We start from the raw sequence: 72,089 nt of genomic DNA, 5'->3' as shown, positions 1-72,089 counted from the left end.
CCAGCTAGTGTGGAATTGCAGGAATCTGTTGGACAGCAGTTTACCAACATGCAGAATTCTGGATAGCAATCCCGTTCAGGAAAAACATCAGGTTTTCGTATATTAAACTATTAATAATTAAGTTTATTGTGTATCATAATATTCGTAGTGGTAAAACCCAAGAGTTTATTAACTTAGTCTTGTACAAAGATTTAATAAATATAAATATGAACGTTATCACAAAAGACACCCGAGTTTTTGTCATTCTTACAATATAATGATGCACTTATCTGTGATTGGGAAAGATTGATAAAATATAATAAACATAAGTTGTGTCTAATGAATTGCATGATGGAAGTTAAAAAAGTCCTACAACATAGGAGTTGTCTCATAAAGAGTATTTGTTGTATATTTTGTCTACTCATTTGAGGAGGGAAAAACATATACCAAAGAATCCAGCATAAATTTTATTTTTTTACTGATGTCGAGAGTTAGAGTTATTGTTGATGGTATGTAGGGGTGTAAATGAGTCAAGCCTAGGTCGAGTCATCCCTAACATGAGCTTGATTAATTAATTGAGTTCAAGCCGACTGCAAAAGTGAGAAAATGAATATAAATTAAATAATTAATATAATACATTTATTAAAAGAATGAGAAATAAAAGGATAAATAATAAAGAAATACTTGAAATAATAATGTGAGATATAATTTTTAAATATTTATAATAGATTTACACTTGAATTTCATAATACTAATATATTTTTAAGAGTTTTTTAAGGTATTATTTTTTTAAAAGAGCAAGTTAACTAGTTAATGAGTTGAGTCGGGACTGGCTCAAGTTTGGCTTGTTCTCTCATCAAGCTCTCTTGCAAACCATTTATCTAGCATGCTCGAGTTAGCTCATTACTTAGCTTGGCTCACCAACACCCCTAATGGAATGCATCGATCTTTTAAGCTATGGAGTATGTTGAAATTATTAGAAATGGTTGGTGTACCTAGACGATAACGACAAGAGGATTGTATGTCAGAGAATCATAGTTAGACAATAGTGGTTAAAGGATCATAGTCGAGAAAAGGATGTCATAGGATCATAGTTGGTCAACAATGGTTGGAGGGAAATAGTTGTGCGAAGGTGGTCAGTGGATTTTGATCGAGTGATGGTGTTTAGCAGAGAATAGTCGGGCGACGAGTGACAAAGGACCGTAGTTGGGTGGAAGTGATCAGAGGACTATAGTTTGGTGATGTTTGTTAGAGGATTATAGTTGGCCAGAGAAGTTAGAGGGCTCCAGTCATGCAATTAAGTAGAACAACAATGGGCAAGGCATCATAATCAGACAATAAAGATTAGAAATAGTCGAGCAATAGTGATTGTAGGACCATGATAGGAACATAGTATAGTGAAGGTAGTCGATGGATCGTATCAAGGTGATCATAATGAGAATGTTGTCGGACAATAGTGGTTAAAGAATATTAATCAGGGGACAGTAGTTGGAGGATTATAGTTGGGTCACAGTGGTCAGAGGATTATAGATAGGCGATGATAATTGGAGGATCATAGTTTTGCAATTATGGTCAAAGGATCATACCTGAGCGGTGTGGTTAGAGGATTGTAGAAAAGCCTAAGTGATAGGAGGATCATTGTTAGACAATGGTGGTTGGATGACCTTAATCATGCAATAAAGGTTAGGAGATTGTAGTCATGCAACGATGATAAAAAGAAAGTAGGTTGGGTGGTGGTTTGACAACAACTGCCGAGTGGTATGTCAAATAGTGGGTCGGTGATGCTACTCATCCTTATAATATTTGACCTTCCTTGAATCTCTAGCCAAAGTTCAAGCTCTAGCTCTCCCCTCATGTAGAGAATGGAGGTTTATTTATAAATTTTAGAGAGCGACATGCCTCGAGAATTTATTTGGGGATGAGGAGTAAACACCACATTAACGAAACAAGCAAGAAAGTAAAAGCTGTGAAAAAAATAAATGACAACATGATTTAACATGGAAATACCCAAAATAGAGAAAAAATCACTGCGTCACACCACACCAAAAATTTCACTATAAAAATTGAGAGAAATAAATACATATCTCTCTTATTTCTTACTCTCTCCTTGCTTCTCTTCTCACATACACCATTCTCAATATCTTTCTCCTCAAAATACAAGAGACAACCAATTCAATAACCCAAGGGACACAACCCTTCAGAAAAATGAGAAAGAAAATAGTGCAGTCTTTCTCGCAATGCTACAGCTCTCAAACCTTCATCTTCATCCACTGCGGTGTCGTATCTAGACCATTACAGTGCACCGCTCTCTATCGTTCAACGTTGGGGAGCTCGAAAACACAGTGCTGAGGCGCTTTGGTACATAGCATCGAAGTGTTTTATGGGGAAAAATTTTTTGGGTTCTTTTTCTAAGGCAACAGAATAACCTGATTGATTAACACAATCAGATTCTACACATAACACTCTATTGCTTATCAATACATAAAAATAAATAACTTGTTATTATTTTCTATTACTGATGTGGCATGGTGTAATTGAGCATTTGTCTTATTATCCTCTATATATAGATAATGTTGTCTTGTATCGGAGATATGAAATCAATATAATTCTTTTCTTTTGTTACGTCTATATCCTTCGTCTTTCCTATGTTTTCTTTCATTTCTTAAGTTTCTTCATGCTATCAAGAGCAGGTCGTGAGGAGTTGCGATCATGGCGAACTCGGCTTCTTAGCGCCTAAGCGAGAGCATGGATCTGGCTTTTCTTGAAGAATCTGCCATCTCACCCAATCTGAAATTCGTCATTTCTAACATCAAGAACCTTGTTCTGAATCAGCTCAATCTCGAAAACTATAAAGTTTGGCGATCACAAATCCTAAAAAATTTCGTGCAAACGATTTTGATAAGTATCTTGATCCCTCTTCCTCCTCTCCCTCTCAAACGATCCAAGATTCGTATGGCACCCTTCAACCGAATCCTTCATTCATTCAATGGACACTCACCGACCAAAACTTGTATGTCTACCTACCTATGTTCCACCATTTCACTTCCTTACGCTGTGAATCTTGACTCCACATCAGTAATTTGGTCTATGCTTAAACAACTTTTTCAATCCACAAACCGGTCCAAAGTCATTCAACTCAAAAATATTCTTCACAATATTTCTCTCAAGAACGTGACCATGACCCAATATCTGTCTGAAATCAAGATTCTGGTTGATCAAATCGAGGCGGCTAGTTCCGTTGTCGACAATGAGGATATCATCTTGTATATTCTCAATGGATTACCCACCTCATACCAATCTTTTAAACCCGCCATTCACACTATGCTCACCCCTATTAACCTGGATCACCTCTACCCACTTCTTCTCAGGGAGGAGATTAATCTTTCCTCATATGCTGCTCGAAATCACTCTATCAACGACCCCAACCTCGCCTTAATTATACTCATCTCGCGGTCATGGCAGATGAAATAAAGGTAAACAATTTGTTTCTACAGGGAATGCGACCAGGCCATCCAGCAATTCTGCAACCGTATGCCAAATATGCCTCAAGAAAGGTCACTCGGCGTCTGATTGCTGGCACCGTCTCAATGCAAATTACATTCCCTCAACTTCAAATCAGTCAAACTGTGCTATGGTAGCTGCATCTAACACCTCTCACACCAACTGGTATCTTGACTCGGGAGCAACGTCGCACATTACAAATTCCTCAACAACTTATCCATCTCAACACCATATCAAGGGTCTGATGGCATTACCATTGGAGATGGATGATCTGTTAGCATAGCAAACTCTGGAGCCAATTTACTACTGACCCCATCTCATAAGCTGCAATTATCACAAATTTTTCATACACCGTCATTGTAGTATAATCTTTTTTTCTATTTCGCAACTAACCAAAGATAATGATATTTCAATTATTTTAATCCTTTCGATTTTATGTTTAAGGATTTGAAGACTTAGCAAGTTCTTCTTTAAGGACCCTTCCATAATGGGTTGTATCCCATTCGGACTACTCCTCCCTACCACCAACCAAAGGCTTTCTCTGCCACTCAGAATAACTCTACTCCTTGGCATCAAAGGCTTGGCACCCGCATGAAAGGATTTTAAAAACTATTCAAGATGTAATTCACATCTTAATATCAAAGAAAATATATCTTCTTATGTTTCTTGTAAAGAATCAAAATGTCACAAAATAGCATTTGAAAAATCTGTAAATCATCAAACTACTAATCTTGTTCTTATTCATTCGGACATTTGGGGAATGTCCCCTGTTAGTTCCGTTCAAGGCTATCGATATTATGTTTTATTTGTTGACAACTTTTCCCATTTTTTTTTGGATTTTTCCTATGCGTCATAAGTCTGAGGTGTTTGATATATTTATTATGTTTAAAAAACAAATCGAAACTTATACCTCTCACTCTATCAAAGTGCTTTGTACCGATGGTGGCACTGAATACCTTAACAATGCTTTCAAAACATATCTCAAAACCCACAGAATAAACCATCAAATCTCTTGTCCTTACAATCCTCAACAAAATGGTGTAGCTGAACGTAAGCATATGCATATCATTGAAACCTGTAGAACGCTCTTACACACTGCTTATGTTCCCTATATTCATTGGTCAGAAGCCGTCTTAACATCGGTTTACTTAATCAATAAGATGCATTCTATCACCACCAAAAACATATCTCCCTTTAAACTTTTTCATAATGTAAAACTGACTATAGTCATTTGCGTACTTTCGGCTGCGAATATTTTCCTCTTCTACCTTCCCACACCCGTCACAAATTTTAGCCCAAATCTAAATCCTATGTTTTTCTTGGTTACTCTGACGCGTACAAAGCATATAAATATCTTGATACTACTACTAAAAGATCTATATATCTAGACATACTACTTTTAATGAACACTCTTATCCATTCAAAAATATTCCTTCATCCTCTAGCAAACCTCAATCCGAGATCTCACCTGTAATATCAGTTTTTGCTCCAGGTTTGTCCGGGACGAAGTTGGATCGTCCGGGACGATCGGTACAAGTTGTGCAGAAAATCAGTTTTGGCTGTATGGTTCGTCTGGACGAAATCAGGATCGTCTAGACGAAAATTCTCCCGTGAACCCTTCGCCTACATATTAGATTATACAAAAACATTCAGCCCCGTCGCCAAACTACCAATAATTCGCATCCTTCTGACTATAGCTCTTCACAATGATTGGCAAGTTAATCAGTTGGACGTCGCCAATGCATTCCTACATGGAAACATATCTGAAACTATTTACATGGCCCAACCAAAAGGCTTCGAAGATTCCACTAATCCTGAATATGTGTGCCATCTTCATAAAGCTATATACGATCTGAAGCAAGCTCGCATGCAGTGGTATAACACGTTCACATCATATCTACTTTCTATTGGATTTGTCCACAGCAATGCCGATCCATCTCTGCTAATTCTTCATCACAAGCAAACACAAATCTATATTCTTATGTATGTGGACAATATCCTTATTACGGGGAATAATCAAAAGGAAATATCCATCATCATCGACAAACTAAGCAATAAATTTACTATGAAACATCTCGGCAAGGTTCATGAATTTCTTGGGATCAATATAGATTACATCAACCATTCTTACTTTCTCTCACAGCCGAAATATGCATTGCCTCTTTTGCAATTAGCTTAGTTACCTATTTGCAATTCTCTTGCCAACCCGACTTGCACGAAGCTTCCAACTACCCTTCCAAACGATCCGATCTTGTCTGATCCGTAACTTTATAGACGCTTAACAGGAATGTTACAATATCTTACATTGACTCGTTCGGATATAACATACAGTTTCAATCAGCTCTCTCAACATATTCATCATCCACTCCCTCAATATATCTATCTGCTGAAACGTCTCCTTCGCTACGTCAAAGGTACGTTAGATTTCGGTATACCAATAACTAAATCTATCATGGTTCTAAAATCTTTTTTAGATGCCGATTGGGCTGGTGATCATGTATCTCGCAAATCTACATTTGGATATTGTTCATTCTTAGGCAACTCAATTATCTCGTAGATTGTTAAAAAGTAACACACTGTTGCCAGATCATCAACATAATCTGTATACAGAACATTGGCGTCTCTTACTTCCTTGGCTTCGTCATCTCCTTCAAGATTTCAACATACATCAAGACCAACCTACAGACATGTATTGTGATAACACATCGGCAATTGCTTTAGCTAATAACCCTGTGTTTTACACGAGAACTAAGCACATTAAGATATATCAAAAATTTATAAGGGACCACATTCACAACAACAACAACGTCTGTCTGCTACCGATCAATACAATTGATCAAACTGCTGATATATTTACCAAGTCCCTTTCAACACCAAGGTTCCTCAATTTACGGCACAATTTGACTGTCATACAACACCCATTAGTTTGTGATGGCGTATTAGTACATAAAAATAAATAACTTCTTATTATTTTCTATTGTTGATGTTGCATGGTGTAATTGAGCATTTGCCTTATCATCCTCTATATATAGATAGTGTTGTCTTGTATCTCGGATATGAAATAAATATATTTCTTTTCTTTTATTATGTCTCTGTCCTTCGTCTTTCCTCTATTTTCTTTCGTTTCTTCAGTTTCTTCATTAATAATATTGAAATTAAGTGACCTTTGGCTCGTTAGATTTGTTTCATCGAAACCCTCAATTTGATTATAAGTATGCAAGATAAGGAGCGTCTAATTAAAGCCCTCAAATTTTCAATTCTACTTCAAGCATTTGATCTAGGCTCATTCAAATTTGGATTGAACATCTTTTGATATTTTTCGATTTGCCTTATTGAAACACTCCATTTGACTATAAATTTGTTGAAATCAGTATTTGAATGTTTCTGAATTTAGTTTCGTAAATTTCTAATTTAAATATACCTCAAGATTTATACTCACATCAAGACAATTATTGATGACTTAGAAATTTTAAATCTATATAGTAAAAATTAATAATTAGTCGCACTTTGATAGCTTAAGCTTATTTTAAATATTTAAAATTAAAAGGAAAAAAAAACGTTTTAAGGTGACTAGTAGATATTTGGATGACTTGGCAATAAACAGTAAAAATCTCAGTTATCGAATATATATATATATATATTCAATTTAAATCTTTACAGTCACCTTACAAATGTGATTGGGCCTCCATGCTGGTCTATGTCCAGCCCAATTCCACCGAACTTTGGACCTTTTAGGTTCCGGCCAAGTATGATGGGTGACCAGCATGGGAGCTGATTTTGTGCGTTATTTATCAACTTTTATATTGACTTTATTTCAGCATAGTTTGAACAGAACTTGATCGTTTGCAAATATATTTTAATTTAATGATTTTTAATGTAAATTTTAAAGTAAACCTTTTTAATATCGTTAGGCTATTATGATTCAGTTTGAATTTGATGAATTCAAAGTACACTATCTCTTATCATGTCATATTGTGTTGTTCATGCACCCTCTCTCATCTTCACATTTGTCAAGACATTCTTCGTATCACTATCAAAATACGTCTTCAGGATATCGCCTTGTGAAGAGAAATTGTTATGTGTGGACACCGGACGATTCGGAGGCCAATCAAAATGTGTCACGTCGCTCAATACATAGCAGTAACCAGCACCAATACCGAGCAAAAAAATGACGTGATGCATTATAGTTGGCCTCCGAACGTTTTCCGGTGTACACACAGAATAATTTTTCCCTTGTGAAACCTCACCTCCTCTCGTCTTCGCATCCATCAATAGTGTCCGTTGAGACTGCACATTATCTCGCCTTTATGTGACCTCCCCTGCATCTTTTGACATCTTTGACGAGACTGCCTCCGTCAGTCATCACTCAGCCTCTATCTTGCATACCATAATTTAATTTTTTTTTTTTTTAGTATTTCCTATCAAACACACACAAAAATGATAGCATGAATTACACATATGTTACATCTATTTTACACAACATTTAAAATACTTATGAATTATAAATGCTTACAAACAAATTGCCCATAAATCACTTCTCATTGGTCATAGAAATAAAATAATTAAAATTTAACAAATTCAAATTTTTATTTTTTTTATAAAATTACAATTCCTTTATCAATAATTTTTTAATTGTTGAGCATGCCGGTTGAATTTGAAAGCATACTTTTTTCTACTTTTTATATACGTTACATAAAATTAATTTTTTAACAAAATGAATTTAATAATTATTGAATTTATTTTGATATTATCGTGATATATGACTAGTCAATCAAAACATTTCTCTCACAACAAATCACATTAATTTAAAACCTATCTAAACTAAATTTTGGATAAATTTTATTTATTGATGGGCTAGGTTAAGGGTGTAAGTGAGTCAAGTTGACTGGTGAGCCAGTTTGGGCTTAGGTCAATAAATGGTTTGTAAGTCGAGCTCAATGAGCGAACTAATCAAATTTGAGCGAGCTCCAACTCGAATCGTTAACTCAAGAGCCAAATCGTTTAAAATATATTATTATAAAATACACTCAAAGTATATTAGTATGTTGGAGTTTAAGAATAAAGTTGTTAAACCGGCATACTTTTATCAATAATTATTTTTGTTATTTTTGTTTCTTTTAATTTGTTATTCTTTTTACCATTTTTTTATTTTAATTGTTTGAATCATAAATATTTTCTCTTTCATTATAAATGAGTCTTGGTGAGCCAACCCGAACCCGTAAAATTAAACTCGAGCTCGAGCTCAAGCTCGAACTCGATCATCTAATTAATCAAGCTCAACCCAACAGTGTCATTATTTTTTTTTTTAATTTGTCATTCTTTTTGCCATTTTTTTTATATTAATTGCTTGAATCATAAAATTTTTCTCTTTCATAATAAATGATATGCTCGTCAGCTGACTCGGACCCGTAAAATTAAACTCGATCTCAAGCTTAGGCTCAAACTCATATAATTAATGAAGCTCAAGCTCGAACAAATCTAACTAATGTATTTCTTGTTGTATTAAATTAAATAAGTAAGTAAAATAAATTTTAAAATAACTAAATCTTATACCTGAAATCAATGCAAGACAAAAGAGAAATAATATGCTGTAACTTCTGTAAGGAAGTCAATAAATAAATATATACTATATGTATTGATCACCTGTGCCAATTGATCAGTCATATTAAAACATTATATCTCATTTTGACATTCAATCAATCATTATATTTTTATCATTCAATCAGTTTCATATAGTCATATCATTCAATCATTTTCGATAATCTATCAATGATACAATCAATAGTATCAATATGCTTATTTAGTAACGATAAGCAATAACAATAATTAGTATCAAGATTATCAATGAGATATATAAGATTCTAGTGTGACCCCTATAAGTTCAAGTGGTGCCTCCAGTCACGTAGTTCTTTGTCTTATTTGTCACTTAGTTCACATCTTCTGTCTTTATATATATCTCTAATAACACGCTCTCAATCTTATGCTCGTATTCATTCAAACCAATCATTTTACTTTATATCACATTTTAGTATTTTCATATCTCATCACAAATACATTACTTTTCAATCCATCTCAGTATGTTTTTTCCTCACTCATTTTACTCAGAAATTTCTATGCACATATTTAACCAATGAAAATACAAGAAAATTATATAAATCATTCAAAAGATGAAATTTATAATATATCAAAAGTTATGCAGTGGAAGATCACGAAATTAAGTGATAATATATTTTAATTAGATTTAAGATAAATAAATATGTAGAAATCAAATCCACTGAAGACAGAGATAAAAATATAATTAATTAAGAATACCTTTTAGAATACAAGCGACATACAGAAAAGCGTCGGAGAGGTTCCACTATCTTCTTCTTTCTTCTCTTCCTCCCCCCTTCTCTTCCTCTCTTCCTTTTCCTTCCCGGTCAAGCCACGCAAAAAAGAGCAGAGGGGTGACAGTGGCAGGGATATATATATATAGCCACGAATACCTTTTAGAATAGTGGCCTAATGTCGCAACACTGCATGTTAAATCCTGTTGACTTCAATGAAAATCCCTAAAATTTTGTATAAATCTTGCTTAGATGTGCTTTCGGTGCTGTTCATGTCTCCTCCCAAAAGTCCTGCTCAAATCCCATGATTGCCTGCTCTGGTTTCTTCATTAAAAGGAAATCGAACAAGAAATCGTTTGTTTATTCTTCTCGAACATTTCTTCCGATCCCACGAGCCATCCACCTTCTTCCTTCTATCCAACCTCCCAACCAATCTCTCACATAGCCACGAATTCTTCAGCAGGAACCCCTCACCCGATCGAACCAGACCCGACAAGCCCAATCTTGTTCCCGTCCACACGCCCTCCGATTTGAACCCCCTCGTGGCCGCAGACCTTAGCACCAAACCCACGACACCTCCCTGGCCTGTCGGTCAAACTCCACAACCGCAAGCCATATTCAATCCGATGTTGCCTCTTCCCGTCAACCTGAATCTGTCTTGATCAAAGCCCCGAAGCTAATCCATCTTCCTCCACATTAACTACAGCAGACAGAGCATTCAACCTATTCCCTACTCTCAGCACCTTCAGTCGATCCGACCATTCAAGCATCCAAACCCTTTGTTAGCTAAGTTAGATTTAAATTTATCCCATTTAAAAATATATATACCAAACAAGGTACCCTTGAACGAAGCGACACATGGTTGTCGACAAGGATCCATCTATCCGGTTGGGTCGACTACCTCCTCAAACAAAGTAGACCAGGGATTATGATGACCCGGGATAATGGAACCATGGGGATCTTGATCGGGTTCATCATCACTCCCCCCACCATCCACTTTAAGTGCAAGGTGGTGAGTAACTAATTTTAAATATCAAAATTTTAAAAATTAAATAATGATGCTACTATACGTCGGATATTACTTATATGTTTAACGACTAGCCATGATCAAAAGTTCTTTCTCGTTACTGGGAGGAATTAACTAAAGAGGAAACTGGAACTCATATCATAAAACCCTCACAAAATAAGGACAAAATCTCTAAGCAATGTCTTAATTAAAACCAAAATTGCCTTATGAAAATTTACCTCGGAACCTACTTGTTAAAAATCTCTCATATGACTCTAAAAAGAGAGAAAGGGGCCACAAAAAGCCTGGGGCATTTAGATCTCACATATTTATGGCGACTCCATTAAGGATGGTTTCTCTATTCATTTTTTGGCTAGTCGCAACACAGAAAAATCATTCATTATCGAGTGATTTTTCCAGTGAAAATGGGCACTTTTACAGCATAATTTTAGTGTTTCGGCAAATTTTTTTCAACCGGTATACGTCACGTATGAAACGTAATACGTCAACGCTTTTTCAACCAAAAATTATTTTTGGTGGTTTTCAATTTTGGTTGTGGTGACAGTCATAGAGGCGGCTTCAGCAGAATACCTACCATAAATTTTGGGTGGCATTACTCGCAGTTTGACCGCAAGTATTTTCTGGCGGTTTAACAACCAATAATTTTTTACGGATGGGTCGCTAGAAAATCATCATAAGTTTCTAACAATTTATTTATTATTTCAGCGGCTTCTAATGTCATCTGATATCGGAGTTTCCGATGGTTTGGAGGCTAGCAGGCCGCATGAAACCTGTAGCAAGGTAAAAAAAATTGTCAGCCTCTTTATTATCCACAAACACCTCCACATGTGATACATGCAATAAATGCATAATATAAACAAAATAAAATGGACTAACACACAATATTCACAATTAACACATACTAAAAGTGTTGAAAACATAAAGCTTAAAACAAACAAACTTTAAAACATAAGTCTAACAATACGAAAACATAAAGTTCAACATAATCAACCCTTAAAATATAAAGTTCAACTACAATAAAGAGATCACATCAATATATTTTTAAAGAAAAGCTTGTTCTTCAAAGTCCAAAAACAACTTCAACATTAACTTAAATCTAATCATCTTTCATGTCCTAGCTACCCTATGATTTATACACATGCTCCTGATCCTTTTTCTTCTGATTTTTGGCTTGATATGATCACAGCATCGCCTCCATCTCAGTCAGAATATGTCTCATCTTCTCTATCTCTTTTGTCAGAGCATCAACCCTATGGCTGACAATTTTTTCTACTCAATTAACATTATAAAATGTCGAGGTAGATGTACTGCTCTTAATAGCCTATCTAAGCAAACTTAAGCCATAAACCCTCCCCTTCTATCTCTAACAGCTTGTGACCACATGTGGTACTCACAGTACTGAGTCAATCATGAAGATGATCCCTCACTAGTAGACAGTTGACCCTCCCGAATTTATATGAAATCATCCTACGAGAATAAATCCCTAAAAATATATTTTTATTTATTTATTTGTTATTACTAAAAAAATGATATTCATGTGAGCTTTCTCTCGTATTATCATCAACTCACTATTGATCAATTTGATGTTGGTGAATCCTTGCATGCAACTTTAATGATATTGGCTCCCGACCAAGATATTATTTCTACAAATAGAGATCATAGTTAAAATAATGTATATATATTTATGAAATTAATTAAAATATTTTTTACAAGTCGTCGTCTAAGCTCAATATAAGGGACTAAATCACTCATATGAATAGAGCTTTCTAAACCCTTATAGTCAGATGCTCTATTTTACTTATTACGCTCTCTCAATTTGCCGAACTCATGACTTACCCAAGCTCTAGTCAAATCAACTCACACTCCCTTATCGTCAATCCATAACGGACGCTCTCCAAACTTAATCTTATATCCCATTTAAGATAATAATCATGAATAAATAGTGATTTGATGAATGTCTTAAAATTTATAACTTTCACAACCTAAGGGAACATTATTAATGCCTACCAAGACATGCAAGATGGTGAGCTATGCAATACGACAAACTACATGAGATGATGAGTTGACTTTGTGTAGGGGTGTCAATTTCGGGTCACAGGTCGGGTTCGAGTCAAACTCGAAATTGACCCAGCACTATTCCGGTTAACCCGAACCCGACCAATTTTTGAAAATGGGCCAGTTTTTCGGACCCGAATTAAATCCGCTTTGAGTCCAGGTCAACCCGACAAGACCCGAATAACCCAAAACTGTGAAAAAATTGCTAGTTTTCGGGTTAAAAATGGGTCAAACTCCGCTTTTTAGGTCGAAAACGAGTTAATCTCGGGTTTCCTAGTAAAAACGAGTTTTCGGGGTAAAAAATATGTCACTTTCGGGTCAAAGTCAAAGGGATAACCAGAACTTGACCTAATTTTTGAAACGGGTCAAATTGTTGAACCCGAATCTGACCCGTTTCGGATACAGGTTGACCCTCACCCGAAATTTTTGGGTCGGGTTCGAGTCCGATTTTCGGGTCATGTCAAATATTGACACCTCTAACTTTGTGTGAAAGAGGTGAGATGATGAATTATATGATGGTCGCACTACTATAGGCATGTGGATGTAACAAAACTAGTTGCACCACATGTTGTGCTTTAGGCTAGCAAATCAGGGTTAAGCTAGTGAGTAAGCATGAACTATACAAATAAGCTACGTGATGGGACATTATGTTAGGTCAACATGGTAATGGGTGTAGATTTGCATGAAGGTGCTGGGATAGCTTTTGAGTGTTAAGTTAGTGAGTAAGCATGAAATATTCGAGTAAGCTATATGATAAGACATTACGTTAGGTCGACAAGACAATGGTTGTGCGGTCTACAACTTCATGCACGAGGAATTCATATGACACATTTATTGGGGAGAAGAAAATAAAAAATGGGGATAAACCACTAGTTCATTTCTTTTATGATGAGGCGCAATCCTGAATTTTGAATAGGCTCTTTGATTTTTGACGATTGTGCATGAATTAGTTGAATATTATATTAAATAATTAGATTTCTTTTGTTCACGAACCAAGATAACATAAGATAATTAAAAAAATCTTATTGTTTGAGAGGAAAAATTTCTCCAAATGATTTAAATTTATAAGAAATAAAGAGAGAGAATGAACTATATATATATAACTCTGCAATATATATTGAGATTTCATTTGAGACTGTTTTCTTATTATTTTTTTTTGAGTGATTTTTTAGTATAAAAAATTTGTGCTAAAAAGTTACTTAAAAAAGCAGCAATAAATAGTTGAAATAAATCTTAAATGTTTGAATTAATATTTTTTAATAAATTAGAATTCTAAAATTGAAAATAGATCATTATTAAGTAATAATTATTTTTTGGGAAAAAATATTAATTAATAAATAAAATATAAAAATTAAAATGTCAGAATTAGAAATATTGCACGTTAAATTCATCCGCATGTGAACAAGTACCGGAATGTAGTCGCCAGGTGGACTGATTAAGTGGACCCCGCAACAATAGCGACAGAGACTACAGGCCGAAAGAAATCCACGAACTTCGGCTTTTTACCGCGAGCAATCCCGATCGATCGACGCTTCCCAATTTAAAATCCCGCATCAAATCACAGACCGATCAAGAGAGAGAAACCGCGAGATCACAAAGCTACAGCGGATTGAGAGAGAGAAGCAGATCGGGCTTCGTGCAATAAAGTCTAGACTCGGCTGCAGTAGTCGCAATGGATCGGATCAGCAAAAGCAAGACGGAAGAAAAGGATTCGCCTTCGCCCAAAAAAAGAAAAAAAAAATCAAAACTCGAAAAAAAATAGAAAACCGAAGCCCAGTTTCAGGTTTTTTAACGATTTCGCGTTCCCCACCTACGACAAAATTCTACCTTTATTTGTTAATTCGTTGTTTTAATTTCTCTGTTCCAGCCTCCGTACAGCAACCGATCGTCAGTATTTTTGATGTTTCCATAATTTGAATTTTTCCCCTTCGATAATTTTTGGATTGAGAGTTTTTTAGCCTGTCCTTCTAATCATTGCCAACTGAATCGTGAGGTGTCTTCCGTCCGCAATCTCCTCTTCGTCGCTCTCTTGCCATTTGTTTGATTTTTAATGATTTTCGGAGTTCCGGATTCTTTTGAGGTTTTCGTTTTCTTTTCTTTGGGTTTGGTTTTAATTTCCACTTTCGTCAATCGATAGTTTTTTTTTCCCTTTTTTTTATTTGGTTGGTTTTGTAATTCAAGTCATTTACCTTTTTTTTGTGTTTTGACTACGCGTGTGAGCCTAGAAAGCCTGATGGGCTCAATTGATGTAGTTGTCTGCCCTTTTAATGTGCTTTCTATCTTTTTTTTGTTAATTGTTGTGAATCTTCTTAAGGAGAGGTCGGTCTAGGGTTTGTTTCCGCAATTTTCCTACTTTACTCTTTTCCCATCCCCTTCACTCACCTCATCTGGGCGGCGGTTTCCGTGTACGGGGAGCTATTGTGGTGGATTTCCTAGTGCTGTTCGGTGATTTCCATTGTTTCTCCCATAACAATCGTCGATTCGTCGCCGTTTCGTCATCTTGGTAAGTATTCTCTTCCGATTTGAGGCGTTTTATGTGATCCTTCATACTCGATTTTTTAGGGTGTATTTGATTCAAATGGTCTAGGAATTTGGTTAGATTTCAAAAAATCTAAGTGCCTTCGATTTCTAACTCAACCAATTTTGGTGCAGTTGATGTGGTTGCTGTGAAAATGTTAGCTGATTTTGCGGTTTGATGAGAGTGAAGACTGAAGGGATGATATAGCACTCTGTGCTTCCTCTGACAATGTCTCATTTACAAGGTCTCGTGAAACAACACTGCACGCTCCTCGCCGTTTTATGCGGGAAAGTTGCAGGTAGGCAGAAGGCGGAGACCAGGCGTAGGGCTACTTATCCCTTTCCAGAGCTTGTTTCGGCTGGCCGCTTGGAGGTTGAGTTTGCCTTTTCTTTTACTAAAAAAACAAACTTGGATTTCAGATTTGCTTTGCTCTTTTGTTTGTTTATCTGAGTATTATAAATTATTAGGTATAAAATGCCAATTTTTACTCTGTTTTGATTATAATCTTTCGGATGCCTGAATGCAGGTTCATACACTAACTAACCCTACATTTGATAGCTTTCGGGCAACTCAGAGAGCTTTGGAACCCAGTATATTGTACTTTCAAGGGGAGCAGCTTGAAAATGAGGAAGAGATTGGCTCGATGGTCTGGGAAACTGCTGACGTTTCAGAACCCCAGACCCTCTGTTCACTTCTCTCTCCTCCTTTACCTACTATTGTAAGCTTCAAAAATTTGGAATTTTTTGTTGTTTTCTGTGCTTGAGTGAGTGTTGTGGTTTTGGGTATTTATCAGGGGCGGAACCAGACCTAATTTTCAGGGGGGCAAACTTATAAGGCATATATGTCGGGGGTCAGGTCACAGGGTCAAGGGCAGCGCCCCTACGGGGGTTTCCAGGGGCAATGCCCCCGGAACAAATTTTGGTTTGAAGGATATTTTTGGAATTCAATGATGAATTCTCTTTATTATTTATTGGGGCAATTAACTAAAGACTATAGTATTTTAAAATTTTTTTTTTTTTTTTTTGGGGGGGGGGGGGGGCAATTGCCTAAAACTCTTGTTATAAAAACTAAAAAATTAATGAAAAGAGATAAAATACCTGAAAAACCGTATAAAAAAAATAAAAAAAATTTTTGAGGGGGGGCAATTGACCCCAAATCCGCCCCTAGTATTTATGGAAGTCCACTGTTTTTTTTTTTTTTGTATTCTTTGGATGATGAAAATATGAATATATAGCTTGATGGTTTACTATTTCATTTGCCTTGTCTTTGTGTACCAGTGCTAAAGAAGATATATAGTTGATGTGTCGCACATTAAAATTATGGGAGAGAGTAATCGAGCATAGGTTACGACATAATATTAATGTTTCTCAAAATTAGTTTGGATTCATGCTGGGAGCTTCTACTATTGAAGCTATACATTTGTTGAGAGGTTTGATGGAGAAATATAGATTAATGACAATTTGCATATGATATTTATTGATTTAGACATAACATATGATAAAGTTCCAAGAGAAGTGCTCTGGATAATTCTAGAAAAGAAAGGAATTAATAATACTTATATTCAAGTTATTTAGGATTTGTATACAGGAGTTTTTACTTGTGTTCAAATTCAATGCGGTTTGACCAAATATTTTCTTATTTCGGTTGGATTACATAAAGGATCAACTTTAAGCATATATCTTTTTTCTTTAGTCATGGATGCTCTTACTAGACATTTGCAAGAGGATGTACCCTAGTGTATGTTTTTTGCTGATGATATTCTTCTAGTTGATAGGACTAGAGAGGGAGTTAAAGGAAAACTTGAATTATGGAGGCCAATCTTGGAGTCTAAATATTCTCTTATGAGTATATCTAAACCCGAATACATGGAGTGTAATTTAAGTAGTAACAGATCTCGCTGTGAGATTGTGACATTAAGAGATCAAGTTATTAAAAAAACTGCATGTTTTAGATATCTCAGGTCTATTGTTTAAAATGATAATGAAATAAATGGGGATATTATTAGTAGAATTCAAGTTGAATGGTTGAAGTGGAGGAATGCATCAGAGTTGGGTGATAGAAAAGTACCCCTTAAACTAGGGGTATCAATATATGAAACGACTCAAAAATTTGACCCAAAACCGCCTCGAACATTTCAAGTTCAGTTCAATCCATTTAACAAGCGGGTTAGGTTCAAGTTGAATTTTTCCACCCTAGTGATATATCGGGTCGAGTTTGAGTTAACCCACGAACCTGAAAATAATCCTTTTGACCAAAAATTGTGCTCGCCCCCGCGCTCGCGCTAGCACCAGTACTCTCACCCGTGTTTGCTCGCGGTGGCTCGCTCGTGGATCGCCCTCGACCTGCCCTCATGACCTCTTCCTCTCCCTCACTCACTCGACGCTCACTGCTCTCGCGGGTCGTGTCCGGTCAACCCAGGTTAGGAGCATGTTGAGTTTGGATTTTTGACCTGTTTATCTAATTTGGTTCGGTTCATGTCGGATCAATTGAAGGCGGGTCAATTTTGGGTTGGACCCAAACCCGACCCAAAAAATTCATTTTGACATCCCTATCTCAAACTTAAGGGAATATTTTACAAGATGGTGGTGAGACCTGCAATGCTTTATGGCCCAAAATATTGGCTATTAAAAAAGAAGATAAAATTAAGTTAAGTGTTATAGAGATGAGGATGCTTAGGTGGACAAATGGCTTACACTTAGAGATAGAATGTGAAATGAGTATATATGTGAAAAGGTTTGAGTAGCTCTAGTGGCAATTAAGATTATCAAGAGTCGTCTTTGATGGTTTGGTCACATAAAACGTAGGCCTTCGGATGATCCGGTTAGGAGAGTATATGTATTAGTTCCGGCCTATGCTAAGAAAGTTAGAGATAGACCTAAAAAGACTTGGTTAGAAAGTATTAGAAAGGATTTTTTATAAAATTTAAATGAAAATTTGACTCTTAATAGGGCATAATGGAGAAAAAGAATCTTTTAGCCAACGCTACATAGTGGTATAAAGGCTTGTTGTTGTTCTCTCTTTACTCAAATAGATTTCATGGCTGATGAAAAATGTGCTATGGAATTGGAGTTTCATCTATTGAAAAATATTTCTTTGGTTGCATGGAATGGTGTTTTGTGGAACATTCTTTAAAGGTTGCACATGTTTCTTAAATTTGTTTACTGTTTGGATTATGTATGGGTTCTCCAACTTTGTACTCTGTTATGTAATTGATTATTGCTTTTTTATTAACAAACTAGATAAAATACCATAAAATTTGCAACATATTATTCTTTCTAATTGCTATGCATGCATTGATGTTGTTTACTTTATCTTTTGGATGAATTCATAAAGGAAAGCATGAATATTGATGCCTAACAGTTCAGTAATGTATGTGATATTGTGAGATTATTGGTACAGGTTATGTTAAATTTCTTTTTGATTCCGATTTATTTGTCCTTTATGCAGGTCTATTTGGAGGCCCCAAACAGTGAAAAGGTTGCACAGGCAATTCACTCTAAGGTGCATATTTGAGATTTTATGATAAAAACCATGGAGTGCTATTTTGATGTCTTTTCATTTCTTCTCCTTGAATTGCTTAACCTTAATAAAACACAAATTGAAATGTAAGTTAAAGAGCATATTGGATAAGTGGTATGCTACAGGTTTCTCTTCTCTAATTTTGTTTTCTTTTCATTTTTCAAGTGGCATTTGGGCCAAAAAACCTGTTTGGCTTCTATTTCAATGTCATGCTTCCATCACTACAATTGTTGGGAAATAAAGTGGTAGGATATTACCTTATGAGAATTGAACTGTCCTTTTTTTGTGAGTTTTGAATATCTTATTGCTATGATAGTTGCATTAGTGATAGTTTCCTCACAACCAAATGCAAATTTTCTTTTCCCAGGGAATTTCTGTCATATACAGGAAGAATGCACAGTAAACTGATCCACAATATTATATTTTTCTTTAAAAGTTATATTTTACAAGATGGCACTTTTTTCCTTGTTCCAGGGGGTTCCATATGTGATATATTGGAAGAATGCATTTTCATCATACGCAGCTTCTAATTTTCGCCAAGCACTTTTTTCAGTTGTACAAAGGTATCCCTTCTTGCATTGATATTATTAAGGCACTTCCTTGAATATTCATTTTGTTGTAAATTGACATTTTGTTTTGCAGTTCGTGTAGCCATATATGGGATGCTTTTCAACTTGCAAATGCTTCATTCCGGCTTTATTGTCTTAGAAACAACTATGCGTTTCCTGATAACAACCAAAAAGGAAGTAGCAAGCCTGGGCCACGTCTTTTGGGGGATGCTCCAAAGATTGATGTTGCTCCTCCTGAAAGAGAAGTGATTGAAAATGAAAGCCCATCAGATGCTTTTCCATCCCTTAAAATATATGATGAACATATAGACATGAGGTTTCTCATCTGTGGAGTGCCGTGCGCATTGGTGAGTTAGAAGTTGTACGTTTTATTTCTCTTTTTGGCTTCCTCATATAAAAATGCATTGTTTATAGTTCTTTTTCCTACCTTGATTTTTTGTTTCCAGGATGCATTCTTGTTGGGTTCACTAGAAGATGGCCTCAATGCACTCCTAAATATTGAAGTAAGCTGAAAATATTGATGTACCTGGCTAGATTATAATTTTTTTAATGAGCAATAACTTAGTGATTAAATATTAATAAATTCAAGCTATTTGAAGGAACTTTAAGTTATTAATTTATTTTGCAATTTTAATGAATTATGTTTTCATAGCTTACAATAAATTTGGTGGCATTATTATGACTGAATTTTCATACTGAAATATTCATTAAGATGCGTTGAATTTTACCCTACATGACCACCTGCCCCAAAAATGACTAAAAGATGTTTTAAATTTGACTCAATTAATTCTCTGCTCATGTTGTTTTCAATTGATCATTAAGTTGATAGAAAGGGTTTGATTCCAATGACAGTTAATCTCAAATCTATCCTGTTATTTAGGGCACTTAAAATTTAGGAAACCTGGTCTAATGCTTTGCATTGACTTTGTTACTTCATTTCCTATATCAGCCTAAGGTTGATTAATGAATCACATCCTAGATGACACTATTCATGGAGGTGCAAGCAATTACCTTCATGACACTGAAACAGTGATGTGAAGCACATATTGGCATGTGGTGACAAGGACATTCAAGTGCCCCCTTTCTTATCTATGTACCTAGCCCACATCCTTCCCTCTTAGATCCAACGAATCCATGTTATTGTTGGATGTGATTAGCTATTGTCTCCGCTTATGCTCTAGATTTGATCTCTCTCTCTCTCTCAGTCTGCATCCTTCAACACAATATACTAAACTAGACTTTTGAAAGTCTCCAGCGTTAGAATATAATAATTAGCTAACTTGAATACATATAAATCATGGATTTGTGATTTTAGTTTATCTAGCATTATGCATGCGAAGGCTAGATGGTATACAAATCATTTATGGAAGTAACCATCTATCAATGAAACTATAATCCATGTAAGATGTTAGAAAATAAAAAACTTCACTTACATTGTTTGTTTGCTAAAGAAACCCTAGAAGTGTATAGTTGCAACTGCTGGGATTGTTCATATCTGCTCCTTGTTCTGATGTCAGATCTACACTTATAATTGTAGTTGCGCTGATGTTCCTCATCCTATGCAAACAATCTTAAACCGGGTCGTTGAAAAGCTGTGAAGGTGGAAATAACTCACTCATGGATGTGGATAGTTGAATGCCATGGATGGTTGAATTTGTTAATAATGGAATTTCCCTTCAATTTCTTCATATTTTAAGGGGCTTAGACAGTATCGTTGGTTAGTTTCTTAGGTCACATATATTATTAAATGGCCAAGCACAATTGAGAAAAGTGAACCCTTCTACTTTTACTCTGCTTTCATTCTTTATCCTCCCTCACATACACCCCTGCCACCAGCTTGTACATCGTAGACCCAGGTTTAGCATGATTACTTTGTGATCAGGTCGGAATGATTGTTTGGATCACTCGTGTTTTAGTCGATCGAGATTCATTGTAACATTTTGACTCATTTACTAATTGGCTCCAGATTGTATTAAAACTCGATGGGTCAAATGCATTTTAAATTGGATTTGAACCCAATACATTTATTGAAACCAACAGTCCTGATGTCTTGGCCCCAAGGTTTGTTTTTGTATGCTTTAGAGACCACGTACTTACGTTTCATTAGGTAATACTTTTCTGGAGCTTTGCTTTTGAAAATCTTGGCATCTCACAAATTCTTTTTCTTGCGTAAATTTCTTACTGTAGACTTTTGTTGTATAGGCACGTCTTCCATAGCTTTATGACCATGGGCAACACTCATGCAAAGTGTCTTATCATCTCTATGGGAGCAGTGATTATTTTATTTCTGATCAAAGAACACAACAAAACAACTGTTTAGCATCACTAAATGAAGCCCGGTGAAAATGAAATTTAACCAAAACAAATGAATTAATTATTAGATAATCTTATGAAGTCATATCAATGCATTTTTTTAGCTAAAGAAGGTGGCACTAGACGCTTCACGTGCACTGTGTTGGCATCAAGCTAAACTGTTCATCACTGAAGCAAAATCTCCTAGATTCAGGGGATCCAACTTTTTGATGATTTGCATGCTGATATGAATCTTTATGCTGTCACATTTTGCCAAATGTTTTATCGTTAAACCTTATCTCTTTGTGCATGTATACGAATACTGATGTTTATTTGGTATCACATGCAGATTCGTGGGAGTAAACTACACAACCGAGTCAGGTACATTTTAGGCTGTTTCTGTACTTATTATGCCCGATGGAAATATATATGGTTGAATTGTTTCTTTTTAAATTAATTTTTATCGTTTTGCACTATGTTGGATGATGTATGTTTGCTAGTCATAATCTCAGAATGCACCAGTGACCATATGCTAAGCTATTGATATATTGCTCTGATGCGCATTTTTTTATTGTGAGCCATATCAAGTGAACTTTAAGAAGATTATGATTAGTTTGCATTGAGAATTTATGTTAAAATAAGCTTATGAAGGTGGGAATTCCTCTTATCGTCATAGTAATCAAACTTAAATAATTGTCTCTAAAGCTATTAACACCATTATCACCAAAGAATTGAAAGGAATGTTGGTACCTATTTTGTCAAGATTCAAAGTTTTTACCAGTATTCTTAAAACTGATTCGGACCAGTCGGTTCAACTGGTTTGACTGTGAACCAGTTCAGCTGCCGGTCATGAGAAGTTGAAAAGCCGGATTTGTGTTGAGCCGGTTTGAACCGCTGGTTCAACCAGTAAATCGTCGAACTAGCTCCGGTTTGGTTGAACCAACCGGTTCAAATTAAATATAATTTTTTTTATTATAAATTTTTTAATATGAAATTTATTTAATTAATTTTAAATATATTTTTAAAATCATATGTTTATTTAAATACATTTAATCAGAATATAAAACTGCTAGCTTGCCATATCATGCAACTTTACTTTTTATTTGTAGTTATTGTTCTTTACTATTATATAAAAACAAACTTAAAATTCCATCTATGATGTGGGGATTAAAATCCTGTGAGAATTTTGCACGAGCTTAAACTATCATATTTCTTGGGATATAAATTTGGGTTGAAAATGCATATAATTTATTAAAGTTAGAAATATAATTTTTTATATTATAAAATTTATATATTACATTATTATTTTTGTTAAAATTATATTTATATTTATACAATTACATTATTATTTTTTTTAAGTTTAAGACCTATATATATTCATATTCATGTTCAATTGAGCTTCGTTATAAATTTTATATTGAGCCTTAATGGAGCTTATTCATGAATTTTAATCAAAGTAATTATGTAATTATTACGTAATTTATATTATATTTGATATATCATCAAAAAATTATGTTGATCGGGCACAAAACTCGAAGCAAAATCAAGATTGGAAACTTCAAAAACTAAATCAGAGATCATCTGAACTCCGATTTCAGCAAACTTACAATCGAACTGAACATATCGGAAATGCAAGCTCAATGACACCAAATTCAACTCAATCCAAGCTCAAATGAGACCAAATCGAAGACCCAAAGTGCATTTGGAAGGTTCAATCCATAATTTGGCTTTATCAAACAGTTTTTAAACGTGACATGCTTATAGTCAAATCGAGCGGCTTGACGAGACGAATCCAACAAACCCAAGATCGCCGAATTGTGATATCATTAAGACATTCAAATGCTTAATAAACGGTGTATGATCGAGGGATTCAACATCGACCGTTCATCCAAACCACTCCCAATTTACTCTTGATATTCCTCCTATTTACGAACCATACCACTCTCTGAAAACTATAAATAGACTCCTCATTTCTCATAGAGGGGGGAAAGAAGAGGCCCAAGCAAGAAGAGAAGGAAGAGAGCTCTCTTGCCACCATACTCTTCCTCGACCACCGCCGGACTCCTACCCGACGTCAGATTTCTACCCAACGTTGAACTTATGTCTGTCATCGGACTTCTGTCCATCGTCGGACTTCTACCCAATGCCGAACTTCCACCAGTCGTCGGATTTCTACCCGACATCGGACTTCCGCCTGTCGTTGGACTTCTTCCCATTGTCGGACTTTCATTGGACTTCTACCCGACGCCGAATTTCTACCCGACGTCGAACTTTTGTCTGTCGTCAGACTTATGCATGTTGTTGGACTTCTGCCCGTTGCTGGACTTTCGTCGGATTTCTACCTGACGTCGGTCTTACGCCCATCGCCAGATTTCTACCCAACGCCGGACTTCCGCCTGGCCACCAACTAATGTCGGACTTTTGTACGGCCACCAATTGATGTAGGACCTCCATCGCCTTCCAACTACCGTCCTTCCGACATTCGTCGCCTGCCGAGTATGGTCCTTCCGACCAAAAGCGCACGTCAACAGTGATTCTTCCTATTTTCACCATGTAACACATTTTATATGATGTTTATTTGTTATATCAAGTCAAGGCCTTCCCCCAAGGAAGGGTCTCATTTGTAATTGACTACAAATAATAGTGGATTCATTCAAACTGTGTTAGGCCCCGTGGTTTTTCCCCTTTTTAGGATTTTCTACGTAAAAATCTTGGTCTCTTATGAATGCTACACCATCTCTTTCATCTGTTTGTGTGCTGGATCTTCGTACAAATCTTGGTCTCTTATGAATGCTACACCTTCTCTTTCATCTGTTTGTGTGCTAAATCTTCGTACAAAGCTAAGACATTAAACTTTATATTTCTCTACCGCCGCGAATATTCCTGGACGCAACAATATTCAAATAATTTTAGTATTTATTATATCATACGATTCAACCCCGGTAGAACCATCGAAACATGAACCTCTTTCTTTTTTCAGTTTATTGTCCAGTCCAATTTTCGCAACCTTGATTTTTACTAAGCCTTGTTATAAATATCACCAAACTTGTCACTTTGCACTTGACTGAACTAGTATGAATATTTAAACTAATTATGAAGAAGATTTTGAGTAAAATGATTTGTGGCCTAATGATTAAAGGAGAATGTTGTTTCTCCACTGCTATTATTTCAAGCTGCATATTTAATTATTTTAGCGCTCTATATTTCTCAAAAAGGAAGACAACGAGGATGATGTTGTACGTGAATTTGATGAGGAAGTTAGTGATTCTAAACATGCTTCATTTGAGAACTCCTTGAATTTCAAGTCATATAGTTTTTTCACATGGTATTAAGTTTAAACTTAATTGGAAAATTAATTGAATCTTTTAAGCATATTCTAAGCATTATATGAACTTCTTTATACTCAATATGAATAGTTGAAGTTGCATGGATGTTGCTGCCAAACTAGCCTTTTGATACATGAATTTGAAAGCTGAAGCACGCTCACAATAACTTTACAAAGTGAATTGGGTAGATGAACTCGTTACTTGTAGCAATAAGATATGGCGTGACGTCTTATCTATATATGTTGCACATCATTATACATAGAACTTGGTTGTACAATTTAGATGTGAAATGTTTTGTGAAGTCAATGAGAGAAGAATGGTTCTAAAATCTAAAAAGCATAAGGGTCTTTTTATGTCAAAAGAGTCAAGTGCTCTTAATAGGAAAACCTCTCCATATATTGATCCCATTTTTGAAAAGGGGAGTCGAGCTAAACAAGTAATATATGAAGTGATAGTTGTTGGATTGAACCAAGATATGACTAAGATTATACTTTCACCTTAAGAATATTAGTCAATTAGTATTTGAATTTAAGGAATTTTTTTGATGAACTACTTAATGAATTATCGCCACTTAAGAATATGCAACATATTATTGGATTGATTATTGCATTGTTTAAAATTGCAGAATATGAGACTCAGACTCAATGTAATTCTTGTGAAAAATGATTCGAGACTTACACCTCGAGCTTTTTTATGAGGCTTGCATCTCAGCTTGGCTGAGGCCTGCCTTAAGGCACACCTCACCTAGCTAGTGTAAGGCGTACGCCTCATCCTATTTACATATATATATATATATATATATTAAAACTTAAATATGAAAGATGAAGATGACTTAAATAAATGAAGAATAAGCAGACTGTGAGACATTGAACTCCATGGGATGAGGCTGGGGAGAGTTCAATTTGTTATGGCAATGACTCAAACAAAGACCCAGTCAGTGATGGCAGTATAGATGATTTCTAAATTGTTGATAACTATTGTAGCCTTCTTAGGAATGTAAAGTGTGGATAATGTGAAACTTTAAAACGAGAAGAAATTTGAAGATTAAACTTGATGTTATATAGATACTGTTCATACAATTTCTATATTTTTATAATTATTTTTCTCTTGTAAATATTTTATTTTAATATTTCTTATTGCTAATTTGTATCACTTGTCACTTTATGTCTTGTACAATTTTTTTATTATTCATATTCATATATATATATATATATATCAATTTTATTGTTTCATATTCAAATATGAAGGTTAATATTAAAATCTTTAAATATTTATTTGTTGTTATATATATTAAAAATCGCTTTTTTAATATTTCTTTTATTTCACACAATTTTTTAGATTTTAGGCTTATTTAACCATAATAATCCTTGAGACTTACCTCTCGCCTTATGACAAAAAAATGCCTAATACCCAAATGCGCAAATTGTGCAAATCCGGCTCAAATCTTACATAGTTTAGTGTCCCGGCGGGATTTAGCCCAAATCTTATATAAACCTTGTTCTAAATCCTGTCTAATTTGCACCTAGGAGAGGGAAATAGAGGAATTAACTCTATATGAGATTTAAGAGTTGCCTAAATCCTGCTCAAGCTTCGCATAGGTTTAATCTAATTTATAATTAATTTTAAGTTAAATATAATTAGATTATAATTAATTATAATTAATTTATAATAAATTATAAATTAAAATTAATTGATTTATAATTAATTTTAAATTAAAACATAGTTAATTTTAATTAATTAATTATAATTAATTAAGGTTGATTATAATTAATTATTTTATATTTTAATTTATTATTATTAATTATAAATAAGTTTTCTCTTATTATAATTAATTAATGTTAATCTTAGTTTGTTATAATTAATTGAGGTTAATTATAACTAATTAGTATTAACTCTAATTAATTATGATTGCCTCGATATGCGTGCTAACACCACATCGATGGAAAGCAAAGGTATAGCCCCTCGATCCCTAAAACTCCGAGAACCTGCTTTCGATGCTTGCAACGCGACAAAACGACCTCCTATACACGCTTTTCTTAGCGTTGTGGAAGGAAGTTCGTCGCGGTGCTCTTGACGAATCGGGTGATCATCTAAAATCTCTTCTTCAGCGTTCGTGGCTCACCGGAAAACCGCCCATATACACTTTTTTTAGCGTGGTGGGATGAAAACCCGGTGCGATGCGTACGACGAAGTGGGGACACCCGTAAGTACCCGCTTGCGGGGAAACATCTGCTTTTCTTTTACAACAGGTACCAAAGACCCATACACACTTTTCTTAGCGTGGTGGGAAAATACGGTCGCGGTGTCCTCGTCCAATGACACCTACGATACATGCTTTTCTTAGCGTGGTGGCACCAGAGAAGCAATAAAGGTGTGTCCTGTAATGGGGGTGAGCTGAGAAGCGAGCATATTCATTTTATTAAAGACATATTTAAAAATGAGATATTACATAGACTGACCTTGCACGTTTCCATAAAGGCTTCCATGTTTGAGCCTGGCACCGATTTCTGAAGGAGATTACTGGTACTTTGATGGCATGTTTGAACCAGGAAGCAATTTCTGAAGGAGATTACTGGTACATTAGTTGTATCTAACTATTTTGATACCCATACCATGGAAAGAAATTCCTGAAAACAGAAAAGTAAAATTTTCAAGTTTAAAACTCAATGGTCCCCTAAACGGGGGAGATGCTGGGATATTGTCGAAATTTCGGGTAAATATGACTATACCTGGACCTGATTGAACTCAAAGGACAGCATGGGACTTATACTTGAACTTGTGGACAAAATTGCAAATGCTAATTTTGAACTTAATTAAAATAAAATTGAAATGAGAACTTAACTTGAGCTCAATTTGGACGTTAATTGAACTTGCATACATTGGACTTAAATTTGAATGAGCATGAACTCTGAAGAACTTGACTCAAGCTTTTCTTTGAACTCGAATTGAACAACAAGAAGCTTGAACTTGAAAGTGATACAAGGACTTGATGAACTACAAAGGACTACACTCAAACTTGATTTGAGCATTAAATGAACTTGAACTTGCATTTGATTTGAAAAGCAAATGATATGAACAAAGATTTGAACAATTTGAACACAAGTAAAGACTTGCAATTTAACTACGAACTACGAATGACTTGAACTTGTACTTGAAACTTGAATTATAATGAAACTTGAGTTTGGATCATAACAATAAGCTCTCAATAAGGATTAAGGAATTATCATTCCATTAGGAGTTGCAAATGCTAATCAAAGAAGGTGATACATCTGAATCTCATCCAAGCAAGCAAAAATTCAAACATGAAGTCATTACAAGCTTTGGCATAAGCTTATTTGAGCAATCATAATCAATCCATAATGAATTGTCATGTGGGATATACTCATAAACAAGATAGAGGGATCTAATTTATCTACAAGAAGTATAGTGAACGTATTATCCCACTTATGAGTTATATCAATTGCTAAGGTGTGAATGCAATAGCTCCCCTACAACCAACATCAGATGTCTCGTAGATACAAACGACAGCCACAAGTACTAAATGACGCACAGGCGAATGTTGCAAGTTATCAATCAACATACATGGGGAGATTATTGATGAATGCAATCCATTCAACAATCAATGTTAATATACAAAGTGAATGTGTTAAATCATCCCTACAAACATACAATGTCATGCCACAAATGATACAATATGTTTGTGACCAAGTTATGAAGGACATTTAGTAGATGAAGCAGTTGCCTTACGACACTTCTACCATCAACATCAGAACATAAGCAACCATATTCAATCTTGCAAGCAATGAAATAGGAGGAGATGTATAATTTGATCTCGAACAAATATACAAGCAATAATTCTTACAAGCATTAGAAGACATACAAGTAGATGTGGCAGTTCACCAATCAACAATACATAAGGAAGTCAAGAACATATACAAACACCTACAAGCCGTGTAGTAGAATATAATAGATGCTACATCATCCTTGTAGTTAACTCCTATACAATGTCAATCAAATATGTTAATCATTTGCAAGTAAGGACGAATGACATGCAACAAATGCATGCTCATACAAATAAAATTAGGAGATTCATTAGTGCACTATAATATACTTGCAGAAAGCAATAAGTAGTGCACGACAGTATACATGTACAAAGCACCAAACAACTCAATCTAGAAGTTGCTACAATATGCCACTGGATCCGCAACATTTATGCAAGCGGACAGAAGGCGTTTACAAATATTTCAAAGTACCTGGCACGTGCACCGTAATTTGTATACACATATGTATACAAAAAGGGGTAAGTGTTCCCTCGCATGAGCCCCAACGAGCGTGTTATTGGTACACACGTGACGTCTAGGGATGCTGCGCGAGCTAAATGATGAATCTAAGTTCGAACCTGATTCTCCTCGACACGGCTCGAACCATTAAATAAATATATGGTCACGAGGTCGACCAGGATATTTATTTTATACATTCATATTAAGCCTTTAAGATCCTTTATAAGAAAGATTCATCGATAAAACCAAACACCCGCATGGGCCCCAGCGAGCGTGTTATTGATTCACACGTGACTCCTAGGGATGTTGCTCGGGTCAAATGGTGAGTCTAAGTTTGAACCTGATCATCCTATACGGGTAGATAGGAGCCGACATGGTTTGACCATTAAATAAATATGCGACCGCGAGGACGGTCGGGATATTTATTTTATACATTCATATTAGGCCTTCAATAAAAAAAACTCACCAATAAATGCATTAACCCTACGAAGCCCGATCCTCCTAAATAGGTAAATAGGAGTTGACAGGGTTCGAACCATCAAACAAATATACGATTGAGTAAGACCAGTATAATTGTTTTAATACATTCATAATATGCCTTCAATAAAGAAAATTCACAAACAAAACCACAAAGCTTAGAGACCTGATCCTCTGTCGAGTAGTAGATGGAGTCGACAGTGTCCAATCAATGAAATTCCCAAATGCTCATTAATACCCTGATAATGACCATGTTGAACGAAGATCTCAATTGGAGGGGTTCACAAACACTTTCAAACGCATTTCCAAGCTCCAACCAAAATCCCAAAAATCATCCAATTCCAAATATTTAAAATATGAAAATCAACTATTCAATCACTTAAAGCAAAATCCATCCACCCTTCGTAATAGTTTGTTGGGGTGAACAAATTGAAATATGCTTGAGCTCACATAGAGCTAATGCCTAGTCGAAAATATCACTAGGATCCATTCTCAAATAATCTCTTGCTAGTAAGGATGTGATACGTGTACTCTAACCGGCGGTTTTGCCGCCAAATGACACCACATGATAAACGAATATGACCCGGGACCCTCTGAACCGAATGGTTTTGCCGCCAAATGGCACCACAAAATACCAGTTGTGGCCAAAGCCAATCTACTCCTTAGTGGCATCAAATCCTTGAGATATGAATCAATAGGATATAATCGATAGGGCACAAAGCCCTCTGTTAGCTAAGGTGGATTCAAATTTATCCTCTTAGACAAACATCCACCCCAGGTCTATAAGGTACCCTTGGCGAAGCAACCCATGGCTGTCGACAAGGATCCTTCTGTCAGGTTGGATCGACTACCTCCTCTTACTAAGTAGACTAGGGACCACAATGGCCCGGGACGATAGAACCATTAGATCTTGATCGGGTCCATCATCAATTCCCCCACCATCTGCTTTAAGTGCAAGATGGTGAAAATTTTTATTCTAAATATCAAACTTATAAACTCTTCAATTCCCAACCATTTTCCAACATCTCAAGCCCATCCTGCTACTATATGCTAGATAACACATATTCTTACGTATCTGATTGACGACTAGCCTTAATCGAAAGTTCTCTCTTGTGACCGGGAGGGGTAATTAACTATAGGAGCTTGCGCCTATAGGAAACTATAACTCATATCATAAAGTCCTCGCAAAATGAGGGCGAAATCTCTGGGTAGTTTCTTATCTACAGACTCGTCTGCCTTCCAAAATTTACCCCGGAACTTATTCCGTTAAAAGAAACTGCGACCGGAGGCTAGGGCCGAATTTTCAGAGCCCACACCCCCTTCAAAGCAACCCTAATCCCATCATAAATGCACTACTCATTTCCTCCAATGATCTTCCCTTAAACTTTTCCCGTCATAAATATAGCTTACATTTCCTCCGATGATCTCCCCTTAAACTTTTTCCTCCTTTTGGTCTGAAATGAGGTGCTGGGACCCACAAAGCTACCACGTAAGGGGGTGGGGTCCACAATCATATCATCCATCTATCATATTATTAGGTTTGTTGTGTAGTTGCTGCTCTTGATAAGGTTAAAGTAATTAAATATTGACCAACGCCCACTCATATTTATGATAATCAAAGTTTCCATGGTCAGGGTACTTTTGAATGATGATTCATCAATGAATTTAGTGTAATGATACTTACTAATTTCCTTTCGAATGGAGAATTTCACTAGACAAAAACTATTGAGTGTCCCTTTAATGACATTAAAAAAAGACTTGCTATTGCATGTGTGCTAAGATTACTTGATTGTAATAAAGTTTAAAAGGTTTCATACTTTCATGTATATGTCTCATGCAGGAATTGGTGGAGTATTGAATCAAGAAGGAAATCAAATTGCTTGTTTTATTGAGAAGTTAAATGAAGCAAAATAGAAATATTTAAATTATGACAGAATATTATGGCATTTTATAATTACTTTGATAGTAAGCATTAGTTGTTGCCGAAAATAGTTTCATACATTTGAGTCATTGGGTTTTAAAATAGTCTTTAGCTCATAAAAGTAATTAAGACATAGGCATGCCAAGTGTATTATATTCTTATAAAAAATACATAATTTTGCAAAACATTGTGCTAAAACTAATATTAAACTTGATATTGCCTTAAATGGGGTGGTTGTCATCTTACACATCATGTAAGTTAAAGTTAATGGCGTCAATCACATTAAATAGGATTATGCTAACTTTTAAAAGCTTTTAATGAAATATACATTGATTTAACTGTTGTCTCGCTAATGCTTAATAAAAATTCCATAATTAAGAATGGCTTTCTTCTTAGGGGAGCTTGACTTTGCATTCGTGACTCATCTATGAATATTTTTTTTAATTTTAAAATTACATTTTGGTGATGTTATATGGCTTTTCGGTTGATATGAAACTATGGAAATGGTTGAGAATATGCATCATTGGGGTTGAGAATATGTTCAAAACTAGGTGTTGCATGTATAGTGTCACAATGTATACATTGTTGCTTATTCCATGTAAATCTTAGGAAGATGTTAGCATGAATTTTGTTCTATGATTGTCATGAATGTGAGAAAAGGTGATTTTATTTTTGCAGTGATTTCTTTTTTTTTAATGGTTTATTTCATTCAATATTTAAAGTTATTGATTGAATGTTTATATTTTAATGAAGTGGTTAAACTATATTGATTACTTGGAACTTTTGTATGTGATAGAGATAAAATTCATAAGTTTCTTTTAAATAACATTATGGAAGTGGGAATCCAATTGAAGGATGCCCTGTTTAGCGATCTTGCTCCAAGCATGGGCCATGAAAAAGCTTGAAATATTGTCCATTTGGATGAAAGGTTTGTGAGTATGGTTAAAGGCCTATGTTGTGATCTGGGGCTATAATATGAAGTACAATTGAATTGAAACTTACTATAGCCATTCTATTCACATTATTTTTTCCTTAAATATAAATTTGCAAAAAAATAGTTGTACTATGCAATAGCGTCTGAGAAATAGAGATGTCCATTAAACGCACAGTATGCTAGTTTGAAATATGAAGTTGCACACAATTGATGCCTATATTGAGGGATTCAATAATTTGTTGGTAAAAAATGGTTACGATTTTTTTTTTTTTTTTTTGCTAAAATGTGTTGCGAAATGCCTATAGTTTTAACATTTTGTTTAGATTCAATGCTTCTGAACATCCAGTTATTGCTTTTGCATTTTGTAGGTGTTTACCAGTATATAAATCATGTGAGAATCATTATAATATGCTAAATTATAATTTAGACTTTTTCATGGCGAGCTTTTGAGTACTAATATTATAGCCAATTTTTGTTTATGCATGTGTTTAGCACATAAATGAATTTTAGTACCCATTTATGGCTATTTCTATTTGTACTTGATGTATTTACAGCTTTTTTTACACCCTTTGGAGGCTTTTCTTTGGGTTTTTGGCCCTAGAATTTAAATTTGAGAGCTGCTAGTATTATAGTCAATGAGGAATATATGAAACTAATGCGTAATGCCACTTAACAATCTATCAAAGCCAAAGGCCTTGTCATTTTCCATTTTGAGGGAATATACTTCATGTTTTTATTATTGTTTATCATTTTTTAGAAAGCTCATTTATGACTCTAGATATCGTTAGTTCAAAAATAAATAACTTTTTCATTTGTTTCATTTTTTCATTTTTTCTATTTTCTTTTATTTTATGGTTGTTATTAAAAGAAGAAATCTAGAGCCTAAGGATTTTAATTGAATTTCTCAGTGCAACACCACCACCTCTCCAGGCTGGAACATTTACTCGTGGGGTTGTGACGATGCGTTGTGATCTCACTACTTGCAGTTCTGCTCACATCTCCCTTCTTGTATCTGGGAGCGCGCAGACTTGTTTCGATGATCAGGTACAAACTCTTATGGCCAACTCATTTCACTATATCACACTTTTAGGAGTTTAAAAAGATAGCTGATTTTTCATTCTTGAAACACTTCAAAAACTGTGAGAAATGGATATAGTTTTTAGTGCTAAGTCACCTTTAATTTTATTTTATTTTTACTTTTAATTATAATAAAATAATATTAAATTATAGGATGATAGGTTAAAATTCTATTTTTACTTGTAATAATAATATAGTAATGAAAATTTAATTTGAAGGTGTTAGTAACTCAAATAAGCTTTAGGAATTGAGTTCATCAGAAGTGAGTTCCTCTAAAGCAAACAAATCGCACTACTCTTTTCAATGCATGTCATTTTCAAAATTTAGATACAAAATTTATAGTGAACAAATTAGTTGTTTTGGTAATGCGCAGAGTTATTTTCATAATTAGAACATGCTCTTATGCCTGTTTGTTTCTCTTTTAGTATCTCTAAGTAATTAGATTTCACTATAAGAAGTGGATTCAAGTATATATCTAAATTATCATTCTTAAAACTCTCCTAGAAGAAGGCACGAAATGGATTTCAATTTTGAGTTCAAAAAAGTCAAATTTTCTTTATTTTTTTTAAAATATTGGAATAATATTAAATTGATAGGTTGATACGTTACATTGTTAATTTTACTTATAATAATAATAAAGTAGTGAAAATTTAATTTGAAGGATGATAAAAAATGAAACTCATTGCATCCTAAACAAACTTAGGAAATGAGTTCACAAGAAGAGAATTCTTCCTGGGTCTATTTGGTTTGAAGTAAAAGGGATCTAAATTATTCCATATATAGAAGTTTTGAAAATATTAGTATTCAGTTTGAAGTTAAAGAAATACCGAGTAAAATTTTAAAGTATTTAGAGTTCACCCTTTAGTTCAATTTTGGTGTATTTTGAAATCATTAGATTTGACCAATTTTCAAATACACGGTAAATTTTCTACCATGGTCATTGTCGCCACCTGCCCGCCTCTTGTCGTTGGCCACCAACCACCAACCACCGCCGGTCAGTTGGTCACTAGTCACGATGATCATTAGGCTTTACACTACATTCATTTAATTTTAAGTCAAACAAAAAAAATCACCTGCATTTATTTTACACTCATAAAAACAAATTCAAAAGCATTTCAAATACATTGCATTCTTTTATGTTACATTTCATTTTACTCTACATTCCTTTTTGAGCAAGTCAAACAGCCCATAAAACAAACAGATTACAGATCTCATTGCCATTCATTTCAAGACCACTCACTTTCAAAAAATGAGATCCAAATTTCTACAGTGCAATAAACTGACGGCCGAAGTAGCTTACCTAAATGATAATTGGACTTCATGGTTTTTTGTAAAAATCCAGCTTCTGGAAAGTCACGTTAAGAATGAGCTCGTTGAAAAAAGTCAGCTAGTTCATGCTCCGCCAAATGGTGATGATGGCAAATTACCGTTACCTGATTCATTGAGTTTTGGCTCAGTAGCGTGTGGAGCATCTGTATTTGAAGTACGCATGAAGGTCCCAACATGGGCTGCTCAGGTATCTTTCTTGCCTTCTTTATTTATGTTGAAGTATCTGAGGAATATTTCCTCTTTATGAAATTTTACGCAAACTAAGCTAAAATCTGGAAGCATTGTGAACATTGTATTATTATTATTATTATTATTATTTTAAATGAAAATACTTATGTTCTGAAGTCATCTTGCATTCAGATGGTTTTGTCCCCAACAAAATTAGTCATGCTAGGTTAAGAATAAAAGCATACTGCTACTTTTTTTGGTGAAAATTCCTTCCCTCTACTATTTTGTCTTTTATCTGGGGCAGATTAGATAATAATCTTGATTATTTAAATAAAAATAATAAAATTAATAGATTTTTCTCGAATTAATTTGAAAGTTAAATCACAGTGGATAAACCACAACACACACAGCATCATCTTTTGGAGGAATCCCTCCCTCTCCCCTATGCCTTCTTCAGGTTAGCTTGGCTCGTAATTGGAACCCAGTTTGAATGAGAGAAATGTTTATTGTTCACTTGGGTCCCTTGCGTCAAACCTCATGTTTTCTTCTTCAATATACTATTTCTCGCATCATTTAAATTATTTTGATTTGTATCCCCAGGTTCTAAAGCATCTTGCACCTGAGATTTCCTATCGCAGCCTTGTTCCTCTTGGAATTGCTAGTGTTCAAGGTACTCCAGTGGCTTCCTTTGAGAAAGAAGATGCAGATCGTCTTCTTTTCTTCTGTACAAGACAAGGGAAGGAGTCATCTATAGAAGAGGTTTTCCTTAACCATATGCCACGATGGTGTTCCTTTCTTATCAGTGAGAGGTCCAGGCTTACTCCAGAATCAAAATCTATCCACCCTGTAAAATTAGTAGGGCCAAATGGAATTATCTATAAGAAAATTGATAGGAATCATATTGATAAAAGATCAGCAGAGAGGATTAACACATCCTTATCGCATCCAAAGAAGAGGTTGAAGATTGCTGCAATGAAGCCAATTCCTCACTTAAGACAGCACAAGATGCTTCCTTTCTCAGTAGTACCTGAGACTGATCCCCCCGATGGAAGTCAAATGAAGCTTAACCCATCGATTGTCCCTTCTACAAAACCTAACGCTGTGCCTGCGGCTCCCTCAAGTCAGAGAAAATCAATGTCAAGTTCTTTCCATACTCAGCAGATTGTTCCTCTAAATCCGCTCCCTTTGAAGAAGCATGGTTGTAATCGGGCTCCTATCCAAGTTTGCCCTGAAGTAAACTGCTGCGTGCTTTCTTCTTTTTTAAAAACAAGCATTTACATACAGAATTTTCTAAGTGTTGATTATTTTCCCTTTATTTTTCTTGTTATCCCATAGGAAGAGTTCTTGAAGGATGTGATGCAGTTCTTGGTTCTTCGAGGACACAGCAGACTTGTTCCCCAAGGTGGTTTGTCTGAGTTCCCTGATGCCATTCTTAATGCAAAGCGGCTTGATCTCTACAATTTGTATAGAGAGGTAGCTTGTTCTATTTTTATTATGTTTGCAAGCTATAATCTTGTTTTATTTTTTTAATGAGGTTATTTTAAAAGCTGAATGTATGCATTTATTATAATCAAAATTTTGATTAGAATGAATCTTAAGGTCTTTGAATTTAGTTTAAAATGAATTTAATATGAATTACTCATATATCGCACTCATTTTAAAATATATCCAAGAATTTTAAGACCCATCCTAACCGTATTTTGAAATTTTTTTAAATTCATTTATCGAAGTTTTGTAATAGCTTTTAACTCTTTGTCTAGGTGGTGTCAAGAGGAGGTTTTTATGTTGGGAATGGCATAAATTGGAAGGGTCAAGTCTTCTCGAAGATGCGCAATCACACATTGACCAATAGAATGACAGTATGTTTCTTTCCTTCTTTTTTTCTCGTAATGATTGTCCTATCTTTTATTTGCTATATAGAGTTAGGGTGTATGAACATAATAAAATAATGGGCTTGAAATCAACATTTGAACTGTGCGTGCAATCACATTGAAATTGTATTTTTGCTGCTTATAGGCCTAATTTGATTGGATGTTTTTTGTACTTTTTCCTTTTTAAAATGGTAAATTTATTTCTTTTTTACTGTTTGGTTCCTCAAACTACGTTCTCAATAACACAAATTTTTTTCATTTTTATGTTGTTTTGAGAAAGTTTTTTATATATGCCTCTTCCTTAGAAAACTCCTTTCTCTGAATCGAGGTTTCTTAAAGTACCTTTTACAAAAGTACCGGATAACCAAACAAAGCCATAATTTAATTAACATTGCGTTTTGAACCTCTATAGTTTCCACGGCTCCTATGCTTATTACGCAAATGATTGTATTTCTTCTGATCTGCTTCGTAGGGCGTTGGGAATACACTTAAAAGGCATTACGAGACATACTTGTTGGAATATGAATTAGCACATGATGATGTTGATGGAGAGTGTTGCTTGTTATGTCATAGGTTACTACTCCAACACTATTTTACTCCCATCACTCTCAGTTTTATTTACTTTTTAATTTATAAGGAAGAAATCCTCTTCTCCTCTTCTTCATTTCTAATTTCAGAACTGACATTCCTATATGTTTCTTGAGCATTTTTACAGTAGCGCTCCTGGCGATTGGGTTAACTGTGGATTGTGTGGTGAGTGGGCTCACTTTGGATGTGATAGACGGCAAGGTCTCGGTACTTTCAAGGTAAGCACCATCTTTCTTTAAATGTGCATATTTCAGTAAAAAAAATTTAACTTTGATGTGAGATATGGCATTCAACACAGGTATTATGTGCCCACGCTAGTATAATTAGTGGTAAAGGGGTATTAACACATTCTAAAAACCCCAATTTTTTAGCACATCATATTGTTTTATGAGGGATGGGCATTAGACCTAATTGGAAGAAATTATTATGTGTGGATGTTGAATACAGTTTACCGTCCGGAGATCAATTAGAATGTGCCACACGTTAGCAGTACCGAGACGGGTACCAAGCAAGAGGTGATGTGGCACATTCTTGTTGGTCTTTGAATGACATTCGGTGTCTGCATACAATAATTTCTCTCCTTAATTGGATGGTCTTCTGGTCTAACTGGGTCAGGAGCGCAGGAGGGTGTGGTCTTGTTAAGAGTTTTGGGCGAGTCAAACCAGCCCGCGCCCCATGTAATCAAGTCCAATCAAGTCAAATGTGAAAAGTTCTGCCCAAACCCAACCAAAAAGCGCTTTTTGTTTGAGTCTAATCATATTACTTGGCGCTTTAGGCCGAGACCGCGCCAGGCCCGATATTTTTCTCTGGTTGGGTTGATCGGGCCACGTTGTTTCTCGCATCATTTGCAACTTTTAACTCAACTTTCCTTTTTCTTTTTAAATTGATATCAACCATCGAATATTTTGGCAGGATTATGCAAAAACTGATGGTTTGGAATACATATGTCCACATTGTAGTCTAACGAATTACAGCAACAAGACTAAACCAACAAAATTGGCCAATGGATATTCTAACGCAGCTGTGTCGCGACACATGTAATTTTTTATCTTCTTTCTTTCTTTTATATATTTCTCCTTCGATAAAGAGCCCCAGATTCAATAAGGGCTGATTTGTTATAGTCGTTCATGTCTATTTAGTGCTAGCTTAGTCTTAAGCCAACAATTCTATGTACCTGTCAGTAAATTCTAGGAAATTAAGAAAATGATCTAAGTAAAAATTGTTTGCTCTTTTGATGTTCCCACCAAATGAAAGGACTTTCATAGTTAAGGGGTTTTTTTTATTTATAATTTTCATAAATTAAAAAATTATGATAAAATATTATGATGTAAATTGTATTAAGATGAATTTTATAATTATTGAAATTATTTTAAAATGAGTGATGTTTATAAGAGTTTGTATTGTATTTGTATTACTATTAATTTGAAATGAAATTTTATAATTTCTAAGTTTATTTTGATTGAATTAACATGAGAATATTCTGACATTTCTTTTTTTTTTTTTCTAATGAAACCTATTGTATATTTATTAAGGGTCAAAATTGACGCTTAAAATATGAATTAATCATGCTAAATACAATTAGTCATGAATTAATTAAGTTAATATTTATTAGGGCAACAAAGTGTATTGATTCATAGTTAAACATGAAATGATAATGCAAGTTATAAAGTAATTTCGGATATGTTATGATGATTATTTAGTAATTGATAGTTATAAATTTATTAAAATAATTAATCATTAAGTAAACAACAATTATAATAATTGATCAAGTATTATATCCCTTGTATAAATTAATCATTGTTGTGGTGATTAGTTTATTTAATTAGAAAACAATGGATAGGCGGCCCAGTTTAACAATATTTAAGTTTTTTTTTTTTTCAAAAATTGGGTTTAAGGCTTCCTAGCTAAAAATAAAAATGTAAATATATTTTTGGGAATAATTCATAATTCATTAGGATAATTTTGATGCCACGGATGAATGCTAAGAGAATATTTCAAATGAAAGGGTTTTTGGGATGGAATGCTCATAGAGTGAAAAGATTTATGCTATTTCCACTCTAAATGTACCCATGCTTGCTTTGCATTATTCTTTATTACTCTGGCATGCACTCTCTTCTCTCTCATCCTTAGTCAAGGATTTGGACCATAAGGTGTTCAATTACTCTACAACGACTAAAATAATAACATCAAATTTTTATCCCACTACATAGAGTTGGCTACATGAATCTTTTTTTCTCTACTGTGTCATGTGAAGAGTTGAATTCTCATTTAAATTTAATAAAGAAATGTCATTTCTAATATTTTTTAACCAAGTCTTTTTCGGTTTACCTCTACCTTTCTTAATATAGGTCAAATCTAAAGCATCTACTCTATTAACAAGGTCATCGGAAGGCCATCGTTTTGAGATGACTAAATCATCTAAGGTGGCTCTCTCTAATCTTATGTGACTGAAGGTACTCCAACCTTTTCAATGATATGCTCGTTTTATATCCAGTCTCTAAGAGTAAATCCACTCATCCACCTAAGCATCCTCATCTCAGCAACGCTTAACTTAATATTATGCTTCTCTTTTAATGACTAACATTATGTGTCATAAAGCATTGCAGGTCTCACCACCATCTTATAAAATTTTCCCTTAAATTTGAGTGATACTTTTCTATCACACAGCAACCATTCATCCACTTTGAGTGGTACTTTTCTATCACACAACAAACCCGAACCATTCCTCAATTTTTAACCATCCAACTTGAATTCTAATAATAATATTCTCATCTTTCACCACCACTATGAAATATAGATCCAAGATATCTAAAATGAGTATACTTATTAATGACTTGATCGTTCAAAGTCACAAATATTCCACTAGATCTATTACTACTAAAACTATACTCAATGTATTTGATTTTATATATATTCAAACGAAAACTTTTAGACTCTAAAGTAGTCCTCTATAATTCGAGTTCACCTTCAACTCCCTCTCTAGTCTTATCAACAAGAAGAATATCATCAACAAAAAACATACATCATGGTACATTCCCTTGCGAATATCTAGTAAGAACATCCATAACTAAAGCAAAAAGATAATGGCTTTAGATTGATCCCTGATGTAATCCAATTGAAATAGGAAAATACTTAGTCAAACCACCTTGTGTTTGAACACAAGTAACAGGTTCTACATGCATATTCCTAAAGACTTGAATATAAGCATTATGAACCCCTTTTTTCTATAACTTTTCATAGCACTTCTTTTGAAACTTTATCATATGCTTTATCTAAATCAATTAATATCATATGCAGATTCTCCTTATTCTTTCTAAACTTCTCCGTCAACCCTCTCAATAAATAAATAGCTTCCATAGTAAACATACCCGGCATGAATCCAAATTGATTTTGAGAAACATTAGTATCACCTCATAACCTATGCTCCATAACACTCTCCCAAAGTTTTAAAGTATGACACATCAACTTAATTCAACTATAATTAACACAATCTTGTGCATCATCTTTATTCTTAAAAATATAAATTTACATACTCATTCTCCACTCATCTGGCATATCTTTTGCCATCAAAATAATATTAAAATTTTTAGTAAGCCAAAAAATTCCTTCATCTCCTAAGCATTTCCACACCTCAATTGAAATAACATTAGGCCCGATATTTTTTCCACACTTCATTTCTATTTTTTTATTATCATGACTAATACTTAGTTTTTGTATCAAAAAGTTGAACTAAATTACTTTCAATCTCTTTTTTTTTTTCTTCTCCACCAATTTGAAGCATTTATAATTTCAAAGAAGGATTTATGTGAAATAAAAGAAAACAAGATGCCACATTTACATAGAACTAAGTGCCCATCAAAGATTATGTGTACAACATGAGCAATCCCGATACAGCTCAATGCACATCAACATCATAGCAAAATTCAAATAAAAAATAATAATAAAAAAAGGTTTCACCTATCAATTCTATTTCCATGTCTTATTTAGCTGAAATATTGGAAGAAAATCCTATCCTGATCTCACCTATTACAAAGAATTTAAGACCCTAATTATAAATATGTTTAAGAAATCAAGGGCAAATTATTGCATCCGATCACCGAACGGAGAAATAGGTTCGAATATTAATAAAATATTATTTTAAATTAAGCGCAGGCAAAACACGAGCAAAGCACAGTCAAAGCGCAAGTCAAAAGAACAGGTAAAGCGCAGTCAAAGCGCAACTAAAACGCACCTAAAGCACAGTCAAAGCGCAAGTCAAAAGCGCAGGTGACGTGACAAATTTTTATTTGATGTCCGAACCTATCCTCCGCATCCGGTGACAGGATGCAATAATTTCCCGGAATCAAGGCCCCTTTAGCTTTTGGTCTTTTGAATATACAAATTCTAAAAACTCCTAGAGAGAGAGTTCAAAAGTAATCATCCTCCAATCACAGATCAATCACTTGAGGGTAAGTTTAGCACCACAAAATAGTCTGCAGATAAACTTAATTAGAATTTCATTTGAAACACTAAAAAATAAAGAGTAAAGTACAATGCATGAAATTAGGGCATCCATAGTTGACCCAATCACTTTAGAATAAATTGAACTAGTTTTCATCTATCATAAATTCATTAAACTATCCCCTAATTATTTATGCTTTCTTCTCCACCAATTTGAAGCATTTATAATTTCAAAGAAGGATTTATGTGAAATAAAAGAAAACAAGATGTCACATTTACATAGAACTAAGTGCCCATCAAAGATTATGTGTACAACATGAGAATCCCGATAGTGCTCAATGCACATCAACATCATAGCAAAGTTCAAATAAAAAAAAAAGGGAGATTTACATACATACCACCCTATAATACTCTATTTACATATTTAACACCTAAAACTTTAATATTACATACATACCACCCTTAGTTTATCTTCATGTCAAATATGAGTAGTAGAAATGAAATATATGAGTGCTAGGAATGAAATATGAGTGGCATATTTGATATTAAAATAATATAGAGTGGTATATGTGTAATATTAAAGTTTTGGGTGTTAGATATGTAAATAGGATGGTATAAAGTGGTATGTATGTAAATTTCCCAAAAAAAAATCACCTATCAATTCTATTTCCATGTCCTATTTAGTTGAAATATTGGAAGAAAATCCTATCCTGATCTCACCTATTACAAAGAATTTAAGTCCCTAATTATAAATATGTTTAAGGAATCAAGGCCCCTTTAGCTTTTGGTCTTTTGAATATACAAATTCTAAAAACTCCTAGAGAGAGAGAGAGAAACAGAGAGAGAGAGAGAGAGAGAGAGAGAGAGAGAGAGAGAGAGAGAGAGAGATTTCAAAATTAATCATCCTCCCAATCACAGATCAATCACTTGAGGGTAAGCTTGGCACCACAAAAAAGACTTCAGATAAACTTAATTAGAATTTCATTTGAAACACTAAAAAATAAAGAGTAAAGTACAATGCATGAAAATAGGGCATCCATAGTTGACCCAATCACTTTAGAATAAATTGAACTAGTTTTCATCTATCATAAATTCATTAAACTATCCCCTAATTATTTATGCTCTATAGTAATAACAATTATCTGGAGAATATCTACATCATCTGTTAACATAACTCAGTATAACCAACCCTATCATTTCCTTAAGCTTCCTGTAGATCAACCAACAAGAACTATCATACTTGAATTCAGGTTACCTCCCATTGCCCATTGGCTTGGTGACCTCCTCCTGCTTCGCAATTACGCCGGGAAAGCAATTCGCCTCGTTTTCGTGATCATCCGGCTCTCTTCGATCGGAGGGGGTGGAGGCAATGGAGCCCTTCTGGTTGGAAATGGCAGTAGCAAGTGCTATTGGCATGAGGCAGAGGCCTTTGTTCTGGAGGTATTGCATGGCAGTGGTGACACTGGACTCCATTAGTTTCACAACCTCCTGCTCAAACGCTAGATTGTCCTGGGACTCTAATATATCTACTCCTTGGTTGATTGTTGATAGATGCAAGCTCCCAGTTTCCTGCATAATGAATGTTTGGGTCAATCTTAAGCATTAATGAAATTGACTCCAAAAAAAAAAATATGAAATTCTCTCATGAAAAGTTTTTCTTCATCACTTTCCGTTCAAATAAATGGCAAAGTTGATGGTATAAACAAATTAGTTTAGATTTAGGCTTCGTTTGAGACGGCTTTCTTCTTGCTTAAAATTTTTGTACTAAAAAGCTGTTTTAAGAAGCAGCAAAAAAGTTGTCCCAAATGAAGCTTTAATAAGTTGAGGGGCGCATATCTAAAAAGTCTAAAAATCATTTTGACCATTTACTTATTTTTTGTGTTGTGTAGTAACTTGCAACATAATGCAACTAAATATAGCTTTCATCAACTTAAAATATAACCAAATAAATATATTCTGCTTGTAAGTTCAAGAGTTCCCAAACATGAGCAATAAGAAGAATCACAGTTTAGTGGATGCTTCGCACATAGAGAACTTTAGGTCTTTAGCATGTAGAAGATGTATTCATTTGAAGTTTGCATGAATGCAAAGAGAACAAGAAAAGCATTGCTAGCTAAGTACAGGCAGCTTGAAGTAAATCTAATTAAACCTATACATTTTGGTATAACTTTGCAATGATAATCTGGAAATGCAAGCAATCAATCACGGGCACTAAACTTAACAGTTGGAAACCACATAAAAAGGAAGTACTAATATCTTTGAAGCTTTGTTCAAGGATAAAGAAATTCCTCAATATAATACAAAATTAATATGCTGTGGGAGGGGGCATGCATCTTTGTTAACCGTTCAATCGTTAATATAAACATGTTTCTTAGACAAAAGATGTCCTTCCAATAGGATTGTCATCAAGAAGTATTTTTTTTTTCTTTTTTTTTTATTGTCATCAAGAAGTATAATTGCGAGTAAGGGCCTATTAAATTAAAACTATAGCTCCCGAAATGATTATTGAAAAGGAATCCTTTATCAACTTATGAAGGATGGAAAGATTCCAACAGTTGAAAGAGATATCAATGGAATTTATTTACCAAAAGAGAGATTCCCAAAAAATCATAGCATAAGTTGACCCTATATATTGTTAATCTGGCCTTTAGGAAGATGATATATTTTAAATCAAATAACATTCAAGGAATAGGAAATGGAAGTGAAGTTCATCGAAGTTATACTTCCCATAATTTCCTATATAATTCATGGTAAGTTACCAAGGATACTCCTTCGATGAGAAGGATATCATTAAGGGGCTACAGAAATTCCTGTAAACTGAGATGATTTTGTTTTTACTGCTAATAATAATTGGGATGCGGGAGAGTTTGAGGTTGTTAGGGAAGCCTTTTTTGTCAATCCTTAAAACCCTAGCGAAACCTACATAACCAATATTAGAAATTAAATGGGAATGAGACACCCACCTCTGCCTGGACATCTGTGATCAGAGGTACAACCGCACCAGCTGCACCAAGCCTGCTCATGCTTAGGACCTCCAATAATATTACAAAGGACGTCAGAAATCAACAATAGTCAGGTAAAAAATGAAGGTTAAAATAATGGACATTCGTGTGCCAACCTTGACTTGTAGCTGAAGAAATTTCACATAGTCGATGATCTCATCAAGCATTGATGCCTTGTCAGTCTGCATAAAGCAAAAAATTTGGGTATCAACAGCTCCCAATCTAAGAAAGAATAAAGAGGCCAACTTCATCGTATAAATTAGGTAGGGAATTATTCACATTGAAAGTATGTTCTTTTGCAGTATAAAAGGAAAGACATTACCCAAAACATTGACATTAATGAAAAAGAAAAGGGTGTAAACATTGTGCACAAGTTCTTTCTAAAAGAATTGTAAAGACCCTCTCTACATGCTACACCTCTATAGCAACAGCATGTTAAAATAATAGAAGGCGGATAAACCACAAAGTAGCACGGAGAAATTTAACATTCAGAGAGACAAGACATTTAAGTAGGAATTTAGCAAGAAGATTGGAGAGAGAGTACAACAACAACAACAAGCCTTTATCCCACTGTGGGGTCGGCTACATAAATCATTTTTCTTCATTGTATCCTATTAAGAGTCAAATTCTCCTCAAAATCTAGTAAAAAAAGTCATTTCTAATATTTCTAACCAAGTATTTTTAGGTAAACTTCTACCTTTCTTAACATAAGTCAAATCTAATACATCTACTTTCCTAACCAGGACATTAGAAGGCCACCATTTTATGTGACCAAATCATCTAAGGCGACTCTCTCTAATCTTATCTTCCACTAGAGTACTCCAACCTTTCCACATATATGCTCATTTCGTATCATGTCTCTAAGAGTAAATCCACTCATCCACCTGAGCATCCTCATCTCTGCAACACTTAATATTATCCTTCTCTTTTAATAGCCAACATTCTGCATCATAAAGCATTGCAGATCTCACTAACATCTTATAGAATTTTTTCTTAAGTTTGAGAGGGACTTTTCTATCACACAACAAGTCTGATGCATTCCTCAACTTCAACCATCCAACTTGAATTCTATTAATGATATACTCATCTATTTCACCATCACTCCGAACAATAGACCCAAGATATCTAAAACATATACTCTTATTAATGACTTGATTGTTCAAAGTCACAATCCCCCCACTAGATCTATTATTACTAAAATTACATTCCATATATTCAGTTTTAAATCTACTCAAACAAAAGCCTTTGACTCTAAGGTTGCCTCCATAATTCACGTTTACCTTCAACTCCCTCTCTAACCTTATCAACAAGAAGAATATCATCAGCAAAAAGCACACATCAGGGTACAACCTCTTGCAAAATGTCTAGCGAGAACATCCATGACTAAAGCAAAAAAAGATATGGGCTTATACACATAAATGATGTTTTTTCCTCCTTCAAACTCCAATTATAGGTCCATGGATAGCACGATGAGTAATGATTTGGAAGAACATGATTTTGAAAGATGCTCATGAGGGGGTTGTTATGGGAGAGAAACCATGATTTCTTAACCACGAAATCATACAAGGTAATGTCGTGGAGTGATTTGACTAATAACATGACATCTAATAATAATTATGTACAATTATCACCATCCTAACAAACTTAAATAATATTAGTATGTTTTCTTCCAATAAATGTGGATAAATTAGTGATTAATCTTAAATAATATTGCGCACCTTAAGGTATGTTCCCAAAAATCTTAATCCATCACGTCCTTTCTAATGGGGCCCACATGCTTTAAAACCCGCATTCTTTAAAATCTCAGCATTTGGGAACATGTTATGAAGCTTTGGGCCATCTAATTTTAGGTGGGTTCACTAAATGCTCAACTTTAGTTTATATTATACATTCCTTTCAAGTAAATATAACGAAATGCTTCTGACTTCCTTTGGAATTGATGCCAACTATGGATTATATGCATTAGCTAAGTTTAGGTCGAATGAATCATGGCATTAGTTTCTTTGATCATTTAATGATGCAATTGAGCCTATAAGATCATCGAGAGATCTCTGTGTCAGATATATCAAGCATTTGGGTTTGGTATGAAGTTACAGGGAAGTTTTTGCATTGGCTTTATCAAAATTTCAAAAAACATCTTAAAAAAAAGTTTCGAGAAAGCTGTAAGGCAAATTAGCATCACAAATGTTATGAAATTTATGACAAAATGTATTGAGAATACATCCAATATCAAAATTTCAACTAACACGTAATGGATATTTTCTCTCTTAAGAAGGATATACAAGATTGCCCCAAGTAGTGGGATAAATGCTTGATGTTATTGTTGTAAGAAGGATATACAAGATTGGTGAATAGAACGTGATATGACTAAATGAACTCTATCTTTGATAGTCATTTTAGATACTGTACAATAAGCATGATTGTGTTTGAGTGCTTAAATGGTAACCTTAGAAATGCTCGAGATCTTCCATTACAAGCTCTTATTTGTTCAAACATTCACATTTTCTTTTGATGGTATGGGGACGCTCAGCAACTACAAATCGCAAGTGAATATGTATTTGCATCAAGGATTAATGTCATTGCTTTGAGCTCAAGGAAAGAAGATATCCTTGTCAATGAGGATTAATGTCAACAAATTCTAGGTGTTTGACATTACATATTGAACCTTTCAAGTGGGCAACATTAGCGACATAATTTGTACGTGAGATTGTAGTTGACCACTTTTATACCTTCTTTCTTGGTCAAAAGTTATTGCTATGTTTGGTCAGCACGGATGGACAATATTGCACCCTTATCTTGCCACTTTATTACCGGCAAAGACAAGCTTGCTTATGAAGGCAAATTTTATTCTGGATATATATATATATACTTGTTTAGTTCCGACCATCTTTAGGCGTTCTTGAGTTTCTTATGCATGTACTTATTTAAGATTAAATGTCCAATTTTATTGTGAGGAGAATGCAAAGACAAAAGACCATTGTGTTAGGTACATCATGATAAACTTCATCATTGAAATATACATGATAAATCTAAAGCATTTCAAAATTAATTCATATGAGATGCACTAGCATAAAAAGAAGTTACAAGTTGGAGTAGAAAAGGCAATGAAGGATCCAATCATAAAAACATAAATGATAAGCCCAACTACTAAATTCAGAGATAATTCTTGTATTTGAATGCTAAGAACTGCATAAATTATCAACCGAAAATGGTTTTATACTTATTTTTATTAAATGATGAGTTGCTCGAAATTAATTCTTTCATTTGAAATTAATTTGATATAACTTAATCTTTATTAAATACTAGCCCTTCTTAGGTTCATACAATACCCAAACAAGATGACATATATCATGGCTTGATTGGAACCGCACAATCTCAAGGATGATGGCTATGTTCTCTTCATGACTTGCTTGAATTCTATTGATTTGTTGGGACTCAAACTAAAAATTAAATTGAATCAACTCAAGCTCAACTTAATATACAATGAAAATGTGGAAATACATGCAAGTATATTTAAGAATTACATATCACATTATATATATATATAAACAGCCAAACACACACACACACTTGATATGTTGTGTGCATACGTGTGTGCAAGTGCATGCATTCATTTATATTTTTCATAAATCTTATCTTATAACCAAATACTAAGTACATATATTTAAGTAATGATATTGTTTAGTAATTATAAAGGTAGTTTAAAATTTTAATACACTTAGGTTTGCTTCAACTGGGGACTTGACTTGAAATCAATCAATTTCATATTCACTTGAATTAGACTTAAATCAAAATTTTCAATATTGAGCTTAGTTCGACTCAGTTAAACATGCCTTGATATCACTTTGGGTTTTAAAAGCTAAATTAATTGCCTTCTTGTGGTGATTTGTGCTTTGTTGCGTCCATGTGGTTGCCAAGTTATGGCAGTTATATGGTTGGAAATTGGAACGGAGGAGCAAATCATCTCATAATAGGGCGGTTAGTGATGTCGATTGCCCCATTAGTTGATGATTTTCTACGAAGTGAATTTTTAAGACAATTGTTTCAAATTGTTGAAATGGGACGATTGAAAACTTGATCCCAAATCTATTTACAGTAAAGTCATTTTGTTTGTACATTTAACAATTTCATTGATAATATGAATGAGATATAGCCTTATATGTCTATGAAATTGGTTGATTAATGTGGATGAGGACAAGTATCGTTACTAAATTGGAAGCTGGGGAAAACAAGAAATAAATTATGTGAAGTCTTTTGCTTTGATATAGGATTCGTAAGCCTTATCCATGTAAACCATGACAGTCATGGTTAATGCACATCTAACACATGGTAAATGGATTTTTGAATACCTGGAATTATGATAACTCCTATCTTACTTAGTTTTTCAGCTTTTTAAAAATTGCTTTTGGTGCTTGCTTTGGTTGGGCAGGCCAAACTTGCTCTGGGTCAACCAAGGGAGGTGTCCAGCTTGCATGATGCCCTGCAGGCTGAGGCATTATCTTGGACGCCTGCGACACTTTCACTCTCTGTAAGTGGGGCCATCCCCTTATGTTATTATTTATGTGAACTTAAATTAAATGATTAGAAAACCTAATTTAAAATATATTTTTCTTCTTAATTAATTTACCAAGTAAATGTCTTGAACTTATATTTAAAGTCCATAGAAAAAAAAGTCTAAGCAAACCCAAATTGCTCTCCATTTGCTCATTGCTCTCTAACTAGCCTACTTAGTGCTCTTTCCCTCAGTGACTAGCTCGATTGACTCGCTTGGTTAATCTCCTTCATTGACATAGCTCCCTCACCAACTTACTGGATGACTTAATCTCCATTAACTCGCTAATTAGAACATCTCATTTTAGTAGTAAGGACACTTTTTAGTCTTTTTGTTGTCTATTTCATTTAGGAAGTCAAAGATCTTGACTCTTTGTAGGCTCTTATAATGGATCTCAAAAACCTATTATGAGATTTAAACCCATATTGTATTTAGTATTTTTTCTGATTTTTATTGTTTGGATGACATGAGCTTTTGGGCTTAATGAAATTTTAGAGATTGGTTATTAGGTTATTTTCACATATTTGGATGTTTGTACTATATACCTTTATTTTGCCCTCTTAATTAGAGATTTGGATGTCAAACTCTCGACTAATATTTCAGATTTGTGTTATTAGATTTTGTAATTCAAATATGAATGAAATATTAGAATTTATTTTAAATTTTTTTCTTATAGTTGATTTGTAATCATACTTTTTTATTTATGAAATATTTGAAATTTGAAATTCATTGGGGTTACATCCTATGCCTCAAGGCTTACACCCTGCATTTTAAAATATTTATTTTTCACACACTCTCCGTGCAAGAAAAGATAAAAAATAAGAAGATATATTATAAAAATTGGTTTAGTTGTAAAAATTTTGATCATTGGGAAAGATATAAAGAGGCCTATAAGCAGTTTAAAAAGCAATATGTGATGCAAAAATTTTAGCTTTTTAATGATTTATATAATAGATTAGATACAAAAGAGGACAAAACATATATGTATAAGTTAGCTAAACAAAGATATTGCAGTAGTAAGGATATTTAGTTCAAGTGAAGTGTATTAAGGATGAAGATCAAAAAGTTCTTTTATTAAAAAAGAATATTCAACAAAGATGGTTTAGATATTTTGCTAAACTTTTCAAAGAAGATTGTGAGAATGCAATTGACTTTAGTGACCTTATCACACTAAATGAAAATAAATATATATATTTTTATCAGTGTATTAGTAAAATTGAAGTTAAAGAGGCTTTAAAGAAAATGAAATGTGAAAAAACTGTTGGACCTGATGATATTCCAATAGAGGTGCGGAAATGCTTTGAAGATGAAGGCATTTCTTGGCTTACTGAAATTTTTAATATTATTTTGAAGACAAAAGATGTTAGATGAGTGGAAAATGAGTGTGTTGATTCTTATTTTTAAGAATAAAATTGATGCACAAGATTGTGCGAATTATAGAGGAATTATGTTAATGTGTCATACTTTAAAACTATTTGAGAGGGTTATGGAGCATCGGTTGCAGTGTGACACTAATGTTTCTCAAAATCATTTTGGATTCATGTCGCGTAGGTCTACCATGGAAGTTATACATATATTGAGAGGTTTGATAGAGAAGTATAGAGAGATAAGGAGGATCTACCTATGATTTTTATTAATTTAGAGAAAGCATATGATAAAGTTTCAAGAGAAGTGCTATGGAGAGTTTTACATAAGAAAGGGGTTAATAATACTTTTTTTTTTTGGTTAATAATACTTATATTCAAGTTATTAAGGATATGTGATGCAATCAAGATTTGTTATTTTATATTTTTTTCTTGTATTTTGGACGCAATGTAATTTTGTTTTGTAAGACCCTATGATGGGAATCTACCCATGATCATGCCAGGTTGGGTGCTCTCAAGTCGGTACACTCCATAGTCTTTCCACTTGTATTTTCTTGCTCCTTTTCTCCAATGACTGTTTGGTTTTCCCTGCTGTCTTTTCGTTCTCCCTGTTGTATTTTTGTTTTCCCTGTTGTGTATGCTTGGATTCCCTGCTAACTGTTTGGATTCCCTGCTGGCTATTCGATTTCCCTGTTGCCTTTTCGGTTTTCCCTATGGGCTGCTCGGTTTCTTGCTGCTGGCTGCTTGGTTTTCTCTTTGCTCATTCCTATGCAAGAAGTTTTAATGTGGGTTGAATTTGGTGGTTCTGATTGGCTATTTTGGTGGCCCATTTATGTGATTTATTAAATACTATTCCATCTTCTCTCTCCTATAAATTGGGGTTGAATTCCTTTGTGCAAGGAGTTTTTTGAATATGATCAATTAAAAAAACATGAGGGTTTTTAGCTTGCGAGCTGATCTTCTCCCTATCCCCTATTACTTCATCTCGGCCTTATTTCTACTTATTCTCTCCACAGTTTCCCTTCCACCTGTGTCTTTCTTCTCTAAACTATTGTGAGTTAATTATTTTAAACCTGAGGGTTTCTTCTAATAAACTTGTGAGTTGTCTTCTACCCTCCCGCTACTTATTCATCTCGATCTTCTTTCTACTTCTTCTCTCCAAGATTTTCCTTCCACTTGTATCTTTTTTCTCTAAACTATTATGAGTAGTAAGTGGTGATGTGCCTTGTTCTTTTGGTCTTTGTCGGAGAAACAAAGTGTTGTGTTGGGTCATAATTTATGTGGTGATTTGTTGTTTTGTCATTTCCTTTGATCACCTTCCATAGTTTGTGTTTGTATGTGAGGTAACCATTCGTGGTTGTTCTGGGGGTTTATAGTTTATAAGTTTTGTTATTTGTTCTATCTTATGCGACTTCTTGACAAATTTCTCATATTAGTTTTCTATTAAGTGTCCTTCATTTTGGTGTTTTTTATGTGATATAGAAATGAAGTATCTTAATTTGCATTCATAATATTCTCCTACTTGGTTTAAGATCTTAGGTTGCATCAATATGTATGTTGGAGTTGTTACTTGTGTTCAAATACAATGTGGTTTGACCAAGTATTTTCTTATTTCAATTGGATTACATCAAGGATCAGCCTTGAGTTCTCAAGAGTAAGCAATGTCATCCAAAGTGAGCTGCTAAGAAGTGTTCGAAAGTAAATATCAACTAGTGCAAAATAAAAGGTTGGATTAAGTTCTCATTGTGACTTATGCCCTATAATCCACACATTGAGTGATCTGTTCAAATCATCTAGCTAGGATTAAAATTTATAATAAATTATTTTCTCAACTATATATATATATATTGATGTTGTCATAGAGGAAAACGTATGATGATATTGAAAATATAGCATTTTATCCACTGCATCTATGACAAAGGTTAAGTATCCTCCATAATTTTGTTTGAATGGATCAAAGATGGAAATGCAAATCAAAATTTAAAAAGGTGAAATCAAGAACTAAGGCATTTTGCATTGGTGAGGCATAAGCTTCAAAGTGGATCAAAGCATAAACCTCAAAATAAAAATAAAAATAAAACATAAATTAAAGATAATTCAACAAAAATATCATAAATCATCAGCAAACAGTTAAAAATAAAAGAATAAAATAAAAACATTAACCCTAGAAGAAAATAAAAACCAAAGAAAAAAAATCAATTCAAAAGATAATAAAAATTTTGTCAATACAACAACAACAACAAGCCTTTGTCCCACTATGTGGGGTCGGCTACATAAATCCTTTTTTGTCATTGTGTTCGGTTAAAAGTCAAATTCTCATTTAAATCTAATAAAGAAAGATCATTTCTAATATTTTCTAACCAAGTCTTTTTAGGTCTACCTCTGCCTTTCTTAACAAAAGTCGAATCTAATACCTCAACTTTCCTAATCAGGTCATCGGAAGGCCTCCGTTTAATGTGACCAAACCATCTAAAGCGACTCTCTCTAATCTTATCTTCCACTGGAGCTACTCCAACCTTTTCACGTATATGCTCATTTCGTATCCTATCTCTAAGGGTCAAGCCACTCATCCACCTAAACATCCTCATCTCTGAAACACTTAACTTTGTATTATGCTTCTCTTTTAATGTCCAACATTCGGCATTCAAAAGATAATAAAAATTTTTTCAATAAAAGAATAAAAAGGCATTTAAAAGAAAACTAAAAAATCAAATTAAGAAAATTTCAAATAAAACCAGTTAATAATAATTTTAAAAAAAAATTAAGAAAGAACTTAAAAGCAAATGAACAAACTAGTTAAGATAAAAAAGAAAAGATAATTAGTTTAAAAATAAAAAATAGTTTAAAAAAACTTGAACCTTTTATGCCCAAACTGTTTAAAACTTAAACCCTCTTATATATAACTTAAAAGTATATTTTTAAAATAAATTTTAATTAGAGGTGTTTGCCTCTTGCATCTTATAACCTCGAGGCAAACAGCTCAAATACAAAGGCATAAGCCTAGACCTAGAAATTTTTAAGCATCAAGGCGTTTATTGGATGCCTCATGGTGAGGTATGACTCGAGGCAAGCGCATCAAATGCCTTTTTAAAAGCAAACATATACAACTATCACATCACTTGAGCAAGGTTGGGCTTGATTGGTTTTTTCTTCAACATGATTGTTTAAAGTATATTGACATTTTCCTTTGAAAAAATCACTTCTCAAGCTTCATAGTCAGTAACAAGCCGTAAGATATTTACGCATTAAATTAATAGCGTTTGCAGAGCATATTGTGATTGGATATTATGTGGGCTTGCCAGAGTCTTAAATTTCCTCCGGTGTGAAGATTATAAACATCAACAATGACAAATGTTACTATATTGGATCATTATTTGTGTGACATTCCTACTCATCTAAGCAATTTTTCAACACACAGAAATTATCCAAAAGAAATTACTCTAATTAGTGCACTTAAATACTTAAAAAATGGGCAATTTTTTTAACACTTATTCCAATTTTAAAAAAATAAATAACATACAATAACTAAAAGTAATAATGGGTGATGAGTAAGCACTAAAAAAGAGAAAATGCATGCACATAACATCCAAATCTTTCTTATTTATACATTTAACACACCCAAGCAAAAAATGAACTAACAAACTCATGTATTGTGCATGTCACAAGCAATTCATTGAGAATTTAAAGAGAGCATAAAATATGGACTATAGTTTTATCATTCTCTTTGAGATTATAGTGGCATTATTATACATAGAAGCAGTTGGTGTTAGTTTTGAAAATAGACAATATTTGGAAGATACATAGGTAATTGCCTGCAAAAAATTATAATTTGATTATCTATTAAACACTTTGATTATCTCTTAGTTCAATCTAAAAAAGTTGGTGTTCTTTGAAACATAACAGTTATAGAAACATGACTATTTGCAAGGAAAATTAACAAAAAACTCATAAAAAATACAACGGTTGTTAAAAACTCCTTGTTAATTCTTCTGTGGTGAGCAAGCATTGAAAAAACATCAACGGATTGAGGGAGAATAGTGTTATAAAGGCTATAAAGAGAAGGAACAAGAACTTTGACCAAGAGAAGAATAAGAAAAGGAAAAAAAAATTAAAAGAATTTTAGAGGAAAGAAAAGAATTTTGGGAAAGAGAAGTGTAAGTAAAAGTTCAAGAAGAATAAGAAGTTTCAAGATATGGAGGATCGTTGGCATTGGCCAGCTATTTATAATCAATAGATGTAAACTAAATGGCATCAATTATGAGGCAATAACCCAATTAATGGGAGGTCATCTGATGTGGGGCCCAGAAACTTTTCAGTGCATCAAGAACCTTCCAGCTCTCTTGTGAGGCCCAGGACCTCCATGATCCCCTATAGGAGAAGAGTCTTTGGGGAGGAGCTCTTTGGGAAAGATATGAGGGGCATCTATCAAGGGATTTGGGCTGATTTGAAATCAAAATAAAGAGGGAAGTAGGAAGATTTATATGAGGCTTAATAGGGTTGTTTTATGTGTGTTTGTTGTAGTTTTCTTTGGCGTTGTTCCTAGCAGCACCTAGGATTTGTAGGAGCCAGTCTACCTCTCAAATAGTAAATCAACTTGTATCTTAATTTGTTATGCTGAAATAAACATCTTTCTCACTGATTTTTGTTGTGTTTTGTCTCGTTCTTGCTGTTTTTGAAATTTGGATGACAAATTCCTATTAAATTGATATCAGAGCGTGATTCGAGACCTATGGCTCTGAAGAAAGTGGATGCTTTGGAAGAGAAACTAAAAGGAGAAGTTGGTCTATTAAAATCTGAAGTTGAGAAGAGGATTTCATCCATGAAAGGAAGGTTTTCTAACCTAGAGAACATGATGAAGAAAATATTGGAGCTTCACACCCAAGACCCAACTGACAACATAGGAGGCAAGAGAATCGTTGGGTGGCCAAGGAAGTGGGAGAATCTCCAATATTGGCACAATGAGGGATGATCGAGAGGTAAAAATCTTGGGCGATAGGAAAAATTTGTCATCTCTTGAACCGATAACAAGGAGGGAAATGGGTGAAGGATATAAAATGAGTAGAAATTGGGAGGAAGAAACAAGGAGAGCTGATTTTGAGAAAGATGATATCTATGAAAAGAGGAGTGGGAGAGAACAATGGAGAGATCACAACAATCGCTATATGGGAGGAGCCGTAGGTGGAAGAGGAAGTTGGGGCGGAGGGGATCCAAAATTGAGAAAGATGAATATGTCCATTTTTTAGGGGGAATATGATCATGGGTAGATCTATATGGTCGAGAGATACTTTGCAGTGAATGGGCTGACGGAGGATGAGAGACTCATGGTGATGGCTTTATGCTTAGAGGGGAAGACCTTGTCTTGGTATCAGTGGAGAGACATGAGAGATCAAATCCGATCGTGGAGGTTCAAAGATAGTTTATTAGAACGTTTCTGAACTAGTCTGGAAGAAGACAACTACGAGAAGTTCTTTGCTCTAGTTCAAGAAGGGACAATGATAGATTATCGGGAGAGGTTTCAGTACATTTCTAGCCAATTGGGGAGGCTATCCGAGACAGTTTTGGATAGAGGTGTAAAAATGAGTCAACGGGTCGGGTTTGAGTCCAACCTGGCCTGAATCGGGTCCAAACAGGTCAACACGAACCCGACCCGTTTTTGCAAACGGGTCAGATTTCCCAACCCGGACCCAACCCATGCAGGTTATCGGGTTGACCCGACCCGAGAAACCTCTTGTAAACGCCTGTGTGAGTGCGGCTCAACGATATCGCGAGGCTTGCTGGGACGCATACGGGAGGAGCGGGAGTGCGGGACGCCTGTGCAAGTGTGACCCAAATGATCAAATCCTTGGGGAGGAAGACAAAGGAGGAGCCCAATCCATCCTTCCTCTACATCAACCCTATCTTCTTCTCTTAGCAGCGGCGGCAACGGAGGAGGCTCAACTGAGACCGACGGAGTGGAGGAAGGAGGAATGGGCGACGAAGCTATGGCTGGGAGACGATGCTTACTACAGGCGAGAAGTGTGGGATAGGGGCTATCAGCAGACGACTGGGAGTGGATGCTTACTACCGCCGGTGGAATTTGACTCTGGTATCACCGTTGCTGCTTTGGTCTCGTGGACCCACTCCTTGAATTTGAACCATGGAGCACGGAGGCAAAGATGGCGAACTGGTGAAGGTGAAGCCTTCTAAGGTTTCAAGTCAAATCGGGTCAAAGTCGGGTTAGCGGGTTGACCCAGACCCAACCCGATTTTTCATACGGGTCAAAAAACTGCAACTCAAACCCGACCCACCTAAACCCAAATTTTTTTGGTCGGGTTATTGGGTTGTGTCAATAATTAACACCCCTAGTTTTGGAGGGAAATTTTATGAAGGGACTCAAGCCAAAAAGTAGGGCTGCTATTCGGTTATTGAGACCACGAGGGTTGGGGGAGGCAATGGAGCTAGCCCAGTTAGTCTAGGACAAAAACTCACTTGAGAGAAGCAGCAATATCAGCAGTTTGGGAGCTTCATACAGGATAACGACCACTTTTTTGGCACCAAAGGTACAACATGTGCCCATTCAGAAAAAAGTACCCAAGGATATGGGATTGGGAGCACGGTCAGGGTGAAATTTCAAGCGGCTAACTGAGGCAGATGTTCAAGAGAAGCGGGCTAGGGGATTGTGTTTCCATTGTGATGAGAAGTTTGCACCGAACCACCAATGCAAGGAGCGTTCGCTGCAGGTATTTACAGTTTGTGATGAGGAGGAGGTGGTTGAGTAGTATTTGCACCTAGATGTGTCGGAGATCTCCCTAAACTCAGTGGTAGTGTTTACCTCAAATCAGACTATGAAGATGATGGGGCATATAGGAGGAGAATCAGTGGTAGTTCTGGTGGACATTGGGGCAACCCACAACTTTATCTCTAACCAGGTTGTGGATCGATTGGAGTTGAGGCTAGTCAACACGGGCTATTTTTGGGTGAGCATGGGAACGAGGAAGATGGAGAAGAGTAGAGGCATTTTCCAAGATTAATGGTGACATTGTAGGAGATCCAGGTGAATGAAGATTTTCTTCCCTTGGAGTTAGGGTGCACAGCATGAAGTAGCTGCAGACATTGGGGGAAACCAAGGTGAACTGGAAATCATTGATTATGGAATTCATGATGGGAGGGAGGAAGGTGAGGATCGGGGGATACTAGTCTATCCAAAATTAGGGTTTCTCCTAAAACCATGGTGAGGGCAATTCAGGGAGCAGGGATGGGATTCTTGGTGGAGCTCCAAAGCCTCGAGCGAGGGGGAAGCATGGAGAGAGATGGGGAAGTTTAAAAAACAGTCCAACCACTCATGCAACAATTCAATGAGGTGTTTCAATTGTCTCAGGGCCTACCTCCCCCAAGGGAGCATGAGCATGCCATCATCTTAAAGGATGGGGTATCATTAAAGAGTGTTCGACCCTAACAATACCCACAGGTTCCAAAGGATGAAATTGAGACTAATCAAGGAGATGTTGGAGGCCCAGATCATTCGTCTCAGTGTTAGTCCCTTCTCCAGTCCTATGTTGTTAGCAATGAAGAAAGATGATAGTTGGAGATTTTGTGTAGATTATCAGACTCTGAATAAGAAAACGGTGTTGGATAAATTTTATATACCAGTTAATGATGAGTTGTTGAATGAGTTATATGGAGCAGTGATATTCTCCTAGATTGATCTAAAATCATAATACCATCAGATCAAAACGCGGCCTGCTGACATCCACAAGGTTGCTTCAAGACCAATAAAGGTCATTATGAGTTTTTTGTAATGCCTTTTGTGCTTACCAATATCCTAGCTACCTTTCAAATGCTTATGAATAATGTATTTCAGCCCTACCTCTGCAAGTTTGATTTGGTTTTCTTCGATGACATTTTGGTGTATAATCAATCAGAGGCAAAGCATGTGGAGTGCATTGGCGCAGTAGCATATCGCCTACGATTTCCACCGACCTCTGCCATCCATCCCGTATTTCATGTATCGCAATTGAGACGAGCCATTGGTTAGAGGCAAAGCATGTGGAGCGCATTCGCCCACACTACCGGCCATACTGTCAAAGGATATGGAGATAATATTATAACCACTGGAGGTGAAAGGGAGGCTCCAAGGAGCAAGATCAAGGAGGTATTGATCAAGTGGAAGGATTTACTAAAGTATGAGATAACATAAGAGCCCTACAGTACCATCTAGAAGTGATTCCCCTCTTTCTTGAGGACAATGTGACTTTTTGGGAGGGAAATATTGATATGGGGCCCAAAAACTTTTCAGCAGATCAAGAACCTTTTAGATCTCCTATGGGGCCCAGTACCTCCTTTATCACCTATAGGAAAAGAGGCTTTGGGGGGGTATCTTTGGGAAAGATGTGAGGGGCATTTATTCAGAGATTTGGGGTGATTTGAAATTAAAATGAGGAGGGAAGTAGGAAAGATTATATGAGGATTAATAAAGTTATTTTATTTTATCATGTTAAGTGTGTTTGCTGAAGTTTTCTTTGGAGTTGTTCCTAATGGCGCCTAGGATTTGTGGAGAGCCGATCGACCTCTCGAATAGTAGATGAACTTGTATCTTGATTTGTTGTGTTGAAATAAACTTCTTTCTCGTTGATTTTTGTTGTGTTTTATCTTGTTCTTGTTGTTTTTGTTGTCTGGAGGATAAATTCATATATCATCCCTCTTCAATCGACCATGCCACTTATCAAAAAGCTGCATAAGTTAGCTATATTCTAAGATTGTACTATGCAGCTTTGATTAGGTTGATTTCCTTGTTAGTCTGCTTAATGTTGACAAGGCAAGCAACAAAACAAATTGTTGGAAGCCTCATGAATGGTCCATTCTCCGACTCTCCACATGGCACCAAAAGACACAATAGGTGATGATTTGCCCTACATAAATTGCCACTAATGAAGTGATTGACTCCTTTTAATTTTTTTCCTAAATGGAGCTTCTCCTAATTTCAAAACAGAAGAAAATTGATGAAATTTTGTTTTGATTTAACATATTTGAATTAAATGTAATAGAATAAGTCATTATTATTCTACTATTTCACAGCTAGTAAAAGATTGAGAAAAAAATCAGTAAATTACCCATATTTATAACATATATAAAAATCAAGAAAACCAAAAAATGTCAAATCTAGAACGCCTCTTTGACCTAAGAAAATTTATATTCCCTATTGTAAGCACATAAATTTAAAGTTCGAAGTACTTGTTGTATTGTTGATGAAGCTACAAAATGTTCAAGGTGTGCATGACTCCATTTAACTCCAAAATGTTTATTTTATGGCATAAAATTGAACCATAAAATTTTAGGAAATCCAACTTTTGTGGGTAAGCGCTTCCAAAAATGAAATTGTGAACACAAAAAGTAAAAAATAAAGAAACCAAGTATATAACAAAACATCAAGGTTTACGCAATTGCCTAAATACGTGCATACATCCATAGGAGATGGGACAAGGATTGATATACTATATAAAAAAAAAGTTACACAAGTGAACAAATAAATAGGATAAAATAAATTATTCTTCTCCAAACCTAAGTACACCTAATCTCATTAAAAAAAACAATCTCTCAATGCAAACAAATATGGAAAACCCTCAAATATCTTAAAGATATATCAGAATTACATAAGAGATCGTAAACAAAGTGATCTAAATCAGATCAAAAGGTCTACATCTAAATGATCCACAAGAAAGCCTTTTCTCTCTTTAGCTTTCTCCCTAATATATTTCTCAAAAGCAGATGACCATATATCCCTCAATCATATTGCAAATCTTTTTTTCCATTTTATATTTATAGGAGTTTAAAGTAAATTTTAAATCTAAATCATGTTCAAATTTAGATTTGAAGCTAATCAAAAATTTCATATGACGTAATGAAATGTTAACATCATCTTTCCCAATAACAATAGGATAATTTTGTTTTAATCCTAAAATCATTCATTTTATAATTTCACATTTATCATGCTAATATTATAGAGTCAATATCATAACACATTTCAAAACACTGCCAAAATGACCCATAATAATGAAATTTCCTTTGATTTGGTATAAATTTTTTTTATTTTAATCAGTTAATATCAGTTTGGTTTAACATTGCCTAACATAGCAAGGGGAGTTCTGCAAGTTAAGAGTCATAAGATTAACGATTTTTTAACTAATTTAGTTCAAATATGTTAAATCTCTTAATTGAATATTGTTGCAGTTCAAACCTCAAACCTATATCACATCAAATCAAATCATTTATGCAAAATATGAAACTATGAACTCAACCAAACAAAACCAAACCAATCAAACTTTCTGTATGGAAATTTTCCCATTAATATGGTTTTGCACTCCTATAAAAAAAGCACTTTTAACACAACTAGGAGCAAAATTTCATTCGAAAAGAACTCTCTCTGAAAGGAGCACAGTAAAACCTGAATTCCAATGAAGTAATTTAAAGTAACAGAATGCCATTAAAGGTAGTACCTTATTGGAGTTAGGGACAAGTTCCTGAAGATTCTTCATTCTTTCTGCAATTTTCTCTCTTCTAAGCTGCATAAGATTGGAACTAAACGTTGCATTAATCTACCATTAACAATGTAACACGTACAAAATAGTTAGAAATAAAACCATATATTCTAAATTTGTAGTTTACTAAATAAATAGATAGAAGTCATGGTTTAACCTTTGTGTAAATGTCAAAAAAAGAGGAATGCTTCAAATTAAGATAAAGAATTTTATACCGACCCTTTCAGCTATACTATGAGGGTCAGTAGCTTGACCTCGCCGTGCTCGCACTCTTGGCTTGGCAGTTACATTACAACAAACGGCATTGGATTGTGTCATGTGCTGATGACTGTTGGAGGAATGGCCCAACTGATGCTGAAGAGTAGTTCCTTCAGGCTGCAACAAACATATACAGATGTCATGTGATACATCTAATCAACACGTTCAAAAGACATAGGAGTTGGTTGCCCAACCATGTTCTTAAAATATATTTCTTCACACACTGCGGCTATTGTGCGCAAGCATGTCCAGTAACGAAGCACTTAAAAGGGCTTAAAACAAGAGTTAATTTGTCACAAATTTGCATGCATGCACACATGGTAGACAACCCATTGGTGCACACACAGAGAGTTCCAGTGGATAAGTAAACCCAAGAGATTCAAAACTGTGCAAAAAAAACAAAAAACATGCTAGAGAACAAAGATGCAGATAAAAATGTGTAAATACCTGGGGATTAGTATGCATCCCGGTTGTTTTACTGAATGACATTTGTGACCCGCCAGAAAAGGAAGGCAATTGAAGGCTCGTTGCTTCAGTTGTACCCTGCATAATCAAAGAAGAGTTAGTGAATTCAGTTGGGAAATCGATAGCCTGTTATTGAAAACTCCAAAGCACCAGATTATGAGGTGGTGAGTTTGCCCTGGTCATTTTCATATGTTGCCCGCTTGCAAAAGTAACCAAATTTGAACAAAGTTCATTTTGACTCTGCAATGTGAATGCATGGAAAGGTGGTCAGATAAATCTTTATTCAGTAACAGAGTCAAACCTAACTACTTTAAAATAAATAAATCCATATATGCAGGAATTCCCTATTCAAGTACTTACGTTCCTCAGTAAATCAACACCATTTGTAATGCCTTGAAAGCTGAAGTTTTCTACCTTTTGTTGTCCGCTTAAAGAAGAAATGCCTGAATATGATGGCCAGATCGTTGGAACTGAAGAGATGGAGTGTGCCTCTCCAATTGATCGCCCAAATGTCGGTGGTTCACTGCCACTGTTCTCCAGTGAGCTGGAAATGGTTAGTGCGCTATGGGGCAGTGAGGAATTTAATTCCAGACCATAAGTTATTCCTGTTGAGTTGCATGTAACTGTGTCAGGTATTGAGAACCTCCCTTCACTAGCCTCAATACAATGGGATGGTTGTGAGTTGTGGCTTGCTTGTTGACTCTGTGAAAGATTTTCCCCCAAATAAAGCCCTTTGCCGATGCCAAATTTCACACTTCCATCAGAAAAAAAAGATGATGTGTTTTCATGAGCTATAGATAAATCTTCCGCAGCTATAATGTGACCTGATGGAATTATTGGCATTGCTGATTTTTTTCCATCAGCTTGAAATGATTCCATAGAGTCAGCAAGCAGATTCTCTGTTTGAGAGGCAATTGTTCCTCCCCATGATCGGTTTGCAGATTCATTCACATCTGACCAGGATGATGACAGGAATGTGCTTAGAAAACTTTCCATGGCGTCTCGCTCTGGCATGATCCTGTATGGATTTGCTAAACTGAAAACATGATCCTGTAACTCCAATTGCTTCGCAAAGAAATTTCACTCAGGAAGAAGCAATCAATTGCTGAAATTTATAGCAATCATCCTGCACATAATGGATGAGGTAGAAAGGAGCAATAAGATCCTCTATTGCCAAGATTCTAGATATCTATGCAGAAATCAAATCATATTTGCTCTGCTCATATCAGGACAAAACTAATAACCAATTAGTTACATGATATATAGGTCAATATCTGCAAATTAACATTTTGGATTCTGAAGCCCAAGACAATTAAGTAAAAAAACAGCACTGAAATGAAAGTACATTTAATACATAATCAAATAAATTTGAAGTTTCAAAATTTAAAGAAATGCAATGGTGCAAACGTTTTCATGCACATTTAAATAAATAGAATTCCAATACGATGCAACTTCATGTGAATAGCTGCTATTAAACTAAAGAACCATCTAAGTGAATATTCACATTGCTAGCCAATAAGATACCGAAAAGAATTGTTATTCTATGGCTGAAAAAACAGACAATAAAACATTTTGATGCTGCAAGCGGAAGCATCAAAAATAAAACATTTTGGCTAGGGTTTCCAGCCATCATGTTGACAATGTCTAAGAATAGACGAACCTGGTATGCATGGAAAATTAAAGAGGTTGCAAGAAAAAAGGGATTGTGGAAGAGATAAATGAAAACCTAAGAGGACAAAGGCATGTCGAGGGAGAAGAAAAAGAATTATCATGGCTATGAGCAAGAGGAGGAACCAAATCACCGGGAGGGGAGCCACAAGAAACCCTTTCTTCTATACATCATAAATTCTTATTAATGAATTACAAGACAGTAGGCCTTATTTATAGAAACATACATTATTAAAAAATTATAAGAGCACTATTGAATAGAGAGAAAGTACTAAACCAATCCCAACTCAAATTTAGCATGGTAATAAGTTTGTAAGTCTTTATATGATATGAAAAGTTTGTTTTGTCTAATTAGTCTAGTTTTTGTGAGTTCATGTAAGTTTTTATTCTCTAGAAAGTTCTCTATTTTGTGATCAAAAATTTGGGTCCCTCTCCCAAATTTTTGATTACATCAGTAATAATTAACTTATATACAAATAAAAATGAATAAAAAACAAACTTATCACCAATGACTGAATGAACTTGCATTGCATCACATTCTCTTGTCCATTTTCCTTCCTCTTCCAATACCCTCATTCCTCTTCTCCTTCCACCACTTTCCGATCTTCTTCCACCTCATCAGCATGATCTACTAACCTGGGTTGTTTCTTTGGCTTTCCTATCAGCCATTTCCTCCAACTTCCACCTTGCCTTTAATCGATTATTTTTCCTTTCTATTCCTATGCTCTCTTCTCTCCAAACATCCATCAACTCCTCTTTAAATATCAACATCACTGACATTTCATTGTCCAAAATTTTTTGGTCTTTTTCCCTAGCTTCGATAACACTGAATGAGATTTGGTGGATTAGATCACTCTTCAAGAACGCACTAGTAATTACAGGGACAGCTAAATAGAAAGGGAGCTCCAATAGTATTGGCTCATGCTGTATGTATGAAATGCAATGATTTGTCACACAAGAGCTTGAGCAAACTTTTTGAGGATTAATTCCTTCATGTGAATATGCTGAGGGTCGATTTCCACATGCTTAGCTTATAGTCTGGTTTGTGCAACTACCTACTGTATGTTTAGGTAGCTCTAGGACATCAGTTAAATATATTTGGTCTAATTGTATGGTATTGTATTTGAAAGAAGTGAAAGTTTCTTTCGCACCACAAAAAACCCCAATGAAACACTAGAAATTTCAACTTTGTAAAATCATATAAAAGATTTGAAACTTCAACAACAACAACAACAACATCAAGCCTTTATCCCACTGCAGGGTCGGCTACATGAATCCTTTTTTCTCCATTGTGCCTTGTTAAAAGTTAAATTCTCATTCAAATCTAATAACGAAAGGGGCATGTCTAATATTTTCTAACCAAGTCTTTTTAGGTCTACCTCTACCCTTCTTAACATAAGTCAAATCCAATAAATCTACTTTACTAACTGGGTCATCGGAAGACCATCGTTTTATGTGACCAAACCATCTAAGGGGACTCTCTCTAATCTTATCTTCCACTAGAGCTACTCCAACTTTTTCATGTATATGCTCATTTCGTATCCTGTTTCTAAAAATAAAGCCACTCATCCACCTGAGCATCCTCATCTCTGCAACACTTAACTTAATATTATGCTTCTCTTTTAATTGTCAACATTCTGCACCATAAAGCATTGTAGGTCTAACCACCATTTATAGAATTTTCTCTTAAGGAATGTTACTAAGGCCTCAATAAGTGATCTTTTGGTGTGTAGCTTATGAAACAAATTAGTTATTACTCTCATAAAGATAGATGAGCTGCCACACCAGATGTTCTGCAGAGTGAAAATTGCTAAAACTTCACTTGGTAATAAATTGATGCGCGTGTTATACAAAAAAAACTTGTTTCTATTCTCAAAAAGATGGATAGCTGCTCTGCAAGTATGTTATCATTTGTCTGAAACCATGGAGGGGTTAGCTTGTATGGGTTAGGTTGATGACATTAATGATGCAGGGTACAACTGAGGCGATGAGCCTTCAATTGCCATAATGATGCTTTTGTTGGAACTCCTGACCTTTCAAATGTGAGTTTCTAACAAAAACCAAAGTTGATCTTTTGTTGGAAATGTTAGAAATAGTGTACGGATGATGCACTGACATCCAGGTCCGACTCTCATATCATATGACATAACAAAAAACCTAATATTAGGCATAGTGTATAGAAATTGAATAACCATAATGATGTTTTGTTGGAAATCTTGACCTTTCCAAGTGAGTTTCTAACAAAAATCAAAACTAATCGTGAATAGCTTTTTGAAAAGCTGCAAGAATATTTACATAATGAAGTCCAAATCACAAATCCCATAGGGCAATAAACTAGAACATTTTTTAATTCATTTTTACCAATACTTCTGATCAACAAAAAAAGACAAAAATAAGAAAGCACATCAAAACTACACTCCAAGTCACCAATCAAATCAATGTGCAAACATGCTTATCAATTGCAATTTTGTCCCAACAAAAAAACAAAAAACATGCTAGTTGAGCATAGCTATTACATATTGAACTATAAGGTTGTAGAATTTCACCAAGAATGAAAGGAAAGCCATGTAGATAAAAATAATCCTTCCTAGGCATTCACCAAATATATTCTAACCACAATTCCAAAGAATATTTTTCTTCTGTACTTGATAGAAAAATTGTTTAAAACAAGTTTCCTTGAAAAACGTCCAGCATATATTTAAGGAACATATTCTATTTTCAATATAATAAAACTCTGCTTCATTAAAAGTTAAGATCAAATAATGTCCATCACATATTACATAAAAGATAACAAAGCTATATGAGCCTCCGGTGGCTGGGAGGAGTTATAATACATAATTAACTTAAACAGCCTATGCTGAGCAAAATCATTATTACATGCTAACAAAAGCATCATTATGGTTATAAAATGTTTTCTTTATATATATATATATATATATATATATATATTCAAAATGTTTTCATTTGTAGTGTATATAAACTCCAACGAGGTTTTGAAATGTAGGTGTCCTTTTGGATAGGTTTGCTAATGGAACTCTGACTAAATCATAAAACAGAAAGCTTGTTACAGCATGGAGATGTTGCAATAATGCTAAGAGAACTGAAAGTCCAAAGAGTTGTTAATGTAGGGGACCTTTTGACAACTTAATTGAAATGCTTAAAAGAACCTTAAAATAGTCATAAATAGAACTTTCACGCGACAGGCTAGGCATGAAATATCTGATTAAGCAACCATTTTTTTATCTCTTTTAAAAAAGAGCCGGAAAGGCGTGCAGAACAGCACAAACAATAATATTCTGCACAAGCAATAATAAGAATCTGTCAACTATCATGCAGATTCAGTGATCTATAGATTTTACTTAGTTGGCCAAGAAATAGGGTAAATCACAAGACAATTGAATTCTTTGTCATTCACGACGAGTTTATCAAATTCAAAGAAAGGAAACATCTTTCCAAGATATACTGATGTATTTAGATATTAAGTTAAATCAGAACAAAACAAGGTCTTCCAAAATGCCTGTCTGCAATACGTGTAAGTGGGTAATCATCATGTCCTCAAACATGTAAAGAGGCCTTCCAAAATTCGTGGAAGTGTTAACAAAGTAAAACAACTAAATTATTAGTCATCGTCATCTCCTTTATACAATTCTAAAGGTAATTAATACAACTTTGAAATAGTCATTTTCAACATGATTTTTCTTCTTTTGGTCTCTAGATATGCATATCTAGGTGTTTTCAGGACATAATAATATTCATTATTTCCCTTGATGTTGATTTATTAGATATTTAAGATAACCCCAATATCTAAATTTGTGCTTAATTGGTTAGATAGTGCTGTTAAGCCAGACAAAATGAACTCAATCTAAATTCTCAAGAATAAAGTAAAAACATCTGGGAAATGTCAAAGTCATATTTAAGAGTTGACCAGCCAAGCATGAATTAGATATCTGAACTTTGTTAGAATGCTCGGACTTTTTTTTAGAAATAAATTGGGAAAAGCCTAAACGCTTCTTATTTTTGACTGAATGAGACAAATATTACTGTTCGTTGTTTCTAACAGTACAATTAAAATGTAATCATCAGGCTTAAAATTAAAAATAAATAATGATTCTCATGTACATTCAGGACCAAACAAAATCTACAAAAACAAAATAATTGTCTTCTTGATTTACATAACTGAAGCGAATATTCCATGTTTCAAGTTCCTCGTATCAACAAAACAATAGAAACTCAAAGAATTCCAACCACCTACCCAATACACTTTCCACACACAAAAAAACCCAGAAGCTAAAAAGATCAATTTAAAAGAAAGCATTTGAAACACAACCATTCAGACTACCAAGATCCAATCCAAACCAGAATTTCAAACAATCAAGTATACATGCAACAATCAAAATCACAGTTTCTTACCTTCCACAATCAAAGCCGCACTGGATAAACAAATTCTCAATAACAACGTAGAGAACATAAATCAGCCAGCATAGCTAGAAAAAACATAACATCCCACTCCGACGACTAAAAACAAAGCAAACCCACACGACCCAAACGCCATCAGAAACTAAAGCTATAAATATCAAATGCCAAATCAAAATAAACCCACTAAGTGGCAGTTTGGATGCAGGATTTAGGCCGGATTTGAAGTGGATTTGAGCTAAATCCAGCCAAACGTCCAAAAATGTAAAACCAAATCTCACGGTAAATCAAAGCCGCCGTTGACGGAAAATTCCCTCTTTTCGTGGTAAATCCCGGATTAACGAAATCCTTTGGAAAGGGAGACAGTTACCTTCACAGCAAGCGAGCTCCCGTTGTTGTTGCTTCCGATCAAAAAATGTCGTAACTTCCGATCCAACAGGAAGGGAACGTCGTCGAAGGAGCAAAGTCGAACAGCGACGAAGAAGAACTCCGGCAAAACTCTACACTCATGCGAAGGAAAGAAGCCGAACGAAATAGAGAAGGGAAAAGCAAAACCTGGGCTCTAAATTATTGTTGGATAACTTAATTAATATAATTGAAAAGCTCCACATCCTACCGACCCCTCACACACTGCACAATCCCCCACTCCACCCCCAAAAAAGTGAAAAAATAAGAAGAAATTAAGAGATTTAAATGAAACAAAAGCTCTAGAAGTGCTTACTGACACCAGAACAAGTTTAAAGCAGCGAAGATGCAGACCTTAAGAAAACCCTACCCCAACAATTCGCAAACCCTAGAAAAAAAAATTTAAGTAAGCATATGGGAGAGAAATAGCTGATACTCATAGAAGCAGAGGCCGCCAGGAGAATACAGCTTTGGAGCAAAAGTACAAATGAGGAGTTAGAAAATGGGGCAAAGAGACCGGCTCAGAGAGAAAGACAGATTGTTCACCTCGATCCATAAAAACGTAAACAAAAAGAGGAGAACTAGCAAGATTGCTCACCTCGATCCAAAAATCGCAAGCCCTGAAAGTAGCGACCAAAACCCTAGCGCTCGACTCGATATTTATTGGCTGCTCTAATGCAGGGAGCACAGGATAATGCATGATTTTTTTAACAAAGGATTTGATAATTTAATGATTCATTCCCCCAAATAGATGAGAACACTAAAAAAAAAAAGATGCAGGCGGACGAGGACGACGTACCAGAGCAGAGAAGCCGAAGAAAACGGAGTCGCCTCCTGCGAGTGAGCAAGCGGAGCTTCGAGACAAACGACGAGCAGCGATTGCCGAGCGCACGAGGGTATTCGAGCGTGACGATACTCACAACGGCAGATTCGATCGTAGAGGGGAGAACCGCCGGCACGGGCTGAGTCTTCGGCAGAAGAGGGCGGGAATACGCCAGAAATATCGGCTGGGGCAGTTAAGCTGGAGCTGCAAATTACTAAATAGCCCCAAGTTTAATAAGTATAATTTTTTTTTTTACGGGTGCAATTGCCCCTTGGCTGGGAATTTTTATTGCGTCCTCCCACCTGACTTAGAGATACGTCTTCTTAGAATTAAATTTGCGCTAAAAAATGAGAAATACCGAGCAAATACCGAGCAATACCAAACAATAACGAGGAATATCATTATGTGAAGATCAATACCGAGTTATACCGAGCAATACAAAAAAATACCTAGTTTTTCCTAGGAAAAACTAGGTATTTTTTGTATTGCTCGGTACAGCTCGGTATAACTCGGTATTGGTTTTCACATGATGATATTCCTCGTTATTATCAAATAATACCTAGCAAAAACCGAGTTTTTTGGCGGTGGGAGGACGTATCTCTATGTCAAGTGGGAGGACGCAATAAAAATTCCTTGGCTGGAGCAATTATTATGTGCGGACACCCGACGGGAGAACCGTCCAGTTAAGCGTTTGGTAAGGAGTTGTATAGATCAAGGGTATCGAGCTCGGTATCGAGCGCGGTACGTTTTTGGGTGACGTGGTGCATTTTTATTAGTTTCCGAACTCCGCACAAAATAATACATCCCTTGGCTGACCGTGATTATGCCCGTGATGCTGGAGAGATGACTTTTTGCGGACACCGGACACAGCTTACTGTCCAGAGATGGATCAAGTGCAGCCACCTCATCCAATACCGAGCAGTACCGAGCCGCGGAACCGAGTAAAGGGTGACGTGGTGCATTTTCATTGGGCTCTAAACGACGTTCGGTTTCCGCACATAATAATTCATCCTGATGCTGAGGAATACAATAATCACTTGTTTTTTTTATGGAGTCCTTTATCTGTATGACTTAATAGAATGTCTCTCTTAAGTTTCATTTGGGACGGCTTTTTATTGCTTCTGAAAATAGCGTTTTAGTACAAAAATTAAAAAATTTGTACTATAACTCCGTTTTAAAAAGCAATAAAAAAGCCGTCACAAACGAAGCCTTAGTGGCATCTTCTTAAGGCTTCATGCCACCCTCTTACAAGTTTTACATCATATCTGCGTGTCATTATCTCCTCCATTTGAAAAGAAAGAAATAATAGATGGCACAACTCATTCTATACAGATCCCGAAGGACTTGAGATCCACATTAAGTGTTTGATTAGACAAAAAAATAGGCAATTGGAAAGGCTCCAAAAGATGGGATGCTGAATTTGAGAATTTTATTGTGGAATGGTTGAGATATTGAGGGAACCTTTCTATCCTCTTAGGATTTATTATTTATAATATTGGTTGCTATAGTCTTTAAAAAAAAAAATGGAGATGTCTAACAAAATGAGCCGGCCAGAAAAATATGAGTTAGAGTTGACCGATTTAATGAAAGGGTCAGATTCAGGTTAATCTGTCAATCTGATTTTGATCCGAAAGTGACACATTTAATAATTTTTTTCTCTTAATATTTTTGTTGGTATGGTCATCTTATTTTTCATCAATTAATCTAAAATCTTTGTTTAACTATTTATAATTTTTTAATCAAAATGAGTTATCTAGTCGGCTTATTTGGGTTACTAGCGGGTTGGGCTCAAGTCACCTTTCTAGTCATTTTTTTTTAATGGGACGGTTTCATGTTAACTAGATGCTGGTTATTTCATACTTGAACCAGACTTGTTAACCCGTTTTAACACCTCTACTTTTTCAATAAGTACTTTATGCTTTTAAATTTCTCTTTAACTCACTTTCCTATTAGTTTCATAAATTTTATTCATAATTAATACCCACCTAAATTTTAATTAATAACCATATTGACATTTTCTTTATTAATTTCTTAAAATTTTCTTATAATATTACAATTGTCTAATATATATTACTATTAGTATCTCTCACAAAATTTGTTCAACAAAAAAGGAAAATTCTATCTATTCTATCATAATCAAATCATATTTACATTATTACATAAAAACCTCTCTATCTGTAATTTTTAAATTATTTATGACCTTATCATAATTTGTAGTTTTATGCATAACAACCATTCACACATAAGAAAATCATTATGTTAGCTTCATTATTAGAATGAAGACAATTTTAAACACAAACATATGGCGACTACTCTATGCTCTTATACCTAAATTAAGAAACAGTCAATTAAATAAAAAATTTCAAGACTACTATCCTTCCTATTTTAGGGGGCCACTGCAACAATTGGCTTCAGGAGGAGTAATTAT

The 72,089-nt window shown here is 34.9% G+C and overlaps 2 protein-coding genes across 3 annotated transcripts; one reads left to right on the top strand and one right to left on the bottom strand.

Annotated features, from left to right (window-relative positions):
* The first annotated feature begins 14,409 nt into the window (after positions 1-14,409).
* LOC110101828 (AT-rich interactive domain-containing protein 4) lies at positions 14,410-39,021 on the top strand. The gene is made up of 17 exons (XM_020829891.2): positions 14,410-14,671; positions 14,756-15,391; positions 15,541-15,778; positions 15,933-16,124; positions 18,854-18,907; positions 19,400-19,488; positions 19,568-19,841; positions 19,941-19,997; positions 22,136-22,167; positions 33,633-33,768; positions 35,144-35,317; positions 35,899-36,531; positions 36,634-36,771; positions 37,059-37,157; positions 37,642-37,742; positions 37,885-37,975; positions 38,670-39,021. Exons 3-17 carry the CDS (start codon positions 15,635-15,637, stop codon positions 38,796-38,798), a joined length of 2,343 nt encoding a protein of 780 aa, XP_020685550.1. The 5' UTR covers positions 14,410-14,671; positions 14,756-15,391; positions 15,541-15,634; the 3' UTR covers positions 38,799-39,021.
* A 4,238-nt stretch (positions 39,022-43,259) lies between these two features.
* LOC110101829 (transcription factor bHLH69) lies at positions 43,260-69,840 on the bottom strand. Of its 2 annotated transcripts, none has more exons than XM_020829895.2 (9): positions 69,638-69,840; positions 62,713-63,478; positions 62,527-62,592; positions 62,335-62,430; positions 61,849-62,004; positions 61,588-61,653; positions 45,316-45,381; positions 45,161-45,229; positions 43,260-43,766 (listed from the first exon to the last, which is right to left on the bottom strand). In XM_020829895.2, exons 2-9 carry the CDS (start codon positions 63,364-63,366, stop codon positions 43,449-43,451), a joined length of 1,491 nt encoding a protein of 496 aa, XP_020685554.1. In that variant the 5' UTR covers positions 63,367-63,478; positions 69,638-69,840; the 3' UTR covers positions 43,260-43,448. The 2 variants fall into 2 exon arrangements, with proteins under 2 accessions (XP_020685554.1, XP_020685553.1); XM_020829894.2 differs by having other exon boundaries at positions 62,503-62,592; positions 69,638-69,837.
* Between the last annotated feature and the right edge of the window lie 2,249 nt (positions 69,841-72,089).

Source organism: Dendrobium catenatum, unplaced genomic scaffold (assembly GCF_001605985.2).
Source record: "Dendrobium catenatum unplaced genomic scaffold, ASM160598v2 fragScaff_scaffold_1226, whole genome shotgun sequence".
In the NCBI taxonomy this organism is placed as follows: Eukaryota; Viridiplantae; Streptophyta; class Magnoliopsida; order Asparagales; family Orchidaceae; genus Dendrobium; species Dendrobium catenatum.
Note: the sequence above shows the minus strand (reverse complement) of the source record. Positions and strands in the feature narration are given on the sequence as shown.

Bases quoted from the DNA above. Each gene is read 5' to 3' on its own strand.
- LOC110101828 (XM_020829891.2), top strand. From the start codon at position 15,635: ATGTCTCATTTACAAGGTCTCGTGAAACAACACTGCACGCTCCTCGCC. The intron at 16,125-18,853 runs GTAAGCTTCAAA...TCCTTTATGCAG, and splicing joins CTCCTCCTTTACCTACTATT to GTCTATTTGGAGGCCCCAAA. The intron at 19,842-19,940 runs GTGAGTTAGAAG...TTTTGTTTCCAG, and splicing joins GTGGAGTGCCGTGCGCATTG to GATGCATTCTTGTTGGGTTC.
- LOC110101829 (XM_020829894.2), bottom strand. From the start codon at position 63,366: ATGCCAGAGCGAGACGCCATGGAAAGTTTTCTAAGCACATTCCTGTCA. The intron at 45,382-61,587 runs GTACTACCTTTA...TGCTTTATGCAG, and splicing joins TTGTCCCTAACTCCAATAAG to ACTGACAAGGCATCAATGCT. The intron at 43,767-45,160 runs GTGGGTGTCTCA...TTCATTATGCAG, and splicing joins TCACAGATGTCCAGGCAGAG to GAAACTGGGAGCTTGCATCT.